At 37.9% G+C, this 64,613-nt stretch overlaps 1 protein-coding gene and 1 non-coding gene across 3 annotated transcripts; both read left to right on the top strand.

The window, feature by feature from the left end:
* Positions 1-17,708: 17,708 nt before the first annotated feature.
* Positions 17,709-17,816, top strand: LOC112700533 (small nucleolar RNA R71). The gene has a single exon (XR_003153440.1). It is a non-coding gene; the product is annotated as a small nucleolar RNA R71 (small nucleolar RNA).
* Positions 17,817-24,231: 6,415 nt separating this feature from the next.
* Positions 24,232-32,787, top strand: LOC112696926 (uncharacterized). Of its 2 annotated transcripts, none has more exons than XM_025749877.2 (2): positions 24,232-24,600; positions 31,442-32,787. In XM_025749877.2, exon 2 carries the CDS (start codon positions 31,489-31,491, stop codon positions 32,524-32,526), a length of 1,038 nt encoding a protein of 345 aa, XP_025605662.1. In that variant the 5' UTR covers positions 24,232-24,600; positions 31,442-31,488; the 3' UTR covers positions 32,527-32,787. The 2 variants fall into 2 exon arrangements, with proteins under 2 accessions (XP_025605662.1, XP_072053399.1); XM_072197298.1 differs by having other exon boundaries at positions 24,350-24,600; positions 25,967-32,787.
* The last annotated feature ends 31,826 nt before the right edge of the window (positions 32,788-64,613 follow it).

Genomic DNA, 64,613 nt, shown 5'->3' with positions numbered 1-64,613 from the left:
ATTTTTTATTTTGTATTTCTAAATAAAATAACTCTTTATTCATTTAATGTTTAATTTCATTTACCTTCTGATCAGCTTTTAGTTGTATTTGTTTTTTCATTCTTTTTGGAATTTTAGTTTTGCCTATTGCATTTATGACCTTTATATATCGATTATTAACAATAATATTATGTAATCATTTCTACTTGAAATTACATTAATAATGAATATGTAAGGATGAATTTCAATTTTTTATTCATAATAAAAAATTTATATATGTTAATTTAATTCGATTAAAAGCGGATATTATGCTATCTGTTACGGTCTAGTCCAGGCCATTTGCGGGTCAACCCGATCCATTGATGACCTGACCCAAACAGTCGGGCATGTACAGCTCACTCAGCGACCTGGACACGTGTCCTTGACAGCTCTCCACTACAGCTGTGGGAGGAAGCTTCGAGGAAGGTGGGTCTGCCCTTGATGGGCCCACCTCTGACACGGTATAAATGGGGAATGACCTGTCCCTCCCCCAAAGTACGTACATACACCATTCTACCCCTTTCTCGCCTACACACTCTACTGACTTGGGCGTCGGAGTGTCTTTGCAGGTGACACCCCCCTTCACATCGAGAGCTCGGGACGTCGGTCCACCAACTTTTCTTTTGCCCCCTGACCTCAGGTTACACCCCACCAAATCAACCGAGAACCACTCCCGAACCGTCCGGTACCCGAGATACCAAACATTGGCGCCATCTGTGGGGATGCCTTAATGGAGATCGTGCCAAGTCTAAGGGACTACGGCCGCGCGGCGGGCCTCGAGGGGGCAGCCTCCATTGCCTCCCCCGCGAGCGGTTAAGATCCCCTTCACGACGAACCGAGCCACAATCAAGAGCCCATGAAAGATGCCCCTTCGGGGGAACGGGTAGCGACAGCGCTAGGATAATGCAAGAACTGCGCCATAGGGTGCAGAACCTGGAACGCCAATTAGCAGGTCAGGAGCATCACCAAGAGACTTCCGACCCCGACTACTCCCAGTCCCCCGAAAGTCGAGGGAGAAGCTCCCATCGAAGTAGTCGCTCCTGACATACTCCTGTCTCGAGATCGGAATCGGAAAGTAGCCAGAAGGACCAGGGACGCCCTAGAAGACGAAACGACACAATCATTTACGCCCGAGGTAAGCGGGCATGCATCATGAGGCGAGACTGCAAAAACGAAGAAGAGAGGCCAAGGGGAACACGACAACCCGTCATCATGGGTGCCACCCCATTCCATCGTTTCATCCTCGAGGTCTGGTTGCCAAAGCACTTTGACAAACTGGTATGCGAAATTGTGATCAATACTTTTCACAACACAAATAATCCCAGGTGATGAATCCAAAAACTTGGTGTTCAAAACCATGGCATAAACACAACTTCGCACAACTAACCAGCAAGTGTACTGGGTCGTCCAAGTAATAAACCTTACGCGAGTAAGGGTCGATCCCACAGAGATTGTTGGTATGAAGCAAGCTATGGTCACCTTGTAAATCTTAGTCAGGCAGACTCAAATGGATATGAATGATGATATACGAATAAAACATAAAGATAAAGATAGAGATACTTATGTAATTCATTGGTAGGAATTTCAGATAAGCGTATGAAGATGCTTGTCCCTTCCGTCTCTCTAAGCTTACTCAATTTTTGAGGTGGAAAGAACTTTGCCAAGAAGGCATTGACTAGCTTTTCCCAAGAGTTCAGGCTTTCTTTAGGTTGTGAGTCCAACCATCTTCTAGCTCTGTCTCTTACAGCAAAAGGGAATAGCATAAGTCTGTAGACCTCAGGGTCAACCCCATTAGTCTTGACAGTGTCACAGATTTGCAAGAACTCAGCTAAAAACTGATGAGGATCTTCCAATGGAAGTCCATGGAACTTGCAATTCTGTTGCATTAGAGAAACTAATTGAGGCTTAAGCTCAAAGTTGTTTGCTCCAATGGCAGGGATAGAGATGCTTCTCCCATAGAAGTCGGGAGTAGGTGCAGTAAAGTCACCCAGCACCTTCCTTGCATTGTTGGCATTGTTGTTGTTTTCGGCTGCCATGGGTTCTTCTTCTTTGAAGATTTCTGTTAGGTCCTCTACAGAGAGTTGTGCCTTGGCTTCTCTTAGCTTTCGCTTCAAGGTCCCTTCAGGTTCAGGATCAGCCTCAACAAGAATGCTTTTGTCCTTGCTCCTGCTCATAAGAAAGAGAAGAGAACAAGAAAATGTGGAATCCTCTATGTCACAGTATAGAGATCCCTTGAGGTGTCAGAGGAAAAGAAAATTAGAAGGCAGAAGTAGAAAATTCGAACTTATCAAAGAAGATGGAGTTCGAATTTTGTATTAAGGAATAGTGTTAGTCCATAAATAGAAGGATGTGAGAAGAGGGGAAGTAATTTTCGAAAATCAAGTAAAAGATTTTGAAAACATTTTGAAAAACACTAATTGATTTTCGAAAATAAAAGTGGGAAAGAAATCAAGTGATTTTTGAAAAAGAATTTGAAATTAGAAATCAAAAAGATTTGATTGAAAGTTATTTTGAAAAAGATGTGGTTAAGAAGATATGATTGGTTTTAAAAAGATGTGATTGAGAAGATATGATTTGAAAAACATTAAAAAAAATTTGATTTTGAAAATTAATGACTTGGCTATCAAGAAAAGATATGATTCAAACATTAAACCTTTCTCAACAGAAAAGGCAACATACTTGAAATGTTGAATCAAATCATTAATTGATAGCAAGTATCTTTGAAAATAGAAAGAAATTGAATTTGAAAAAGATTTGATTGAAAAGATATGATTTGAAAAAGATTTGATTTTGAAAAGATTTTGAAAACTTAAAAAAAATTTGCATTGAAAACAAAATCTTCCCTCTTGTGCCATCCTGGCGTTAAACGCCCAGAATGGTGCACATTCTGGCGTTTAACGCCCAAAACTCTACCCTTTTGGGCGTTAAACGCCCAACCAGGCACCCTGGCTGGTGATTAAACGCCAGTCTGTCCTTCTTCACTGGGTGTTTTAAACGCCCAGCTTTTTCTGTATAATTCCTCTGCTGTATGTTCTGAATCTTCAATTATCTGTATTATTGACTTGAAAAGACACAAATTAAAAATATTTTTGGATTTTTAATAGTGAGGAGTAATCAAAATGCAACTAAAATCAAATAATAATGCATGCAAGACACCAAACTTAGCAATTTGTATACTACTAACACTAATGAGAATGCATATGAGACACATAAACACTCAACTCAAGAAGAATTAAAGATCAGAGTAATGAAATCATCAAGAACATCTTGAAGATCACTAAGACACATGAATGAATGCAAGAAAAACAGAAACATGCAATTGACACCAAACTTAAAATGAGACTCTAGACTCAAACAAGAAATTTTTGGATTTTATGATTTTCTAAATTTTTTTGTGCTTTTTCGAAAATTAAGTGGAAAAAGAAAATGAAGGTATCAAAATTCTTAATGAGAATTCCAGGAATCATGCAATGTTTAGTCTAAGACTCCGGTCCAGGAATTAGACATGGCCTCACAGCCAGCCAAGCTTTCAAAGAAAGCTTCGGTCCAAAACACTAGACATGGCCAAAGGCCAGCCAAGCCTTAGCAGATCACTGCTCCAATAGCAAGATTGGTAGAAATCAACAAGCTCTTGTGATGATAAGTTGAAACCTCGGTCCAATGAAATTAGACATGGCTTCACAGCCAGCCAGATTTCAACAGATCATCATGAAACTCTAGAATTCATTCTTAAGAACTCTAAAGAAAAAATATCTAATCTAAGCAACAAGATGAACCGTCAGTTGTCCATACTCGAACAATCCCCGGCAACGGCACCAAAAACTTGGTATGCGAAATTGTGATCAATACTTTTCACAACACAAATAATCCCCGGTGATGAATCCAAAAACTTGGTGTTCAAAACCATGGCATAAACACAACTTCGCACAACTAACTAGCAAGTGTACTGGGTTGTCCAAGTAATAAACCTTACGCGAGTAAGGGTCGATCCCACAGAGATTGTTGGTATGAAGCAAGCTATGGTCACCTTGTAAATCTTAGTCAGGCAGACTCAAATGGATATGAATGATGATATACGAATAAAACATAAAGATAAAGATAGAGATACTTATGTAATTCATTGGTAGGAATTTCAGATAAGCGTATGAAGATGCTTGTCTCTTCCGTCTCTCTGCTTTCCTACTGTCTTCATCCAATCCTTCTTACTCCTTTCCATGGCAAGCTTATGCAAGGGTTTCACCGTTGTCAGTGGCTACCTCCCATCCTCTCAGTGGAAATGTTCAACGCACCCTGTCATGGCACGGCTATCCATCTGTCGGTTCTCAATCAGGCCGGAATAGAATCCAGTGATTCTTTTGCGTCTGTCACTAACGCCCCGCCTTCAGGAGTTTGAAGCTCGTCACAGTCATTCAATCATTGAATCCTACTCAGAATACCACAGACAAGGTTAGACCTTCCGGATTCTCTTGAATGCCGCCATCAGTTCTAGCCTATACCACGAGGACTCTAATCTCACGGAATGGCTGGCTCGAGGCGAGCACTCGGTTGTCAGGCGGTCAACCATGCATCGTGTATCAGGAATCCAAGAGATATTCACCCAATCTAAGGTAGAACGGAGGTGGTTGTCAGGCACACGTTCATAGGTGAGAATGATGATGAGTGTCACGGATCATCACATTCATCAAGTTGAAGAACAAGTGATATCTTGGAACAAGAACAAGCGGAATTGAATAGAAGAACAAGAGTAATTGCATTAATACTCGAGGTACAGCAGAGCTCCACACCTTAATCTATGGTGTGTAGAAACTCCACCGTTGAAAATACATAAGAACAAGGTCTAGGCATGGCCAAATGGCCAGCCTCCCAAAGAGGGTTCAATCATAAAAACATGATCAAAAGCTCCAAATACAATAGTAAAAGGTCCTATATATAGAGAACTAGTAGCCTAGGGTGTACATAGATGAGTAAATGACATAAAAATCCACTTCCGGGCCCACTTGGTGCGTGCTTGGGCTGAGCATTGAAGCATTTACGTGTAGAGACTCTTCTTGGAGTTAAACGCCAGCTTTTATGCCAGTTTGGGCGTTTAACTCCCATTCTTGTGCCAGTTCCGGCGTTTAACGCTGGAAATTCTGAGGGTGACATTGAACGCCGGTTTGGGCCATCAAATCTTGGGCAAAGTATGGACTATCATATATTGCTGAAAAGCCCAGGATGTCTACTTTCCAACGCCGTTGAGAGCGCGCCAATTGAGCGTTTGTAGCTCCAGAAAATCTGCTTCGAGTGCAGGGAGGTCAGAATCCAACAGCATCTGCAGTCCTTTTTAGTCTCTGAATCAGATTTTTGCTCAGGTCCCTCAATTTCAGCCAGAAAATACCTGAAATCACAGAAAAACACACAAACTCATAGTAAAGTCCAGAAAAGTGAATTTTAACTAAAAACTAATAAAAATATACTAAAAACTAACTAGATCATACTAAAAATATACTAAAAACAATGCCAAAAAGCGTACAAATTATCCGCTCATCACAAACCAATGGACATGAGGTACGACGGGACCCAAGACCCGCAGGAGCACCTCACAGCCTTTGAGGCCATAATAAACCAGGAGGGAGTGGGAGACGAAGTAAGGTGCCGCGCCTTCCCAGTTACCCTAGCAGACCCTGTGATACGGTGGTTCAATAGCCTCCCGAAGGGATCCGTGGCCGGCTTCTCGGATATCAGCCGTGCCTTCTTAGCATAGTTCACCACCAAAATTGTGAAGTACTTAGAAAAAGGGCAAAACGAGCAGGAAGTACTTAGATCGTTTCAATGATGAATGTTTAGAAATCGAAGGGTTAACAGACTCGGTCGCTAGTCTCTGCCTGACGAATGGACTCCTTAACGAGGACTTCAGAAAGCACCTCACCACAAGACCGGTCTGGACGATGCATGAGATCCAAACGGTAGCTCGCGAATACATTAATGATGAGGAAGTCAGCCAAGTTGTTACTGCCAACAAACGGTAGCCCTCCTACCCTCAACCCAGGCAGCACGACAATGGAGAAAGAGAGAAGGAACACGCTAGAAACGGCGGCCCAAGCAAGGCACCCAGGCCATTTCCTCGTGTGGGAAAATTCACCAATTACACTCCCCTCACCTTTCCCATCATGGAGGTTTACCAACAAATAGTTGAGAAGAGAATCTTGTCAAAGCCCTGTCCGCTGAAAGACCGAACTGGTAGGAACAAGAGCCTCTACTGTGATTACCACAAGAGCTACAAACACAAAACGCAGAACTATTTCGACCTGAAAGACGCACTAGAACAAGCAATCAGGGACGGGAAACTAGCTGAATTCTCTCATCTCATCAGGGAACCGAGGAGAGAGGTCGCGACCACGATGGGGAAGACAAGACCCGAACGGTGAAGCGGCGACAAGAGCCAAGGGACGAGGACCACGGTCTTACCGTGGTGAATGTAGTAACCGCGAGAAGCACGGCCCCAAGATCGAGATCCGCACACAGAAAAGATGCCAAAGTCCTGGCGATCTCCTCCTCCCCTTCACAAAGTTCCAAAAGGGCCCCATCCATTTCTTTCAGCCAGGAAGACCAATGGTTCGACGAGATCTTGAAAAACCCCCCATAGTCATCACAGCCAGGGTGAGAACCGGCCTCGTCAAACGGATCCTTATAGACACAGGGGCAGACTCGAATATTATGTTTCGCAACGTCTTCGACGCATTAGGACTGCGGGACACCGACCTGACGACTCACCAGCACAGTGTCGTAGGGCTAGGCGATCACTTCATCAAGCCAGACGGGATAATCTCCCTGCCGGTCTCCATTGGAGGAGAACAGGGACGGAGATCGATTATGGCCGAGTTCGTAGTTCTGCGAGACTCCACGGCCTATATCATATTAGGGAGAAAGACCATCAACGATGTCGGAGCAATAATCAGCACAAAGATGCTAGTGATGAAGTTTGTCACAGACAGCGGATCTGTGGGGTCCATAAAAGGAGAGTTGGAAACAGCGGTCATTTGCGACAATACCAGCCTCTCCTTGAGGAAAAAGTCCAAAGAAGCATCGGGGGTGTTCCTCGCCGACCTGGATGCCAGAGTAGATGACAACCCTAGACCAGAACCAGAGGGAGACCTAGAGAAGTTCAGGGTCGGGGACACGGAGGAAAAGTTCACGTTCGTGAATAGAAATCTCCCACAGGAATTGAAAGAACCTTTGGTAGAAATGATCAGGGCCAATGGCGACTTATTTGCCTGGATGCCAGCCGATATGCCGTCAAGCTTGGAGCCCGACCAGTGGCTCAGAGGAGAAGGAAGATGTCACAAGAAAGAGCAGAGGAGGTGGCCAAGCAAATGGCCAGCCTCTTAGAAGCAGGTTTTATTTGAGAACTAGACTACTCAACCTGGTTGTCGAATGTAGTTCTGGTAAAAAAGCACAACAGGAGATGGAGAATGTGTGTAAACTACTCCAATCTTAACAAAGCATGCCCCAAGGACTGCTACCCCCTTCCCAATATTGACGCGCTTGTTGATGCAGTGGTAAGATACCGGTACCTTAGCTTTATGAATGACTACTCCAGCTACAATCAGATACCGATGCACCGGCCTGACGAGGACAAGACAACATTCATAACACCGAAAGAAATCTACAGCTTGAAAAATGTGGGGACCACATACCAGAGACTAATGAACAAGATATTCAGCGATCTCATAGGCAAGACGGTGGAAGTCTATGTAGACAACATCCTCGCGAAGACCACCCGACTAGATGATCTCCTAGGCGACTTGAGAAACGTGTTTGCATCCCTCTGACAAAATGGCATGAGGCTCAACCCGCTCAAATATGTCTTTGCCATGGAGGCCGGAAAATTTCTGGGATTCATGATCACTCAAAAGGGGGTAGAAGCCAATCCTGAAAAATGCCAAGTAATACTACAAATGAAGAGCCCAGGCTGTATCAAAGACGTCCAGAGGTTGGCAGGAAGACTCACCACACTATCCCGCTTCCTCGGAGCGTCGGCGAAAAAAGTCCTTCCCTTTTTCAATCTAATGAGGAAAGGAATAGTGTTCGAATGGGCCCCTGCATGCGAAGAAGCGTTCAAACACTTCAAAGAGATCCTGGCAACACCCCCCGTACTCGGGAGGCCCAAAGGCGGGGAACCACTTTACCTATACCTGGCCATATCGCGGCAGTCTTGGTGCGGGAAGAAGGAAAGGCCCAACAGCCAATCTACTTCGTGAGTAGAGCGCTACAAGGAACAGAAATGAGGTATAGCGAACTGGAAAAACTAGCACTGGCGCTCTTGACCTCTTCCTGCAAACTAAAGCAATACTTCCAAGGCCACCAGATCGTTGTGAGAACAGACCAAGGAATCCACCAGGTACTCCAAAAACCCAACCTAGCAGGAAGAATGATGACTTGGGCCATTGAACTCTCCCAATACGACCTGCAGTATGAGCCCCGGCACGCAATCAAGGCACAGGCAATAGCCGACTTTCTGGTAGAAGTAACGGGGGACCCCACCGAGAAAACGGGCACGCGGTGGAGACTCCACGTGGACGGAGCCTCCAACCAAAAGTCCGAAGGAGCCGGGGTGATCTTGGAAAGTCCTGTCGGGGTCGTATACGAGCAATCGATCAAATTTGAGTTCCCGATATCAAACAACCAAGCGAAATATGAGGCCCTCTTAGGGGGCTTGGCCTTAGCTCGTGAAGTCGGAGTAACAAGGCTTGAGGTGTGCAGCGACTCACAGGTCGTCACCTCTCAGGTAAACGGGAGCTACCAGGCCAGAGACTCGTTGCTACAAAAGTACTTGGAAAATGTTAAAGAATTGAGCAGCCAGTTCGATGAGGTCATGATCCAACATGTCCCGAGGGAAAGAAACACACGAGCGGATCTCCTATCCAAGTTAGCAAGCACAAAACCAGGAGTAGGCAACCGATCTCTCATCCAAGGCATGCTAAAGGAACCGGCAGTTACCCTCCACCTGACAAAGGCAAACCCCTCCTAGTTGGACCCAATCGTCGATTTCCTCGAAAGCAGCAGACTCCCTGATGACGAGAAAGTAGCCAAAGCGTTGAGAAGGGAGGCAGCCAAGTACATAACTATACAGGGACAACTTTTCAAAAAGGGACTCAGCCAGCCCCTATTGAAGTGCCTACATCCCGAGCAAACGGACTACGTGCTCCAGGAGGTCCATGAAGGATGCTGCGGCCACCATATCAGGGGCAAAGCCCTAGCAAGAAAGCTCATCCGAGCCAGATACTACTGGCCATCAATGATGGAAGACTCCAAGGAATTTGTGAAAAAATGCACCAAGTGTCAAGAGAACGCCAATTTTCACAGAGCACCAGCTTCCGAACTAAGCCTACTCACAACCTCTCGACCCTTCGCCCAATGGGGAGTCGACCTCCTTGGACCTTTCCTGGTCAGCCCAGGGCAAGTCAAATACCTCATAGTCGCCATCGACTACCACACCAAGTGGATGGAGGCCGAGGCACTAGCCAGCATATCCTCAGCCAATTATAGGAAGTTTATGTGGAGACAGGTGATAACTCGATTCGGCATCCCAGAAGTCGTCGTCTCAGACAATGGGACGCAATTCACTGACAAGAAGTTCATAGAATTCCTCAACAGCCTGGGTATAAAGTAGAAGTTCTCTTCAGTAGAACACCCCCAAACAAACGGACAGGTCAAATCCGCAAATAAGGTGATCTTACAAGGCCTCAAAAAATGGTTGGGTGACAAGAAAGGTGCATGGATCGACGAACTTCCTTCAGTCCTTTGGTCTTACCGTACAACCGAGCAATCCACCACAGGAAAAACCCCATTCTGCCTGACATATGGAGTAGACGCAATAATACCCGTGGAAATCGTTGAGCCGAGCCTGCGACTACTTCTGAAAGGGGTAGAAGAAGCAGTGGAGAAAGACTTGGTAGATGAGGCAAGGGAGATGGCCCATTTGACAGAAGTAGTGCTAAAGCAAAGGAAAGCCCTGCGTTATAATGCCAAAGTGCTCAAGAGGGAATTCGAAAAGGATGACCTGGTCCTGTGACGCAATGACATAGGGCTCACGACCCAAGGGGAAGGAAAGCTCGCGGCAAATTGGGAAGGACCCTACAGGGTCAAAGAGGTGCTCAGCAAAGGCGCATACAAGTTGGAGAAGCTCAACGGCAGGGAGATACCGAGAACTTGGAACGTAGGTAACTTGAGAAGATTTTATTCCTAGCTCGAGCACGCCGGCTAGGCGGTTCGGCGACTTTAGTGATTTACTGTCGTTTAAACTCTTACTACGACTATATCTCTGTTTAACTGCCGATTAATGTTTACTTAACAAATTTGCTCTTCCATTTTTGCTCAACTACGCACCCTACAATAAATACGTCCCTCGTAAACGAACGATAAGCGGGACAACAACACGGCACCCCGGGACTGATTACTCCGGAAGCCAACCAACTTAAAAAGCCATAATAAACGGCCACGATAATAATAAAGGCAAAACGTGGCCCCGCCAAAAATACCAACATAACGGTAAACGAATAAACGAGCAACGGCCATAGGGAAATAACATACTACTGGACAAACTAAAAAATGTATCCACAAACCGACCAAATGGCTAATAAAGTACGACAAAAAGTTTCAAAAGTTTTACAACAGAGCCACGAAAAACACAAGGTACAAGAGATCACTTCCTAGGCATATCAACAATCTTGCCATCCTTAATCGTCTTGAAAACGCTGATTGCCGATGTGTCGAAGTCTGGAGCAACGATCTTCACCTGAGCCTTAAGAGCCTCTTCGGTCATGAAGATCGCACTCTTTCCTTGTTCTCTAACCTCTATATGCTTCTTCTTGAGTCCCTCAGCCTTGTCCTGAGCAGTCTTAGCAGCCGTAATGGTCGTATCCCGTTCTTTTTCCAAGGCGACCACTCGACTTTGCACGGCACTCAGCTGGCTCTCCATAGTCATCTACCGCTCAGTCAAACGAGATACAGAGGCATCAACAATCTTTAACTTTTCTTCAGCGGACGCGGCCTTTTCCTCGGCAATCTTATGTTTCTCCTTTGCCTCGGTCAGCTGCCCCTAGAGTGTTTCAACTTGAGCCTTGAGTTTATTGTTGGCCGTGGCGGCAATCTCGAGCTTCCGACGCTGCGACGCCATACCCGACAACTCAAACTCTGCCTTCTGAGTTATGGCTGTGACAGGCAAAATTGTGATTTACACTTTTTATAACTCGAACAATTCTTAGTAATGGCTCCAAAAACTTGGTGCACACTACTATGGTTCACTCTCATTCTTCACAACTTCGCACAACTAACCAGTAAGTACACTGGGTCGTCCAAGTAATAAACCTAACGTGAGTAAGGGTCGATCACACGGAGATTATTGGTATGAAGCAAGCTATGGTCATCTTGTAAATCTCAGTCAGGCAGATTCAAATGGTAATAATAATTTTTGAATATAAGGATAAATAAATAGAAAATAAAGATAAAAATACTTATGTAAATCATTGGTGAGAATTTCAGATAAGTGTATGGAGATGCTTTGTCCCTTCTGAATCTCTGCTTTCTTACTGCCTTTCTTCGATCCTTCTTACTCCTTTCCATGGCAAGCTATATGTAGGGCATCACCGTTGTCAATGGCTACTTCACATCCTCTCAGTGAAAATGATCCAAATGCTCTTGTCACAGCACGGCTAATCATCTGTCGGTTCTCGATCATGTCAGAATAGAATTCATTTATTCTTTTGCGTCTGTCGCCACGCCCAACAATCGCGAGTTTGAAGCTCGTCACAGTCATTCAATCCCTGAATCCTACTCGGAATAACACAGACAAGATATAGACTTTCCGGATTCTTAAGAATGGCCGCCAAAGGGTTCTAGCTTATACCATGAAGATTCTGATTAAGGAATCCAAGAGATACACGCTCGATCTAAGGTAGAACGGAAGTGGTTGTCAGTCACGCGTTCATAAGGACAGATGATGATGAGTGTCACGGATCATCACATCCATTAGGTTAAAGTACAGCGAATATCTTAGAATAAGAATAAGCATGAATTGAATAGAAAATAGTAGTAATGGAATTAAAACTCGAGGTACAACAGAGCTCCACACCCTTAATCTATGATGTGTAGAAACTCCACCGTTGAAAATACATAAGTGATGGTTCAGGCATGGTCGAATGGCCAGCCCCCCTGAAGGTCTAAAATTGCATACACTGACTAAAGATCAATCAAAAGACGTCTAATACAATAGTAAAATGTCCTATTTATATTAGACTAGTTACTAGGGTTTACATAAATAAGTCTAAATGCATAAATCCACTTCTGGAACCTACTTTGGTGTGTGCTTGGGCTGAGCTTGAGCTTTACACATGCAGAGGCTTCTCTTGGAGTTAAACGCCAAGTTGTAATGTGTTTTTGGCGTTTAACTCTGGTTTGTGATGTGTTTCTGGCGTTTTACTCCAGAATGCAGCATGGAACCAGCGTTGAACGCCAGTTTGCGTCATCTAAACTCGAACAAAGTATGAACTATTATATATTGTTGGAAATCTCTGGATGTCTATTTTCCAACGCCATTGAGAGTGCGCCATTTGGAGTTCTGTAGCTCCAAAAAATTCATCTCGAGTGCAGGGAGGTCAGAATCCAACAGCATCAGCAGTCCTTTTTCAGCCTAAATCAGATTTTTGCTCAGGTCCCTCAATTTCAGCCAGAAAATACCTGAAATCATAGAAGAATACACAAACTCATAGTAAAGTCCAGAAATGTGAATTTTGCATAAAAACTAATGAAAACATCCCTAAAAGTAGCTAGATCCTACTAGAAACTACCTAAAAACAATGCCAAAAAGCGTATAAATTATCCGCTCATCACAACACCAAACTTAAATTGTTGCTTGTCCTCAAGCAACTGAAAATTAAATAGGATAAAAAGAAGAGAATATACTATAAATCTCAAAATATCAATGAATATTAGTTCTAATTAGATGAGCGGGACTTGTAGCTTTTTGCTTCTGAACAGTTTTGGCATCTCACTTTATCCCTTGAAGTTTAGAATGATTGGCATCTATAGGAATTTAGAGTTCAGATAGTGTTATTGATTCTCCTAGTTAAGTATGTTGATTCTTGGACACAGCTACTTTTATGAGTCTTGGCCGTGGCCTTAAGCACTTTGTTTTCCAGTATTACCACCGGATACATAAATGTCACAAACACATGACTGGATGAATCTTTTCAGATTGTGACTTAGCTTTGCTAAAGTCCCCAGTTAGAGGTGTCCAGAGCTCTTAAGCACACTCTTTTTGCTTTGGATCTCGACTTTAACCACTCAGTCTCAAGCTTTTCACTTGGACCTGCATGCCACAAGCACATGGTTAGGGACAGCTTGATTTAGCAGCTTAGGCCTGGATTTTATTTCCTTGGGCCCTCCTATTCATTGATGCTCAAAGCCTTGGATCCTTTTTACCCTTGCCTTTTGGTTTTAAGGGCTATTGGCTTTTTCTGCTTGCTTTTTCTTTTTCTTTCTTAAATTTTTTTTTTTCGCAAGCTTTGTTCTTCACTGCTTTTTCTTGCTTCAAGAATCAATTTTATGATTTTTCAGATTATCAATAACATTTTTCTTTGTTCATCATTCTTTCAAGAGCCAATAATTTTAACATTCATAAACAACAAGATCAGAAATATGCACTGTTCAAGCATTCATTCAGAAAACAAAAAGTATTATCACCACATCAATATAATTAAACTAATTTCAAGGATGAATTCGAAACTCATGTACTTCTTTTTCTTTTGTATTAAAAACATTTTCATTTAAGAAAGGTGAAGGATTTATGAAATTATTCATAGCTTTAAGACATAGACACTAGACACTAATGATCATGTAGTAAAGACTCAAAACATAGACAAACATAGAGCATAAAAATCGAAAAACAGAGAGATAAGAACAAGGAAGTTAAGGAATGAGTCTACCTTAGTGATGGTGGTGCCTTCTTCTTGAAGGACCAATGGCGTCCTTGAGCTCCTCTATGTCTCTTCTTTGCCTTTGTTGCTCCTCTCTCATAGCTCTTTGATCTTCTCTAATCTCATTGAGAATGATGGGGTGCTCTTGGTGTTCCACCTTTAATTGGGTCATGTCATGACTCAATCCTTCTAGAGAAGTGTTGAGTTATTTCCAATAGTTATTTAGAGGAAAATGCATCCCTTGAGGCATCTCAGAGATTTCTTGATGATGAGCTTCCTCATGCGTCTCTTGAAATCCATGAATAGGCTCTCTTGTTTACTCCATCCTCTTCTTAGTGATGGGCTTGTCCTCTTCAATGAGGATGTCTCCTTCTATGACAACTCCAGCTGAGTAGCATAGATGGTAAATGAGATGAGGAAAATCTAGCTTTGCCAAGGTGGAGGGCTTTTCGGCTACTTTGTTGAGTTCTAGAGAGATGACTTCATGAACTTCTACTCCCTCTCCAATCATGATGCAATGGATCATGATGGCCCGATCCACAGTTACTTCGAATCGGTTGCTAGTGGGGATGATGGAGTGTTGGATGAACTCCAACCATCCTCTAGCCACAGGCTTAAGATCCAGTCTTCTCAATTAAATCGGCTTGTCTTTTGAGTCTCTTTTCCATTGAGCTCCTTTCACACATATGTCCATGAGGACTTGGTCTAACCTTTGACCAAAGTTGACCCTTCTAGTGTAGGGGCGTGCGTCTTCTTGCATTATAGGTAAGTTGAACGCCAACCTCACATTTTCCAGACTGAAATCTAAGAATTTCCCCCGAACCATTGTAAGATAATTCTTTGGATTTGGGTTCATACTTTGATCATGGTTCCTAGTGATCCATGCATTGGCATAGAACTCTTGGACCATTAAGATTCTGACTTTTTGAATGGAGTTGGTAAGAACTTTCCAACCTCTTTTTTTTATCTCATGTCGGATCTCCGAATACTCATTTTTCTTGACCATGAAAGGGACCTTAGGGATCACCTTCTTCTTGGCCACAACTTCATAGAGGTTTCTCCGGTCTTAGGTGCCATAAATGGTTATGAAAAAATAAAAAAGCTATGTTTTTACCACACCAAACTTAGAATGTTGCTCGTCCTCGAGCAGAAGAAGAAAGAATAGAAGAAGAAGATATGGAGGAGAGAGAGAAAGGTGTATTCGTCCAAGAGGGAGAAGAGAGGGTTGTGTTGTGTGAAAATGAAGAAGGAAAGAGTGGTTTATATAGGAGTGGGAGAGGGTAATAGGTTCGATCATTTAGGGTGGGTGTGGGTGGGAAAGAGATTTTGAATTTGAAGGCAGGTGGGATTTATGGGGAAGAGAAGATGGATGTGAGTGGTGAAGAGGTGATGGGGAAGAGAGATTGAGGTGATTGGTAAAGGGTGTTTGGGGAAGAGTATTATTGGATTGTGTGAAGAGGAGAGAAGGTGAGTTGAGGTAGGTGGGAATTCTGTGGGGTCCACAGACCCTGAGGTGATCCTGTGGGATCCACAGATCCTGAGGTGTCAAGGATTTCTCATCACTGCACCCTTTAGGCGTGTAAAATGTCCTTTGTATGCAATCCTGACGTTTAACGCTAGACTGCAGCATGTTTCTAGCGTTGAACGCCACTTTCATACTTGTTTTGGGCGTTCAACGCCAATCTGCAGCATGTTTCTGGCGTTAAACGCCACTTCCATGCTTGCTTCTGGCGTTTAACGCCAGTCTGATGCTTCTTTCTGGCATTAAACGCCAGCTTTCCGCAGGGTGCAATCCTGGCGTTTAAATGTCAGACTGCTGTTTGTTTCTGGCGTTCAACGCCAGCTTCATGCTCTGTTCTTGCGTTTAAACGCCAGTAAGCTCTTCCTCTAGGGTGTGCTTTTTCTTCTGCTGTTTTTGATTCTATTTTTAATTTTTGCAATTGTTTTGTGACTCCACATGATCATAAACCTAATAAAACATAAAATAACAAGAGAAATATAGATAAATAAGAATTGGGTTGACTCCTAATAAGCGCTTCTTTAATGTTAATAGCTTGACAGTGAGTTCTCATGGAGCTCATAGATTATCAAAGCATTGTTGGGACCTTCCAACACCAAACTTAGAGTTTGAATGTGGGGGTTCAACACCAAACTTAGAGTTTAGTTGTGGCCTCCCAACACCAAACTTAGAGTTTGACTGTGGGGGCTTTGTTTGACTCTGTATCGAGAGAAGCTTTTCATGCTTCCTCTCCATGTTTACAAAAAGATAACCTTGAGCTTTAAACACAAGATAGTTCCCATCCAATTGAAGGACTAGTTCACCTCTATCAACATCAATCACAGCTCCTGCTGTGGCTAAGAAGGGTCTTCCAAGGATGATGCATTCATTCTCCTCCTTCCCAGTGTCTAGGATTATGAAATCAGCAGGGATGTAAAGGCCTTTAACCTTCACTAACACGTCCTCTACCAATCCATAAGCTTGTTTTATTGACTTGTCTGCCATCTCCAATGATATTCTTGCAGCTTGTACCTCAAAGATCCCTAGCTTCTCCATTACAGAGAGTAGCATAAGATTTATACCTGACCCCAGATCACACAGAGCCTTCTCAAAGGTCATGGTGTCTATGGTACAGGGTATTGAGAATTTACCAGGATCTTGTTTATTTTGAGGTAGAGTTTGCTGAACCCATGTATCTAGTTCACTAATGAGCAAGGAATGTTCACCTTTCCAAGTCTCATTACCAAACAACTTGGCATTCAGCTTCATGGTGGCTCCTAGATATTGAGCAACTTGCTCTTTAGTTACATCTTTATCCTCTTCAGAGGAAGAATAGTTCTCAGAGCTCTTGAATGGCAAAAGGAGATTTAATGAAATCTCTATTATCTCTAGGTGAGCCTCAGATTCCTTAGGTTCCTCAGTTTGGAACTCCTTTTTGTTCAGAGGACGTCACAAGAGGTCTTCCTCACTAGGATTCACGTCCTTCTTGTCTTTTGTGCATTCGGCCATATTGATTATATCAATGGCTTTGCACTCTCTTTTTGGATTCTCTTCTGTATTGCTTGGGAGAGTACTAGAAGGAGTTTCAGTGATTTTCTTACTCAGCTGGCCCACTTGTGCCTCCAAATTTCTAATGGAGGACCTTGTTTCACTCATGAAACTTAAAGTGGCCTTAGACAGATCAGAGACTATGTTTGCTAAGCTAGAGGGGCTCTGCTCAAAATTCTCTGTCTGTTGCTGAGAAGATGATGGAAAAGGCTTGCTATTGCTAAGCCTGTTTCTTCCACCATTATTAAAGCCTTGTTGAGACTTTTGTTGATCCTTCTATGAGAAATTTGGATGAGTTCTCCATGAGAAATTATAGGTGTTTCCATAAGGTTCTCAGGATCATAAGCTTCTTCTTCAGAAGATGCCTCTTTAGTACTGTTGGATGCATTTTGCCATCCATTCAGACGTTGAGAAATCATGTTGACTTGCTGAGTCACCATTTTGTTCTGAGCCAATATGGCATTCAGAGCATCAATTTCAAGAATTCCTTTCTTCTGAGGTGTCCCATTACTCATAGGATTCCTCTTAGAAGTGTACATGAATTGGTTGTTTGCAACCATTTCAATAAGTTCTTGAGCTTCTGCAGGCATTTTCTTTAGGTGAATGGATCCACATGCAGAATGGTCAAGTGACATCTTAGAAAACTCAGATAGACCATAATAGAATATATCCAGAATGGTCCACTCTGAGAGCATATCAGAAGGACACTTTTTGGTCATCTGCTTATATCTTTCCCAAGCTTCATAGAGGAATTCACCATCTTTTTGCTTGAAGGTCTGAACATCCACTCTAAGCTTGCTCAGCTTTTGAGGAGGAAAGAACTTGGCCAAGAAGGCCGTGACCAGCATATCCCAAGAGTCCAGGCTATCTTTAGATTGTGAGTCCAACCATGTTCTAGCTCTGTCTCTTATAGCAAAAGGGAAAAGCATGAGCCTATAGACTTCAGGATCTACTCCATTAGTCTTAACAGTCTCACATATCTACAAGAACTCAGTTAAAAAATGATAGAGATCTTCTAATGGAAGTCCATTAAACTTGTAATTCTGTTGTAGTAGAGCAACTAGTTGAGGCTTCAGCTCAAAATTGTTTGCTCCAATGGCAGGGATTGAGATGCTTCTTCCATCAAATTTGGAAGTAGGTATGGTATAGTCACCAAGCATCCTCCTTGCGCCTCCACCATTATTATTGGGTTCGGCCATATCTCTCTCTTTTTTGAGATTCTCTGTAAGGTTTTCTCTGAATTGTTGTGCTTTACCTTCTCTTAGCTTCTTCTTTAGAGTCCTTTCAGGTTCAGGATCTGCTTCAACAAGAATGTCCTTATCCTTGCTCCTACTCATATGAAAAAGAAGAGAACAGAAAAAAAAGAGGAATCCTCTATATTACAGTATAGAGATTCATTTATGTGAGTAGAAGAAGAAGAATAGAAGAAGGAGAAGAGAGAAAGTCGAACACAGAGAAGAAGAGAGGGTTCGAATTTTTAAGATGAAGAAAAGAGTGTTAGTAATTAAATAAATAAATAGAAGAAGATGAGGGAGAGAGAAATTCGAAAATTAACTAAAATAAAAGAAAAATATTAAAGTTAAAATTCGAAAATTAAGAAAAGGAATAAAATAAAATTAAAATTTGAAACAATTAGTTAAAAAAGAATTTTGAAAAAGAGGGAGGTAATTTTTGAAAATTAGAGAGAGGAAAGTAAGTTAGGTGGTTTTGAAAAAGATAAGACACAAACAAAAAGTCAATTAGTTAGTTGAAAAAGATTTGAAAATCAATTTTGAAAAGATAAGAAGTTAGAAAAGACTTTTGAAATCAATTTTGAAAAAGATATTTTGGAAAAGATTTGATTTTTAAAATTAAAATTGATTACTTGATTAACAAGAAACTGAAAGATATGACTCTAGAATTTAAAGATTGAACCTTTCTTAACAAGAAAGTAACAAAATTCAAATTTTTGAATCAATCACATTAATTGTTAGTAAAGTTTTCGATATTTTGAAATAAAGATAAGAAAAAGATTTTGAAAATAAATTTTAAAAAATTTTCGAAAATAATTAAAAAATGAAAAAGATTTGATTTTTTAAAAAGATTTTGAAAAGATAGGATTTTTAAAATTGAAAATTTGACTTGACTTATAAGAAATAGCTAAGTTTTAGAAATTTTTTACTAAGTCAACTCAAATTTTCGAAAATTATGAGTAAAATAAGGAAAAGATATTTTTTATTTTTGAATTTTTAATGAGGAGAGAGAAAAACACAAATATGACCCAAAACATGAAAATTTTGGATCAAAACACTTAATGCATGCATGAACACTATGAATGTCAAGATGAACACCAAGAACACTTTGAAGATCAAGATGAACATCAAGACTTATTTTTGAAAAATTTTCAAGAAAAGAAAAACATGCAAAACACCAAACTTAGAAATTTTTCATATTTTGACACTAAGAATTCAAAAATGCATATGAGAAACAATAAAAAACACAAAACAAGAAAATATCAAGATCAAACAAGAAGACTTACCAAGAACAACTTGAAGATCATAAAGAACACCATGCATGAGTTTTCGAAAAATGCACAAATTTTTAAAGACATGCAATTGACACCAAACTTAAAAATTGACACTAGACTCAAACAAGAAACACAAAATATTTTTGATTTTTTTGATTTTATGAATTTTTGTATTTTTTTTCGAAAATAAATTTTGGAAAAACGAAAAAGAGAAAAAATTTTGAAAACTTTTTTGAAAAGAAAATTACCTAATTTAAGCAACAAGATGAACCGTCAGTTGTCCAAACTCAAACAATCCTCAGCAACGGCGCCAAAAACTTGATAGGCAAAATTGTGATTTACACTTTTTATAACTCGAACAATTCTTAGTAATGGCTCCAAAAATTTGGTACACACTACTATGGTTCACTCACATTCTTCACAACTTCGCACAACTAACCAGCAAGTGCACTGGGTCGTCCAAGTAATAAACCTTACGTGAGTAAGGGTCGATCCCACGGAGATTGTTGGTATGAAGCAAGCTATGGTCATCTTGTAAATCTCAGTCAGGCATATTCAAATGGTATTAATAGTTTTTGAATATAAGGATAAATAAACAGAAAATAAAGATAAAGATACTTATGTAAATCATTGGTGAGAATTTCAGATAAGTGTATGGAGATGCTTTGTCCCTTCTGAATCTCTGCTTTCTTACTGCCTTCCTTCGATCCTTCTTACTCCTTTCCATGGCAAGCTGTATGTAGGACATCACCGTTGTCAATGGCTACTTCCCATCCTCTAAGTGAAAATGGTCCAAATGCTCTTGTCACAGTACGGCTAATCATCTGTCGGTTCTCGATTATGTCGGAATAGAATCCATTGATTCTTTTAGGTCTATCACCATGCCCAACAATCGCGAGTTTGAAGCTCGTCACAGTCATTCAATCCCTGAATCCTACTCGGAATACCACAGACAAGGTTTAGACTTTTCGGATTCTCAAGAATGGCCGCCAAAGGGTTCTAGCTTATACCACGAAGATTCTGATTAAGGAATCCAAGAGATACACGCTCGATCTAAGGTAGAACGGAAGTGGTTGTCAGTCACGCGTTCATAAGGACGGATGATGATGAGTATCACTGATCATCACATCCATCAGGTTGAAGTGCAGCGAATATCTTAAAATAAGAATAAGCATGAATTGAATAGAAAATAGTAGTAATGGCATTAAAACTCGAGGTACAGCAGAGCTCCACACCCTTAATCTATGGTGTGTAGAAACTCCACCATTGAAAATACATAAGTGATGGTCCAGGTATGGCCGAATGGCCAGCCCTCCTGAAGGTCTAAAATCGCATACACTGACTAAAGATCAATCAAAAGACGTCTAATACAATAGTAAAATGTCCTATTTATACTAGACTAGTTACTAGAGTTTACAGAAATAAGTCTAAATGCAGAAATCCACTTTCGGAGCCCACTTTGGTGTGTGCTTGGACTGAGCTTAAGCTTTACACGTGCAGAGGCTTCTCTTGGAGTTAAACGCCAAGTTGTAACGTGTTTTTGGCGTTTAACTCTGGTTTGTGATGTGTTTCTGGCGTTTTACTCCAGAATGCAGCATGGAACTGGCATTAAACGCCAGTTTGCATCGTTTAAACTTGAACAAAGTATGAACTATTATATATTGCTGGAAAGCTCTTGATGTCTACTTTTCAACGCTATTGAGAGCGCGCCATTTGGATTTTTGTAGCTCCGAAAAATTCATCTCGAGTGCAGGGAGGTCAGAATCCAACAGCATCAACAGTCCTTTTTCAGCCTAAATCAGATTTTTGATCAGGTCCCTCAATTTCAGACAGAAAATATCTGAAATCACAAAAAAATACACAACTCATAGTAAAGTCCAGATATATGAATTTTGCATAAAAATTAATGAAAACATCCCTAAAAGTAGCTAGATCCTACTAGAAACTACCTAAAAATAATGCCAAAAAGCGTATAAATTATCCACTCATTAGGCTACACCACGAAGAAGGGTGTGATACATCCATCGCGCCTGCCTCGAAAGGTTGGTACCATGGAAGTGTTCCTCCGTGCCAGGAAGTAATTGGGAATCTATAAACGTCCTGGCATCGAAGTTCCTCTCCATCACGGTAAGGACCCTTCAGGACTAGAATGCGATCTTTACCTCTTGGGGGTAGGCATAATCCTCAAGTCGTCATCCCCAACCTGTTGAACGGAAGACGAGTGCCCGATGACAGCCGCCTCCTCGAGAGCAGGGGAAACGCGCGCCGCATCGGCAGCCTTATCCGACTAAACAACGTCGTGAGGTGAGGGCGCTGCCTGATCCCCCTCATCCCCAGGAGGAACTACCAATTGCTCGTCGGCCTTCTCCCATCACTTTCCTCTAAGAAAGTTTTGTACAAACTTTCAAGGCCGATCACTTCAGCAAACATTCCCACTACAACAGAAACAAACAAGTTAGACAATAATCAGCATGACAAACCAAAGAGACGACCACGCAAAAAAGGCACGACAAAAGTAACTCACGAATATAATCCCTGGCGACCTCCCGGCTACCCATAAGGAGGTGGGGGTTTACGTGGTTTCTCCCAAAAACGGCCCACAACACGTCGGCAATTTTTCGGTCCACAGCCGACATCCCCTGTAAGTCACCTTTATAAAAGCGTTGGACCTCGCCCCGAAACTCTAATACGTCGGGATGAGGCGTTCTCCTTCCAACGACAACCAAAAGGGGTGGCGACCCTTAACCGGCTGTACCTTAAAATACTTGTCTTTGAACCCGTGATAAGAGTCCTCGAACAAGCCGAATATCCTCCGTCCTTGGGCAAAACGGAAGGACATGAACCCTTTCCTCGCTTTCCCCTCCTTGGAAGGGTTCGTAAGGTTAAAAAAGAAAAGGAAGACGTTGACGGATACCAGCAGCTCCAAGTACTTGCATACCATCTCGAAACAGCGGATTGAAGCCCAACTGTTCGGATGCAGCTGCAATGGCGCCACGGAGATCCGACTAAGGAGCCCCATTTGGAAAGCAGAGAAGGGGATACGAACCCCCACTTGGGTGAACATGGCTTTGTAAAACCAAATCCAGTCGGCAACCCGAGGTGCATGGAAGTTGAGCTCATACAATCGCTCATGAGGGGCAGGAACGAAAACATTGTAGTTGGCCTCCTTGTCAGTACCCCCGCACAGGTACTTGGCCTGACAGAACTCTGTAAGCTCCTCCTCACCCATCTGATTCGGGAAGTTCCTGAGGTCGGAGACCACCCAAGCATACGGGTCATAACCCTCGGCGGAGGTAGAAGCTCGAGAGACAACGCGAGGCATACCTACAGTGGGGGTACCACTCAATTAGTCTATGAGGTCGGGAACTCGAAAAAATCCAGAAACTACACTTAACCTATTCTACAACCCAAACTAAGCATGCCTAAAGCTAAACCCTTACAAAAACCTTCCCTAAGATGGTAACCCCCTAATACACCTACTCGACACTAAACAAGATCAAGCAAACAACATGCATGTGACAAGAAGCAATGGCAAAAGTAAAACAAACGTAGAGCCGAAAATAAAGATACAAGCGTTTACCTGGGTTAGTTCTGAAGTATTAAGAAAGGAAGAACAGAAGCAGATGCACAGGATAGCAAGAACAGCCCTCTGGGAGATTTGAGAATGAAGAGGATGAAGATGATCGAACATTAGAAATAAGAACGAATACAGAACGGTTTTAAAACCGCTACTCAAAGAAGCGCGAAAAGACTAGGGGCAAATCGGTCTTTGCGCGCGGGGTTTTTCAACCCATTATGAGCATTTAATGCTCTGCGCGAGGAACAAGGCGACGGATGATCGTCCCAGCAACAAACGGGCACGCACATGAAAGGCACGTCCCCTCCACGGACGGCCGACTTGGCGACAACGCATGAGAAAAGATGTAACACGCCACCGACAGCCCACGCGACTATTGCTGGCGCGTTGGGGACACTGTTGCGGCCTGGCCCAGGCCATTCGCGGGTCAACCCGACCCACTGATGACCCGACCCGAACGGTCGGGCACGTACAGCTCACTCAGCGACCCGGACACGCGTCTTTGACAGCTCTCCACTGCAGTTGTGGGAGGAAGCTTCGAGGAAGGTGGGCCTGCCCTTGATGGGCCCACCTCTGACACGGTATAAATGGGGAAGGACCTGCCCCTCCCCCAAGGTACGTACTTACACCATTCTACCCCTTTCTCGCCTGCACACTCTACTGACTTGGGCGTCAGAGTGTCTTTGCAGGTGACACCCCCTTCACATCGAGAGTTCGAGACGTCGGTCCACCAACTTTTCCTTTGCCCCTGACCTCAGGCTGTACCCCACCGGATCAACTGAGAACCACTCCCAAACCGTACGGTACCCGAGATACTGAACAATATCTATACATAATTTTGTTTGATTATGATGCACACTATACTATACATACATGATATATTTTTTAATTTTAGTGCTGAATATTTTCTGTGGCACGAATTATTCACTAGTTTGAAATTAAAAATAAGAGTTGTTACTTAATACCTAATTTGACTTTAATTAGATTTTTGTTATTTTATTAATATAATTCTACAAATGACAAAATTTTATTATTTTTTTTATTACGGTGCTATTATTTTTTTAAAGCGAGACTGATTTTATTTTATATATTAATTATAATATAAATTTTGATTTTAAAATAGTTCACTCCTTAAAAAGATAAAAAATGATAATCCAAAATGAATCTATTGGAATTACTCTCAAAATCAAGATTTTTTCGAGTGTTAAAAACTTTAACAAGTTAACATGGTCTCAATTTTAAAAAGTGATTATGAATTTATTTCAAGACCAAAAAAAAGAAAAATGCAAAGAACTTCTCAGAAAGGATGTTGATTTGGCGTAGAGGAGGCAATATATAAATCGGGAAGGACTGAAGGGTGTGTGGGCTTAGACTGCTACCTAGTTCACCGCCACTGCCACCACCGCCACTACGGTCGTTCCTTGCTGTGGCCTTTACTCCTCCCAACTCAACTCAACTGCACCACAGCAACTCCATTTCTCTCCTCACCACTCCTCAGGTATGTATGTAATGTTATTCTCAACTCTCGTTTCCTCTTAATTCGATTCAAATCCAACACCTTACACCTTACTCAATTTGTTGTTCCCACTGCCATTATTTCAATCATAGGGTTCTGCTTTACGCATAACGCTTAGAACTTAGAAGGTCGAAACCCTAAACCCTATTTTACCTTTGGAATTGTTTTCAACCTACTTTGGCCGCATAAGTTTTCGATTCGAATACTGAGTTGTTTGGTTTGTTAGTACTAATGAACGTTTTCGTCAGTGATTTTTTTATATTTTTATGTTTTTAGAAAAACAAAATCAACTTAAGGTTCACAATTTTAACCAAGTAAACCCTAATAACTCTGGACAATCTGCTTAGTTTCCGATTTCTATGGAAGAAGCTAGAACATTCTAAATTGTAAAATTAATTTGTGCCAAACCGATGTTTTTGCTGCAAATAATGGGGATCCGATACATTTTTTGTCTTTTAATTTCTGTTCAGGGATTTGTGCTGTGATTTGTTTCAGTTTGGTTTGCTCTTCTCCGTTTTTATCTCCTCTTTTAAGATTTTCTAGTGATTGATTTTTCATTCATACTGCTGCTGGGTTTGCATGACATTAATATTCTAGCTTTCTTTACTCTTATATATTAATTCTTCATGTTCAACTTTTAATGCTAGAAACCTTAATATTTTAACTGTAAGTCTACAAGTTTCTCTTGGCTGTGGTATGCATTTTACTCATAATTGAGTAGACTTATGTCTGTTTTTGTTATCCTTTGAGAGCCTGTAATTATATGAGAAATGTTATTTGACCAACACTTTTTTCTTGCATTTGAACCAACTCTTCACTTTTATCCACTAAAGTGTTGGTCCCCTAGCATCTAAATATGTACATTTCTAATACAATGTGGTTTGGTTGCATGTTTCGATTCTGATAGGAACCGAGATCTAGCAGGAAATAGGGGATTTTATTGATGAATTAGGGATTGTAAATCACAATCCCCTTATTGACATATACTGTTGGGTCTAACCAACTCGAGAGAATTTTCCTCTCCTGGTCTAACAAGCTGAACAGAATTTTCTAAAACCTGTTTCTATTAGATTCCTATCATATGCCTGTATGGTTTTCAACATTGATAGCTTTTTCAATGTATGTTCTATTGTATCTTATCTGCGTTCTTATTTTGTAAATAGTAAGTGCTGATTTACTACCAGTGTTATTGTGCAACTTTTATTTTGCTTGAGATACTATTTGGTAGTTGATATAACTGGTACCTCTGTCTTGTTGTTTATGATTGTCTTCTTCAAAAGCCCCTAATTGCTAGTAGTCTGTAATTGTTAGCTTGGATGTCTAACGTGCTAACTAATTGTTTTATTAGGTGCTTCATTATCTTGGAAGATCTGCCTTTACTGTTGCAATATTCACATAAATGAAATAGGCAATTACCTGCAGAATGCGCCAGTTTTATATCAGTTTTATTTTAGGAGAAGAGTTTCTAGCCTTGTAGCTGAACATTAGAATTTGATGCAAGTTTCCCTTCTTTCAATGGTGGGTCATTGCATGGATCATATATTGTAATAGTGTCCTGTCAGAAACTATGTTCGTAGACTAATTACTTAAATCCAAAACTCAATTGTTCCACCTATAGTTTCTCTGGCTGCCTTACACATCTTACTGCTTTCTATCCTTCATCTGAGCTGCACCTCGTCTTGGGGTTTCTTTAGACTTTCTTCACATATGACCAAACCACCTATGATAAAGCCTTACCATATTTTCCACAATGGGCACTACTCCAATTGTCTATCTAATACATTTATTCCCAAGTTCTAACCATGTTGTGTATATTGTATAGGGTGTTTATTCATCAAATACAATATTCGCATTTTTTCCCACATTGAGTTGGTTTTGATGTTTGCCATTCTGCAGTCCAAAATTCAGTTTCACACATCATTGTAGCCATGGCATAAATTTTTTCTCGAGCTTAAATAGAAAAGTCTCCTTCACAGGTGATAGGATCTAGCAGAAAGCAGGGAATTTTATTGATGAACTAGGGATTGTAAATCACAATCCCTTATTGAAGTACACTGTTGGATCTAACCAACTCTGGAGAGAGTTCCCTCTCCTGAAGGAACAGCAAAACAGATTTTTCTAACTAACTAGAACTAACTAACTCCTAATATTTATAGGCAGCAGTTAAGCCTAGAACTACTGCTCCTAACCTGCTAAACTAGCTTAAAAGAGCTAATCAGCAGCCAGCCAGCAACAATTATGAATTAAGTAATGAAAATTCGGCTTGTCTACTCCTTACCTCTCCTCCTATAAACCAATCCAAACCTGTTCCTATCATTACTCCCCCCTAGACAACCACCTTGTCCTCAAGGTGGAACTTTGGAAAAGAGCGTTGCAGCACGGCAGCCTTCTCCTAGCTATCCTCGCATGATGGAAGACCTTGCCAACAAACCAAGTACTCTAAAGGAGCTATCCCCCGCTGACCTAGATGCCAAATGCCCTCAGGCTGCACCATTAATTCGCCATCCTCTGCCATCACTGATGGTAAAACCTGTGGTTGCTGTGATGCCGGGATAGCCGCCTTCAACTTTCTTACGTGGAAGACTAGGTGGAGCTTGCACCCGTCCGGCAGCGCCAATCAATATGCCACTAGGCCCACCCTCTCAAGTACTTTGAAAGGCCCATAGAAGCGAGGGCTCAGTTTCCATTCATCCTCCGACCCAAGGAACGCATTCGGTAAGGTTGTAGCTTGAGGTACACCCAGTCTCCTATCCCAAATTCCACCTCCCTTTGCTTCTTATCCGCCGTTTGCTTCATTCTGTGCTGAGCTTGAGCCAAATGCTGCTTTAACTCTGCTAGAACTGCATCCCTGGTGGCTATCAGTGCAGCAACTTCCCCAACCTGTGACGGGTATGTCTCTCCTGGAAACAAAATTGGGGGAGGCACCCCGTACAACAACAACAAAGCCTTGTCTCACTAGGTGGGATCGGCTACATGAATCAAACGACACTATTGTGCTCTATCATGTATCATGTTTACAGAGACCGTTTACATGTAGATCTCGTTTGACCACCTCATGGATGGTCTTCTTGTGTTAAACCAATATTTTGCCCATTCCAACCACCTCTTCGGATATCCACCCACAAAGCACCTCAAGTAAGTTTCGAGGCACCTATTCACCACCTTTGTCTGCCCATCCATCTGTGGGTGAAATGTGGTGCTGTATTTCAGCTTTGTGCCCGCCGCTTGGAATAATTCGGACCAAAATCTGCTCATGAAAACTCTATCTTGGTAGGAAACAATGGATTTCGGAAATTCATGAAGCTTCACCACCTCCGTAATGAAAACTGCAGCTACTTTGGCTAAGAAAGGGTGTGATAACGGTATAAAGTGGGCATATTTGCTCAGCTGGTTGACCACCACAAAAATGGTGTCCATGCCCTTTGCCTTGGGCAAGCCGACCACAAAATCCATCGTGCTATGTTCCCATGTTCTCTTCGGAATGGGCAAGGGCTGCAGCAGTCCCGCTGGCTTAAGCGCGATGTACTTGCTTTGTTGGCAAATGGAGCAAGTGGCCACATAATCCTTCACCCGTCGTTGCATCCCCTTCCAAAAGACCACTGCCACCAGCCTCTTGTACGTTTGAAAGTACCCCGAATGGCCCCCCATCCCGTTGTCGTGATGCTCGGCGAATAGGGAGGGTATGTGAGCCGAATTCGCCAGTAACATTACTCTTCCTTGATAGAACAGCCTCCCTTTCCTTAAGGAGTAACCACGGAAATCCTCAGACCCCTGCTATAAGGCAACCACCATTTTCTGCGGCTCCGAATCGTTCTTTATCTCAGCGTCTATACTGTCCCAAAGATTTACGTGCACTACCGAGACAGCCTTGGCTATCATTTGCTGCGAAAGAGCATCCGTTGCCTTATTTTCCATCCCTGGCCGATACTGGATGTCGAAGTCCAAGCCCAACAACTTTGTTGTCCACTTGAGGTGGGACGGATCCATCAATCGCTGCTCGGTGAGAAACTTCAAACTCCGCTGGTCCGTAAGCACCGTGAATGACTTCCCAACAAGTAATGCCACCATTTCTGGACAGAAAGCACCATCACTATCAATTCCCTCTTGTAAGCTGATTTTTGACGCACTCTTGGTGACAATGCTCGACTTAGAAATGCAATCCGGCGCCCCTATTGAGACAGCACAGCCCCCCACTGTTTGCTTGAGGCATCGGTCTCTATGACAAACTTGTGTAAAATCCGGGACAACCAATGTGGGAAGGGCGGCCATGAGGGATTTTAATTGTTCGAAGGCTGCCATGGCTCTAGCCTCTAGGGACTGGCCAAGCAAGCATGGCTGCTGTTTTGCTAGGGTTTGCAGCCACCCCTTCAGCCGAGACTATGTGGCCCAAATACTGTATTAAATCCACCGCAAAAGTACACTTCTTGGCATTTAACACAAGCTGATTGGTGATGAGAATGCAAAATAGTTGCTGCAAGTGATTGGCACGACTCTCAACGTCCCGGCTGTAGATTAAGATGTCATCGAAGAAGACTAACACGAACTTCCGAAGTAGCATGTTAAGGATGTCATTCATCAATGCTTGAAAGGAACTTCGTGCATTGGTTAGGCCAAAGGGCAGTAGCAAGAACTTGTAGTGTCCCTCATGCGTCCGGAAGGTAGTTTTGTGAATGACCTCATCGCACATCCTAATTTGATGATACCTGAACTTCAAATCAAGCTTGGAAAAAATCGCCGCTCCAGCCCCAATTCTGCTGCAATTTTTCGATGCTACAGAGTTATCCGAGGCCCCACAATCCACCAGCACCCTCACTTGACACCCCTTCACCTCAGCCCATGCCTTGAATGACCTATGGTGGCGATTGGAGCATGTAAAGTTTGAGCTCCAGCTGCTCTATTGTGTCCGGAACAGCCTTGTGCTCCAACCAGTTCCCTTCCTCAGCCTCTGGTTCCGTGATCAGTAGCTTGAACTCCTTGTTCTTGCATACATGCTCCGCTGAATACGGTTCGTCACAAAAGAAACACTCACCCCTCGCCTGTTTAGCTTTGTAGTCTTCATTGCTAAGGTGGCGCACTCCCCTCCGTTTTGCCGGAACCACGGATTCCCCACCCTTACTTGCTGGTCCTGACGCTGCTGCTGCTGCTAGTGCTGTTTTGGTCGTTAAGACACACTGAGTCATCGGTTTGCCCCCCACTGCGGCCAGGAGCTGCTCGCAGTGCCATGGTACGGTTCTCAACCTTCTGCGCCAACACCATCAATTCATCCAGCATTTGAAACGGGAACAACTTGCACTCCTCACAAAACTCCAGTTTCAGCCCGTTCAAGAACAGACCGATAAAGACCGATCAAGAAATTCGGATCGATCCCGCGCAAGGGACCTATGTACATCTCAAATTGATTGCGGTAATCCCTTACCGAAGTCAGCTGTTTCAACTTCAACAAAGATTGATACTGACTTATCAGCACCTCCGGTTGGAATCGATGCACTAATGCATCCTTAAGGAAAGGCCATTGCTTTAATGGCGCTGTTGTCTCCCACCCCGTAGCCACGTGACCGTGCAGCCTTCCATCGCAATTGCCGCCACGGACAGCCACTCCTCCTCCGGGACTGCTCTAAGCAAGAAAAATTGCTCAATCCGGTTGATCCATAGTATTCCATACCATTGCATCATCGCCGCGGAAAATCGGAAGTTCCAGCTTCTGCCATTGTTCGCGCGCTTTGAAGCTCTGATTCCCCTGCGATCCAGAACTGTGCGAGTGCAGCGATCTGCTTGTGGACTGTAATTGTGCCGCTCTGCAATGTGGTTCTCACTCGCTTCAACACACGTATCCAATCAATGAAGCGCCTCTTGCATTGCTCTGAACATTTCTTCCATGCGAGACTCCATTGAATCAAATTGTGCTTCCATTCTTTTCGATCTCAACCGCACCATTCACTTCCAGGATCCAAGAGCTCTGAATACCAGTTGATAGGATCTAGCAGAAATTAGGGGATTTTAGTGACGAACTAGGGATTGTAAATCACAATCCCTAATTGAAGTATACTGTTAGATCTAACCAACTCTGGAGAGAGTTCCCTCTCCTGAACTAACAGCAAAATAGATTTTTCTAACTAACTAGAACTAACTAAGCCCAAGTATTTATAAGTAGCAGTTAAGCCTAGAACTACTGCTCCTAACCTGCTAAACTAGCTTAAAAGAGCCAACCAGCAGCCAACCAGCAACAATTATGAATTAAGTAATGAAAATTCAGCTTATCTACTCCTTATCTCCTCCTATAAACCCGTCCAAACCTGTTCCTATCATAACCACTTCATTTACTCATCTTGAATCATGCAGTTTATGCGTGCCTCTACTTTTTTGTCATTTTGTATGATGGACCAAGATGATCAGATTGTTTATATTTTTAATGTTGTGGAATATACGCATGCATCTCATCTTTGGTAAATTTGAGGAGCAAGTGTGCTCGTGTGTGACCTTAATATGTTGTTTCCTTTTATTTTGTTATTTATAGGTTGATGTGTCTTCAATATGCTCTTTTCTCTTTTGTTTAATGTTCATGTAATGATTGGTGAATATGTTATTCACGTATATGTTATTTTATTTTTCACTTTTGCTTTATCTTGACATTGATTTGTTATTCTTTTTCATTCATTTTTGAGGGTATTGATGGTGGGCTAGGGGTCTGGATAGGTTATTGTTTTATGAACCTACACTGGCTAATGGCTATGCAACTGTGTTATTCAGCTTCTGACTCTTAGTGTTTTTAAGATCTTTCTGCTCTCTCTCTCTCCTGATTCTATTTAAGTGTTGGACACTGCAGTGTGTATAGAAATTGAAGTTGAATTTGAATTCTAAGCAACAGTCAGTATGCAAGGCTTCCCTTCTGAAGGTGAAAATGCTTTGTCAGTTGTTGGTCCAAAGCCAATGGAATGGTCTACTGTTCCATACAGTGGTCCTCAAGTTCCTGGACCAAATGGAAAGAAGCGGACATCAAGTTTGGAATCGCCAATCATGTTGCTGACAGGTCACCAGAGTGCTATCTATACCATGAAGTTCAATCCATCAGGATCAGTCATTGCGTCTGGATCTCACGACAGAGAGATTTTCCTCTGGAATACGTATGGGGAATGCAAGAACTTTATGGTTCTAAAGGGTCACAAAAATGCAGTTTTAGACCTTCATTGGACTACAGATGGAACTCAGATAGTTTCTGCCAGCCCTGATAAAACTCTGAGGGCTTGGGATGTGGAAACAGGAAAACAAATTAAAAAGATGGTAGAGCATCTTTCATATGTCAATTCATGTTGTCCTTCGCGGAGGGGTCCACCTCTTGTTGTCAGCGGATCAGACGATGGAACTGCTAAACTATGGGATATGCGTCAAAGGGGTTCCATCCAAACATTCCCAGATAAATACCAGATTACAGCTGTTAGCTTCTCCGATGCATCAGATAAGATCTATACCGGTGGTATTGATAATGATGTCAAGGTATGGGATTTGCGCAAGGGTGAAGTTATCATGACACTTCAAGGTCATCAAGATATGATTACTGGCATGCAGTTGAGTCCTGATGGTTCTTACCTTCTAACTAATGGCATGGATTGCAAGCTCTGCATTTGGGATATGCGCCCATATGCCCCCCAAAATCGCTGTGTAAAGGTGTTGGAAGGGCACCAACACAACTTTGAAAAGAACTTGTTGAAGTGCAATTGGTCATCCGATGGAAGCAAGGTCACAGCAGGGAGTTCGGATCGAATGGTTTATATATGGGATACCACTTCGCGACGCATCTTGTATAAGCTTCCTGGGCACAATGGATCTGTCAATGAGTGTGTGTTTCACCCTAACGAACCTATTATTGGATCTTGCAGTAGCGACAAGCAGATCTATCTCGGAGAGATATGATGCTAATGTTTGGAAACTGGCGGAAATTAGATGAATATGTTGTTCTTTTTGGCAACTGCTTTTAGGGAATAGTGAATTTTAGAAAAGCTTAGTCTGCTGTTGTTCCTGTTGGAACAATTCAGTGTCTGTATAATATTCAGGCAAAACATTGTCTCATTTGTTGCTTCTTAATATAACTTGGAATTTTTGACATTGATGCTTGGGAAGAAAATGGCTCCAACGATTTAGGCAGCCTTTTGGCTTGATGCCTATTTGACAAAAGGAGTGTTATGTGTCTGTATAAAGTGTGGAACTCTGCGTTGATTCTCACTCTGATTTTCACTTGACGGAGTTTGAACCTAATCTAAGTGGAGATAATGTCTTATGCAACGATATATAAGGTATGGAAGTTCGCATCTTATTTGTATGCACCACATTTTTTTTCGCTTGCCTATGTGCTTGTTTGGTAGTTTTTATGAGAAAGATTTGAGAAGTTTGGAATGAATGTTATACATTTGAAAATTCAGAAAACCTTGCACTGCATAATTTTATAACATGCAGTGCTTCAACTGTTGTTCTCGTTGTTTATATATGAACTAGATGAAGGAAAAAAAGAAAATGTATTGATTAACGTTGGGTCGTTTGAAGTTTTCTTCTATATGTAGTCTATTCCACTTATAGGAATAAGACTTTATTGCGTTATTTATAAAAAAAAATAAATAGTAACGAAAGAAAGAAAGAGGGTAAAGAGCATGAACACAAACTATACCTTTTAGGCGTGTTTATAACGTAGGACCGCAGGAATAGTTTGCAAGACTTGACAATAAATAGTATTATAGTAGTAGTATGAAGGCTGAAGCGACCAAAATAATTTGTAAGAGTTGTGGATGGCAATTTAGATCGACCCGAGCTGACTCACCTCGACCCGTTTCAAACGGGACAGGTATTTTTAACCATTGATTGGGTATGCGGTGGGTTTGGATAAGACTTGTTTATTTCTGTTTGGATATAGGGCGGATGAGTAATGATTGTCCCGTCTCATTACCCGTCTTGTCCCGCCCGGCCCGGCCGCCCGGTATGTATATATGTACATGTTTCTGAACAATTTAAAATTATCTTTATACTTAATTATGTTTTTGTAGTATTTAATTATGTTTGGAATTTTATTGATTAATTTAGTTTAATTTTTTATCTTTATGTTATAAATTTTTTTAAAGAGAAAAACCATAAATCAATTAGATTTCGAGGCGAGGCAGGGTGGGTGGGACAGAATACTTGTGGATTTGGGTATAGGATAAAAAATTAAGATACCTGTAGGTAATCGGAAGGAAAATGAATCAATGCACTAGTGTTTGGGACGAGTATGGATATTTAAATATCCGTCCCACTCGGCTCCATTGCTGTCCCTAGTTAAGTGATCTGCCATTCCATTTAAATTAGAAATACAGTTGTAACGAGTGAATTTTTTCTTTTTAATATTTGATTAATAACGGTATTTTTTTTAAATTGTGGACTGCTTTGTTGTTTTTCTTAAATGTGGAACAATTTAATTTAGGGAGTAGAAATTGAATCGTTTGATTTTTTAGAGGTATACAAATCAAACTCTAATTTTTGTACTTGATTTTCGATTTATGTTTAAAAAGTTAAAGAAATGGAAGTACACAAATCTCTCCAATACACAAATTTAAAAAAATGTTACAACAAAATAATCGGATCCTCCAATTTTATATTAAAAAAATTGAAAATTCCATGCAAAATAATCGAAGGGTCCAATTACTTATTTTCATACCAAAAAAACCCACATACAAAGCCAATATTATTGAATTGCACAAAGGCTTCATCCATAATAAAAAAATTTAGCCGTAATGAGTGCTTTAAAAATCATACAATGTAGCCAATGAGCCATAGCTCACACGGCATTCCGCCCCCTCCCCATCTCAAAGGTCTCGGGTTCGAGTCCTACCAGCTGCAACCGAGAAGAAAATATTGGTAAGTATGTGAGGAGTGTGTGGGTGTGTATTGTGTACCTAGGATTGGGGGTTGTCCAATCCATTGGGGTACCTAGGATTGGGGGTTGTCCAATCCACCGACAAAAAAAAAAAAAAAAAAATCATACAATGTAGGTTTTCAAATTTCGAGCAAGGGGGAAGAGAATTTGTTTACATAAAACATACATTTATTAGTGGAACAATTGCTTTGAAATCGTGTTCGTTGCACCCCATATTTGTTCTAGACCATTTAGTATTTTGGATCTTGTTTATAAAAGAAAAATATGAACATCACAATAAAATGATAAATACCTTTTATATAGTTAGAATAAGGTCATTTGTGCATAGCATTTTCCAATGAAAAGGGTAAATTATTTTTTGTAATAATGGAGAAAAAAATTAAGTATGATTTTGGTATATATAATTTTGGCCAAAAATTAAAATCGTTTATAAAATTTTTTACATTCAAAATCGTTTCTAATGTTAAATTTTATTTTAAAATAATCTTTTAACCTCATTTTCTCTAATTTCTCATTTTTCCAAAAATATCATTTTTTTACTATCTTTTCAAAAAAAAAACAAAAAAAGAGTAAATTATTGTTTTTGTCCCCAATGTTTGGAATAAGTTCTAAAATTGTCCCTAACGTTTCAATCGTCCTATTTAAGTCCCTGACGTTTCAAAATTGACTCAATGTTGTCCTGTTGTTAGAGATCTGTTAATAGAATTGACGGTAGAACAAAATTGAGACAATTTTAAAACTTTAGGGACTTAAATAGGACGAAAACGTTGAGGACAAAAACGATACATAAAAATAAATTTTAGTTTTATCCTTCAATAATATCAATTTTTTACTATATATAGTATTCAATTATTTTTTAATCACATCTAAGTAAATTACACTTAATCACATTACTTTCATTCTAAATAAATTTACTTTTTTTTTGTAATTTTACACTTAAAGTTATAAGTTAATATAAAAATATAAAAAATTTTATTTAGAATAAAAGTAGTGTGATTAAGTGTAATTTATTTAGATGTGATTAAAAAATAATTGAATATTATATACAGTAAAAAATTGATATTATTAAAAGATAAAATTAAAATTTATTTCTATGTATCGTTTTTTATCCCCAATGTTTTCATTCTATTTAAGTCCCCAACGTTTCAAAATCGTCTCAATAACAGAATTGACAGCGGGACAAAATTAAGACGATTTTGAAACGTTAAAGACTTAAATAGGATGATTGAAACATTAGGGACAATTTTAAGATTTTCTCCAAACATTGAAGACAAAAACGATACTTTATTTAAAAAAAATATCATACTTTTCTCTCTCTCATAATGCCATCTAAGTGAAGAACACAAATATTGACACAGTTTCGAGTACCAAATGGAAAGGGATAGAAAATTGGTTAGTGAAACCTACCATTGAGAATATAATAATAACAATTAACAAATAATATAACAAACCCACAATTGAGAATATAATAATAACAAATAATATAATAGAGTTGTGATAAATTAGAAAAATGATTTTAAATAAAATTTAATTTTAGAGATCAATTTAATTTTGGGCTAAAAAATAGAAATAAAAATAGTATTTAACTAAAAAAATACATTATATACAATGCACATTCTTTCTTTTTAAATTTAAATTATAATTTGCACTTTTCAATTTGTTTTAGAAAAATACTAAATGAACAAGTTATTTTTGTAACAAAATTAAGTTTTTTTTTCTTTTTCTTGCTCTTCTCATTTTTTTTTCAATTAAAATTTTGTGTTATCAATTCTTAAACTATTGAACCAACTTAGTTGAACTTGATTACTAAAATAATTTGATTATGAAAATATTAGTAATAATTTTATTCTACATCTAAAAATTTTCTTAGATCAATCAATACATCTTTCATACTTAACACTTTGTTTGGATGTTGGAAAGAAAATGAAAAGAAAAAAAATGAAAGAAAAAAAAAGAAAGAAAATGAAAGAAAAAGTTGAGTTATTTGTATGTTGTTTGAATGAATAGAAAATAGATGGAAAGAAAATAAAGAGAAAATTTTTCTTTGTTTTTTTTGTGACTGAGAAAGAAAACACCAAGAGCAATTAAGTTGGAGAGGACATCTCTTTCCTAATTATCTCTTGAACAACAAGACTAGAAACAAGGTATTCTATATAAGGAAGACTATGACGAGCCGTTGTCCTAGCTAGAAGATCAACAGCTGTGTTCGCTGTTCTTTGGATCAAATGGACATGAACCACCCAATTCCATTGCATCATCTCAGCAATCTTCAGAAGAAGATCATTATAATCCCTTGGCATCCCCGCAAAATCTTTGATGATTAAAAGATAAGCCTCAAAGCAATCTGTTTCACAAATGATCTCATTATTTCCACAGTCCCAGGCTAAACAAAGACCCCTCCAAATGGCATAAAGCTCACACCAAGTGATCGAACCTGTTGGAATGCTTGTCGAGCAGCCTAACAGCCACTTACCAAAATCATTCCTAAGGACGCACCCAAAACTAGCAAAATGTTGTTGCTCAAAGAGGCTTGCATCACAATTAGGTTTCACAACATGTAAGGGAGGGGGACACCAGGAATCAATCAAAGAAGGATGGGAGGAAACCTGATTAGTACACTTAACAATACCATATTCAGCCGCTGAGTGTCTAGCAAGCATGATGACCTTTTTCATGCTCCAACTATCATTTGGATTAAAGATATCATTGTTTCTATCTCTCCAGATCCACCAGAATCCTGCTGCAAAGATAGCTTTCGTTGCTCTAAGATTAACCCGAATCCAAGCCCGGAACTCCAAAAAGGCATTCCTTCTACTCATTTCCACCTCTAGACGTTTCCAAATAAGCTGAGCTTTAGTACAAAATCTGAGGCAATGTTCTGCAGTTTCTGACGCCTCGTTGCACCTGGGACATATATCCATGATAGTCAAGTTTCTGCTGCTACGAAAGCTAGCAGTGGGAATAGCATTATGTAAACAAAGCCAAATTAGTCCCTTAACCTTCTCTGGGATATTCATACGCCATAGCCATAACCAAGACTCATTAGCATCCCACTGAACCTTCTGCTCCAGCAGCCACTCATAACCACTCCGTGTGGTGTAAATCATAGTGTCATTCAATCCCCAATACCAATTGGGTTCAGCCGCTTCCAGCAGAGATGGATGATGAGACGTGATATCTAGCTTCAAAGACTCTGGTAGAACCGTATAAAGCCCCTCCAAGTGCCAGCCACCCCCAAACCATACATCGCCAAGCGAGAGAACTGTATCCGAGATATGCACAAAGAGAACATCCTGAGCAAGAGCTCCTAAAGGCCTCCAGGAATGATACCAAAGAAACTGAGTTAGAGGGCCTGTACAGCACACAAAATTCTATTTTAATCTTCTAGTAACTTTTGTGATGGTGTGCCAAATTTCCAAAGCATGCATAGGGCAAACTAGCTCCAAAGACTTATTTCCTTGCATATATTTCACAAGCATAATGAGCACCCAAAGCTTGTTTCTTTCGTGAAAGATCTGCCAAACCAATTTACCAAGAAGAGCCATATTAACACTTCGAGTATCCCGAATACCTAGTCTCCCATATCTTTTGGGAGTTACCACTGTACTCCACTTCACCAAATTCAAGCCCCGCTCATCCGTCTTACCTTTCCATAAGAAATTACGCAGGATAGAGTCAATCTTGGAACTAACCTTATTGGGAAAGAGCTCAACTTGCATATGGTAGATAGGGAGGGAAGATGCCATGGACTTTATAAGACAAAGTCTGCCAGCCCTATTCAGGAGACGTCCTTTTCAGTTAGACAATCTACTTCTAATTTTCTCCACCGACTCTAAGCAAGCTGTTCTAGAGGCTCGCGGGTGGTTGAGATTAACCCCCAAATACCTACCCAAGTCATGAGCAAAACGGATTGACGACACACCAGCCAGCATCTCCCTTCGTCTATTAGGCACATTCTTGGAGTAGATAGCTTTCGATTTATCTAAGTTCACTTTTAGGCTAGAGGCCTTGCAGAACAAGTTCAAAGAATGAATGACTTGTTGAATTTGGGTTTTACTAGCTTTACAAAATAGGAGGAGATCATCAGCAAACATTAGATGCGAAATTCTCGGCCCTCTCCACGAGACAGCAACCGGGTCCCACACCCCTAACTCAACTTGGTGTGAAATAAAGCATGCTAGCATCTCCATACAAAGAACGAAAAGGTATGGCAACATGGGATCCCCCTGCCGGAGCCCTCTTTTAGGTTGGAAACCTTCTAATCTGTTCCCATTCCACAGAATCGAAAGAGAGGATGCTTGAATACACCTCATAACGAGATTTATAATAGAGCTAGGAAAGCTAAAGTTTTTCAAATTAAATTCTAAAAACTTCCAATCGACCCTGTCATAAGCCTTCTCTAAATCTATCTTGAAAGTTATAGCCCCCTTCTTTGACTTAGTTTTCTTCAAGAAATGAAGTACTTCTTTTGCCACAATGATATTATTAGGAGTTCCTCTTCCAAGAATAAACCCTCCCTGATTCGGACTGATAAAGTCTGCTAAGTAAGGTCTAACGCGGCTTACCAACACCTTAGTTACAATCTTGTATACGATGTTGCAAAGACTGATGGGTCGAAAATCCTTCATTCTGCTTGGAACGTCAACCTTAGGGATAAGCACAATAAGCGTTTCCAACATAGCTGGATTAATCGCCTCCCCTTGAAAAACCTTTCGAACTAAATCCCACACATCCTTCCCAACAACATCCCAAAATTCTTTGAAGAAGTACGCTTGAAACCCATCTGGCCCCGGGGCTTTGAGAGAACTCATACTATCCACTGCTGCTTTAACTTCCAACAATGTGACTGGCTTTAGGAGATTCTCACAAGCCTCACGGCTAAGTGAGGGCTTTGGAAAATCTCCCAAACAGTCCACCTCCACCGGTTCAGTGGAACAAAAGAGTTTTATAAAATGCCAACGCCTCCTTCTGGAGAAGTTCCGAATCAGAGGACCAGGACCCCATCACTCACAAAGAGCCCATGAATTTTGTTTGCTTTCTGTCTAATAATAGTCTGCATATGAAAAAACTTCATATTTTTGTCACCAAATCTTACCCATTGCTCCTGGAACTTCTGAAACCAGAGCATTTTCTCCTGGGCTAGGACCAAGTTATATTCCTCCCTGTACCTACATTTCTCCTTTTTAAGAGCAGCCTCGTCACTAGATTCCAATCTTCTTTGCAAATCATCGAGCTTGCTTTCAAGATTTCTTATCTTGAAAAAAATGTTCCCAAAAACACGAGAATTAAAATCTTGCGAAGCCTATTGGACTCTCCGAAGCTTGCTGTGAAGGTGGGTGCAAGTACCTTTCCAACTTGATGGATAACACCCTTATAGGAAGGGTGAGTGGCCCATGCAGCCTGGAATCTGAACGGCCTTCCACTTTTTTTGGCTGGGGCTCCCAAGCATCTAATAAGCAAAGGGCAATGATTCGAATGCAATTGACTCAGCACCTCTGTGAAAGCTTCAGGAAATATGAACCTCCAACTACTGTTATTACACGCTCTGTCCAATTTCTTAGTGACTTCCTTGTTACCCTGAACCCTCCTGAACCAGGTAAACTTTCTTCCCACTGTTGCCAGATCAAACAAATTCCAAGCATCCAGCTCATTAGAGAAGTAATTGCTACGATTAGCATTGTAGAGGCCCCCTTTCACCTCCTGAGAACTCAGAATTTCATTAAAATCTTCGGTGACAAGCCAGGGAACCTGAACAGAAACTCCAAGAGCTAAGAGATGATTCGACAGATCCCTTCGAGTCGCCGGTTGAGGACTACCATAAACCGCACTACAAACTCAACCCCTACCTCCGCTAGCAATTTCTATAGTAAGACATTGTTCCATGGTAGCAATTACTCTACATTTAGCTTTAACATTAGATGACAAAAATCATATACCTCCTTTATGCCTACTAGCTTTCACTATTCCAATCGGAAGAAAACCCAAGCTTTCCCAAAAAAATTTCATAGAACTAAACGCAACATGTGTCTCTACAAGAATAACATAAGCATGATTAAATCGTCTTACCAATTCTTTGCAGTGAACTCGAGCCATCTTGTTTGATACTCCTCTCACGTTCCAACTGATCAAGTTCATAAAATCACTAACCATAAAAACCTATCTTGATGATGGAACGGCGACTCCCACCTCCACATCGAGGGTCCTCTGTCTCCCATCCTGGCAGTTCCCTCCAGAACAGCACTACCTTCCTACTTGGTCTCATCTTTCTTGTCTCCACCGACATGATCGGGCGGTGAACTCTGCAGAGAGGGAGGTCTCCTTCTCTTGTGGTTCGAATTAATGTTCGGTGTCGAGAAAATAGGTGCCACGCTCCCTTTGCTCACTCTCAAAAAGCTCCCAAGAAAGGAAGGTTTCTATGTGCGTGTTGCCTTGTCTATTGGAGCAGGCTTCTTGACCTCTCTATTAGCTAATAATGGGCCCTTACCAACCCATGTTGGTTTCATATCAACATTGGGCCTTCTAAGAATAAAGCCTTTTTTTGAGACTCTCTTAGCTTTCCCTTTTTTGGTAACCGTAGTCCATTCTCTATCAATAGGTGCATTAATATCTTCCGAAATCTCATGCAACGTTCCCTGCACAAGATTCACTTGTTCCACATTCAATGCAGCATTGACTCATGCATTTTCAAATGCAAAATTCTGGTGCACCATTTTCTCCGCCGGTTTAACCGTGGTGGTTGCTGATGGCTCGTCTTCTTCCCCATCCTGTTTCCTCCGTGCCGGCGCAACGATCTTTTCCACCGGTAGAGTCTCTTCCTCCTCCTTTGTCTTCCCACAACCCCGGGTCACATGCCCAAAGCAATTGCATTTTTCGCAAATGAGATGTAGGTTCTCATATTCTATAGCGTATTCAAAGCCATCAACCAGAATCTTGCGTATCACAGGTTGGCCGAGATTGATTTGGATGCAGGCCCTTGCATATTTTTCATGCTCAGTTGACTTGGTGGCTAAATCAACCTTAATCGGCTTTCCCACTGCTCTCGCTATGTTTAAGATAGCCTTCTCCCTATAATACCATATGCTAAGTCCGGTGATTCTTATCCAAACTAAAGTGGATCCAAAGGAATCCTCACACGGACGGAAGAAGGGCACCACGGCTTTACCGTCACATAGTTTCCCGCTATCATCCGCGGGCCGCCCAGAAGAACTCTCTCTCTATCCTCCCATAAGTCAAACTTGATGAGGAAATAACCAAAACCAACATCCAAAACGTCATAGCCACCTTTGGTTCTCCAGACTCCTTTCAACTTGTGTGTGATAGCAGTATAGTTGAAAGATTTGCCAAGAACTTTGATGATGATGGCATCCCTAGATGGGGCAGAGAGAATCTCCCTAGCTTCCTCTGTAAATTCCACGCTAAGGATCTCCCCGTCTTTGATCGTAGCCATCCTATCCACATCTAGAGCATCCGCCACATGAGAAACTCTAGCTGGGGTTTCTCCCACAATCTTGTCTCTGAAGGACACCTTAAGAGGTTCCTTGCCCTTTGCCTTTTTCTCTGCATCTTCTATACCCTGTGGTGTAGCTTGCCCAATATCTCCCGCAGAGGCCTTATCATTGGACCTGCCAGACCCTTCCCCGGCCTCCATGACGTTCTTCCCTTTCCAAGACTCATCTGCCAACTTTGAGACCTGAATCTCTACCCTCTCTCTGTTACCTTCGCCATCCGCTATCCTTGTGGCTTCGAAAACTCTACCCTCGTCTCCCTCCCCCTCTCTCCCACTCTCTCTGTCCATTTTTTTGTTATTTTAATTTTTTTTAATGAAAAGAAAAGTGAGAAGAAAGAAAATTATAATAGTATAAAATTACATTAATACCCTTATCATAAAATAAAGTATAAATATTTTTATTTATTCATGTTTTATTATATTTTATAAATATTATAAAATATTATAATTTTATATATTTGATTTAAATTATTTATCTAATACATATAATGTTTAAATATAAATTTCTATTATAATAATATATTAAAATTAAAATTATATTAATATTTGTCAATAATAATATAATTAAGGATAATATTAAAAATACAAAATTATAACATTTTTCTTCTTGTTTGCTTGCTTGTGATGGAAAAATATTTTTAGTGGGACCACATAAAAATTTTCTTTTTTCTTATTTTCTTTGATAACCAAACAAAGAAAAATATCATTTTTCATCCATTTTTTTTCATTCATTTTCTTTCCATTCATTTTCCATCAAACCAAATATAATGTAAACAAGTTGAGGTGTTTTATTTTTTTTCTATTAAAAAAATAATTTACAACTTTTTTTGTGGTATATTAATTTATCGCGAATCTGAATTCTAGTGTTTGTTGCTAGCTACGTGTAATTCAGATTCCTAACATTTCGTTAAGCGAATTAGTGAGTTAACTATTAGACTAATCTAAGTTAATTTAATTTAAACCTATTTTAATTTGAAGTATTTTGCTTAACTTTTTCAACAACAAAAGCGAAATGACAAAATGTAATTAAATTGAGATTGACTAGAGATCCAATGTTAATAGAAACACGAACCCTCTTCTTCTCAAATAACTTTTACTTGACCAATGTCACGAACCGACAAGATTCGAAAACTGTTTAATTTGTTTTATGTATACATGAGACCTCTAGCAATATGGCATAGATATATCTTTGTTATTGTTGAAGACAAAAGATAAAATTAATTAATATTTTTTATCCTGATTTTACTCATTTCAAAAACATTGTACTTTTTTTTTCTCTTTCATAATGTCATATAAGCAAAGAACACAAATATCGACACCGTTTCAGTTAATGACAAATTTAGGTTTTTCATTCTACCAAATGGAAGGGATGAAAAATTAGAGAGTGAAATCCACAACTGAGAATATAATAATAACAAATAATATAATAGAATTGTGAGTTGGATATAGGGACATAGAGTTAAAAATATTTTTTGACAGTCGAGTAAATACTTTTGAAAAAGACGATAGCGGACAAGGGTATTTTTGGGGAAAGATAAAGAATTAAGAAATATGAGTTTTGTTTAAAAATTAGAAAAATGATATTTTAAATAAAACTTAATGTTAGAGACGATTTTGATTTTAGATTAAAACAATAAAAACAAAAATTGTACTTAACTAAAAAAATACATTATATGCAATGTACTTTTTTTCTTTCTAAATTTTAATTATACACTCTTCATTAGTTTTAGAAAAATGTTAGGTGAATAAGTTATTTTTGTAACAAAATTTGATTAAGTTTTCTTCTTCTCTTTCTTGCTCTTCTCATTTTTTTCATTATTTTTCAACTAAAATTTCGTGTTATCAATTTTTAAGCTATTGTACTAATTTAGTTGAACTTAATTACCAAAATGATTTGATCATGAAACACCAATAACAACTTTATTTTATATTTAAAAAATTTTCTTAGATCAATCAATGCATCTTCCATACTTAAAAGGAGTTGAGGTATTTTATTTCTTTTTTTTTTCTATTAAAAAATAATTAAAATTTTTTGATGGCATATCTCAATTCAATAGGTCAACAATTAATTTACCGTAAATCTAAGTTTGAGTTTTTCGCTGGTTAAAATATTGTTGCATATATAAGGTGTAATTCAAATTCCTAACACTTTTTTAAGTAAATTAACGAATTAAAATTAATCTATGTTGGTTTAATTTAAACCTATTTTAATTTGAAATACTTTGCTTAACTTCTTCAACAACATAAGTGAAATGACAACATGTAGTTAAATTGAGATTGGCTAGAAAGTTAATGTTAACAGGAGTACGAACCTTCTTTTTCTTTTTACTTTACCAATGTCACAATTTACGAGATTCGAAAACTGTTTGATTTGTTTTATGTTTATATGAGACCTCTAACAACATAAGTGAAATGACAACATGTAGCTAAATTGGGATTGGCTAGAAAGTTAATATTAACAGGAGTACGAACCTTCTTTTTCTTTTTACTTTACCAATGTCACAATTTAATTAATATTTTTCATCCCGGTTTTACTTATTCTAAAAAAATCGTACTTTTCTCTCTCTCTCATAATACCATATAAGTAAATATGAGAGTATTTTTGGGAGCAGACAAGAGTATTTTTGGAGAAAGATAAAGAAATGGAAAATATGGGAGTATTTTGTTTAAAAATTAAAAAAATAATATTTTAAATAAAGCTTACTATTATAGACGATTTTGATTTTAGACTAAAATAATAGAAATAAAAATCATACTTAACTAAAAAAAAATACATTATATGTAATGCACTTTTTTTTTAAATTATAATGTGCACTTTTCATTAGTTTTAGAGAAATATTAGGTGAGTAAATTATTTTTGTAACAAAGTTTAATTAATTTTTTTTTCTTCTTTTTGCTCTCTTCATTTCCCTCGTTCTTTCTTGACTAAAATTTTGTGTTATCAATTTTTAAGCTATTAAACTAACTTAGTTGAAGTTGATTATCAAAATAATTTGATCACAGGACACCAATAATAATTTTATTCTACATTTAAAAAATTCTCTTATATCAATCAATGCATCTTTCATACTTAGAAGAGTTGAGGTGTTTTATTTCTTTTTTTTTTTCTATTAAAAAAGGGATAATTTAAAAATTTTTTTATAGCATGTCTCAATGCAATAGATCAACAATTAATTTGTCGCAGATTTGAGTTCGAGTTTGTCGCCCGTTAAAATGTTGCATGAATAAGATATAATTCAAATTCCTAACACTTCTTTAAGCGAATGGGTGAGTTAATTATTAGACTAATCTAAGTTAGTTTAATTTAAACTTATTTTAATCTGAAGTACCTCACTTAACTTCTTCAACAACAAAATGACAAAATATAATTAAATTAGGATTGGTTAGAGAGCCAATGTTAATGGGAGTACAAACTTTCTTCTTCTTCTTAAATAACTTTCACTTGACCAATGTCATAACTCACAAAATTTGAAAAACTGTTTGAGTTGTGTCAAGTATTATGAGACCTCTAGCAACATGACATAGATATTTTTTTTGTTATTGTTGAAGGCAAAAAATAAAATTAATTAATATTTTTTACTCGGTTTTACACATTTCAAAAAAAAATCGTATTTTTTGGCCTAGTTTCAGTTGACAAATTTAGAATTTTTATCCTAACAAATAGAATGGATGGAAAATTGGTTACTGAAACCATAACTGAAAGATATAATAATAACAAATAATATAACAAAGGTTACTCTCTGGCGAAGGGGATCGAAGTTGGGAAGCACATAGTGAGCGAGACCTTCAACATTGGAGGGTACCAGTGGACCATATACTTCTACCCTGATGGCAAGAACTCTGAGGACAATTCCGCTATGTCTCTGTCTTCATCGCCCTTACTAGCGATGGTACCGACGTTAGGGCTCCTCAAACAGAGCAGCAACGGTAAGCATAAGGTCCACAGACACTTTGACCGCTACCTAGACTCTCAAGTACCGCTGCAGCATGTGGTAAGTTAATTAAGTAGCAGGTTAATTAGGTAGTAAGTTAGTTAGTTATCGATCAATTAATCGGTTATGATCGGAATTTGTTAGGTTTTTCCGCTATCTTTGTTTTAGTTCAACGCAATGTTATTTGCTAGGTTTTCTTGCTGTCTTTACAAGGTTTGGTTTTTGCTGTTTGGTTTTTGCTGTGTTTGAATTAAGTGGATTTTGTGTTTTTTTTGTAACGGATTATGGTTTGTGATTTTGCTAAGATGATTTGGGAAGAGGAGTGAGGATGAACTACTTGTGTGTTTACCAAATAGTTTTATTTCGTGCGTGAAGTGACTTGTTTTGTGTTTATGATAGCTTATAAAGGAGTGAAGTGACTTAGTTTTGTGTTTATGATAGCTTATAAAGGGAAAACTTTGTCCCTTTGGAGACATCCGATAAAGTTGTCAGTTGGATACAGTGGCAGAGCAGAATTAAAAATACTTTGTGGGTGTTCAGTGAGTACTTTTGAAAAAGATGGTAGTGTAGAAGGGTATTTTTGGAGAAGACAAGGAATTGAAAAATATGAGAGTATTTTGTTTAAAAATAAAAAATGATGATTTTAAACAAAATTTAATCTTAGAGACAATTTTGATTTTGAACTAAAATAATAGAAAAAAAACGTACTTAACTAAGAAAATACATTATATGCAATTTACAATTTTTCATCTAAATTTCAATTATAATTTGCACTTTTCGATTAATTTAAAAAAATACTAAGTGAGTAAGTTATTTTTGTAATAAAGTTTAATTAAGTTTTCTTCTTCTTGCTCTTCTCATTTTTCTGGTTCTTTTTCAACTAAAATTTTGTGTTATCAATTTTTAAGTTATTGAATCAACTTAGTTGAACTTTGATTATCAAAAAATGATTTGATCATCCAGTAATAATTTTATTCTACATTTAAAAAATTCTCTTAAATCAATCAATGCATCTTCCATATTTAAAGAGTTGAGGTGTTTTATTTTTTTTATTAAAAAGAATAATTTAAATTTTTTTATGGCATATCTCAATTCAACAGGTCAACGATTAAAAGTGTGTGTTTGGATTACAATTTACAAACTGAAATTTGTATAAAATTAATTTTGCAAACTTTATTTTTATGAAAAGTAAGTTTGTGTTAAAAGTGATTTATTTTTGGCAATCTTTATATCAAAATGGATTATAGTAAAATAAATGTTATTTGGATTACACTACTCAAAATTACTTTTAAAAAAAAATTACTAAAATAGACATCAACTTAAATAATTTTTATATATTATCTTATTATTTTAATTTAAATATTTGAATAGATCTTATTAATTAATTTTATAATAAAATTAATATTTATATACTAAAATAAAAACAACATATAAAAATTAAAAATATATATATTTTTAATTAAAACTAACAAAATATAAATTTTAGAGAGTACTAAGAATAATAAAAAAATTAAATATTTACTTTAGTAGTGATCGAAATAAATCAAAAAATTTTTATAATATTTTTTATATAGTATATTTTTAGTACTCAGTACTTTTTATTAGTATGTTATAATTTTTTTATTATTATTTACGATTAATTTTTTATTTAATTTATTTTACCTAATAGGATTAATAAATTACATTATAAAAAGATAATACAAAAATAATACAAAAAAATCACAATTATAAAATGTATAATGTCAAACAAATAATTAAAAAAATAAAAATAATAATAATAGAAAAATAAAGTTTATATAAACAGAAATAATAATAATTTCATAAATAATACGCTAACATGCATAAAGGATAAAATTGGTAAAATATAAATAAAAATTAAATGTTAATGGCTAAAAGCCCGTTGGTAAAATACAGAAGCTCAAAATTATTACTTCTTGTAAACGCAATTTTGAATGCAAAATCACTTCTGTGTTTATGGATAAAAAATTTGTTAAACTAAAAATTGAAACTTTCAAGAAATCTAAACTTGCTTTTTCTCTTTTAACGTGTTTTTCAAACATACCTTAATTTTTCGTAAATCTAAGTTCTATTTAAAAGTTTATTATTAGTTAAAAAATTTGTTGCATGAACAAAATGTAATTCAAATCTCTAACACTTTATTAAACGAATTAGTAAATTAATTATTAGACTAATTTAAGTTGGTTTAATTTAAACCTATTTTAATCTGAAGTATTTCCCTTAACTTTTTAAACAACAAAAGCGAAATGACAAAATGTAGTTAAATTAGGATTGGCTAGAGAACTAATATTAATGGGAATACGAACTATCTTCTTCTCAAATGACTTTTACTTGACCAAGTTCACAACTCACAAAATTCGAAAAAAAAATTTATTTGTTTTATGTATATTATTGTTGAAGATAAAATATAAAATTAATTAATGTTTTTTATTCCGATTTTACTCATAATCAAAATGAAGGATGAAGAAATAAAAAAAATAGTCTCTCAAAAATATTTCTTTTTTAAAGTTTCTCTATCTCTTTTTTAATTAATATACGTATTTTAAATGTAACGGTATCTAAAATTGAAGAACTAATTACTAAACAAATTATACGTTTTGAAAAAGCGTTGTACTAATTTTTATATAACGTTTTTAATGGAATTATTTTACAATATAACGTCGATAATTGTATATTTTATTATTCTCATTATTGGTTATATTTTGTTAATTAATGATGAAAATTTGAGCTTGTATCCGATTTGTATAATAATTAATAATTTAAAATAAAAATTTATTAAATAATATTTACCAAAAATAATTATTAAAAACTAATTATTATTACTTATTGTGTTTAACCGGAATTTAGTTTTTATATAGTTTTATTTTTGGTGTAATGTCCCAAAATATATAGTTATCAGAAGTAAACGGTAGTCAATTAACAATAGTAAATTACTAAATTATTAGTTCAATAGTTGAATCTTTGGTTGAACCAATTAATTGGTTATAATCAAATAATTATATAAATTTTTACTTTTTATTCTTTTTAAATTTTAAAGTAACTATAATTTTTAAAGTTTAATAACATATTAATTAGTTTATACATATATACTATCATTTAAAATATAATTACTTATTAAAAAATAATATTAATGATTATTATTGTGATAATAGAGAATATATTTTTTTAAATTGTAATATTTAGTAAAGTTTATATTCATATTAATAATTATGCATATTTAAAAATAGGGTTACTCTATCGTAAAAATTATGAGTAAATAGTTAAATTGGTCCCCGAAAGATAGCCCGATCTCCAAACCAGTCTTCGAAAAAAAAGATAACTAAATTTGTCCCCAAAAAAATTAAAATTAGTAACGTTAGTCCTTCCGTCAAATGTTTGAGTAATGGCGTGAACGTATGCTGACCTGGCCGTTAGTGTGACACGTCAACGAAGTCTTAAACGGCGTCGTTTTGGTTCCTCCCCGTTACAACGGTTGGGTTTTCATCCCTGTTTCCTATTCTCTCTCTAGTTACATCCTTCTTCTAAAAAGAAAGAACCTCTGCAATCCCTTCGTCTTAGTTGTTTCCTCCAGGAAGACAAAGCATTGAACGGTGACGATCAGGCTTGACCGACGACGACAGTATGCTGGAGTTGTTGGTGATTGGTTTGCGACGATGTTGGTCAACCGAAAACGGCACTCCATCGCCTTGCGTGAGAGGTAGGTTAGCTTTCTTTTCTTATTTTGTGAGAGTGATTGTGGTTTTATCTCCTGATCAATGTGGTTGTATTATAGTTGGAAATCCATTGTTACTGTTTGCAATGTTAGGGTTTAGGAGACTGTGTTCAAGCTTAGGACTTTGGTGATTATCCATGATATGATCCTATTTTTTGATTCTTGAGAACGTTGTTTGTGCTCTGTGTAGCTGCATGTGTGTGTTAGATTCATTTTGGTAGTTGATGTTGAATATGCTTTGCCTCTCCATGAGAAAAATTTGCATGAGTTGTGTGTGTTGCTGTTTTGGTTTCAAATGGAAGGTCCCCCTATGACCTTTGTATTTCACCATGGTGGAAAGTTCCAAACAGATGAATCAGGCTATCTGTGTTATGAACCAGATAATACTGAAGTATTAATGGGTGTAGATTCAGACACTCTAGACGTTTTCTTTGTGAAGGGATACTATAAGGAGCTGGGATATACTGAGATGAACAATTGCTTGTGGAAAGTTCTTGGAACGCTGCTGGATAATGGCTTGAGGAGGCTAGAAAATGACACTGATCTGTTGGCATTGGTTAAGGATTGCAGGAGGAATTATCACCTCATCAACATCTATTTTGAGCATGTAGTGTCTAAGCCACACGTGGTTGACTGCATAAGCGAGGATGATGATGAAGTACTATGTTTGCCAACCATCCCTGAAGAAGCAGAGATACTGAACAAGGACCACAATGACGCAATGTCCCAAGATTACTGTAAGACAATAAAAAAAATCACCTCAGCCAAAAAGAGCAAAAACTCAGCCCACTCCTAAGGCCACGCCTCAGCCTACTGCAAATGCTACTCCTCAGCCCACACCTAAGCCCACTCCTCAGCCCACTCCTGAGCCCACACCTAAGTCCACTCCTCAGCTCACTACCTGCAATAACAGCATCTGCTCCAGACGATAAACAGACTGAAATTTCTATTACTCAGCATGCTCAACTTCCACTAACACAACAATCACAGACCTCAACCAATGTTACTCAGGTTATCCTCTATTCAATTTTAAATTGAGTATTAGTTACTTGTAGCTATTTTTATTTGAGATAATGATGATAACTGTTTGATGCAGACTAGAGGTAGAGGAAGGCCTCCAAAACTCCATGTCACCAGGGCTAGGGCAAAGGAAAATGCCTCTCCAGGACCAGTTGCTGTTTCTGCTGAAACGATCAAGGGTAGCAGCTCTGCAACAGCCAAGAAACTTGCTAGTTTCATGACATTTGTTCCAACTCTGGGTTTCAAACCTCCCAGAAAAAAAGACATGGAATGACTTCAAGACTTGAAGACATGAAATATAGGGCAATTAGTATCTATTATTTTGTTAGGGCCAAATTTTGCTATTTATAAACAATGTGGTAGTTGTGGTATCTTCAATAGCCCTGTTTTTTGTATAGCCCTTTATGGTATACTGCTTTCAACTGTCAGCTACTACCTTTTGTGTTATTATCATGTTAAAACAATGTTGTTATTTGAATCTGAGACAATGAAAACTAGTACACCATTGGTGATGTTATGCTATTCCTACTTCACTTAATTTTAATTATGCTTATTCTGATTTGCTTACATTATGTTATGATCAACAACAATGTTACATGTAAATAACCTTTTTACTAGTAAAGAAACATGAACATACAAGATCTTCACAACAACAAAAAACTATCAAGGTTCACAACATCATCTTTTTCACAGTAACTGCTTCACTTCCCACTAAAGAACATACACATAATCATAAAAACCACAATCACAACTATTAATCCAAAATACAGTTGCATCCTAAGTGCTTTTACTTCAGCTTCTAAACTCATCATTCTCCATGATATGTTATGGTTAAAGAAAGCATCATCACTCTCCATTTCTGTATCAATTTTAACTTCTTCTAAGTGCTCTAATCCTTCATACTCGTCGTCCTCAACCCACCTAAAGTAATTGCAGTAGCTGCCCTTCTGCAGAATATCAAGGTACCAAAATGTCAAAATCCAACTCAAATAATTTGAAGTTTCAAAAAGACTACATTCATAACTCACCCGATATCTTGGACAAGCATGGAACAATCTATCAAGATTTTCTCTTGTCCCAGACTTCTTGATCACTGTCTTCAGCACACAAAAGCAAACTTGGTCGGAGTTCTTCCTCTGCCACCGCAACGAAGAGCTCAAACCATGGCTTCTGTGTGATTGCGATACTTGTCAACTGCGACCCCCACCTACGCTACCCATCGTGCAATTGGTCAAGAATTTTCGACCTCTGCAGAATCAATCTCAAGCTGCACCAATAATGGCATTTAAGATGAAGAAGGGATTAGGGTTTACAGACCTAAAACTAATTTGACATACATATGGAAACATATCTTGTCACCAGCACTTCTGTGCCAAGCTGGCATCCTGATATGCCATACTAACAGCTACATAAGTAATAGTTAACGGTGTCAATGACAGAATTCACAGAACATTGACGGAAAGACTAACGTTATCAATTTTAAATTTTTCGGAGACAAATTTTATTATCTTTTTCTTCCGGAAACTCATTTAGAGATAGGACTATCTTTCGAAAACTAATTTGGTTATTTACTCTAAAGATTATCGTTATACAAATTTCATACAAATTTAATGAGTAGTTATTTTGATTTTTGAAGGACACGTGTCGATTTCTTTTAGTGGGCTATTGATGTTAAAAAAAATTTGCCCGGATAATTAATAATATCTTAGTTATTGTATAATTGAATATGAGAAATCTTTTTACCTTTTTAGTATTTTTATTAAAACTAAAATTAAAAAATGGTTTCATAAGCTATGCATTTTTTACTAGTTTTTAAAAGAAATACTCATTTCAGTTAAAAATGAAAATAATATTTCTTAATTATAATTAGAATTTTTTTTGTAATATATGTTAAAATAATCTATTTAATAATAAAAAATATAAATAAGTTTTAGATTATTCAATAAAGAGTTTCAATTGTTAGAATATACTCTTTATTCTTTAATTTCTTTATTAGCAAAATATTTTACAACTGTAATAATAAAAAGAGTTAAATACAATTTTAGTCTTTAAGGTATAGATTGAAATTTTTTTTCGTTCTCAACTTTTTTTACATGTAAAATTGTCTCTAAGGTTTAACGTAGTTTTAAAATCGTCTTTCAAATTAAAATACCCTTCTCTTCTTCAGAAGCAAAAATAGAAACAGAAACAAACGTAAAAACAGGAGTTGTGAGTCAATGATACCTCTTCGTATTCTAGAAACAGAGATATTGTAACTTTCTTTTCTTGTTTTCACTCTTCACTTGTAAACACCAACCAAGAAAAAAAAAAGAACAAGAAAAAAACTGATTCGTTGAGGCAGAGCAGCAAGCCTTCCAGAAAAAGACTTGCAAGCGCCTCACCCATACTCATAGTCTCCTCCATGCTCCTCGTCACTGTCATCATTGCCGCCATCCTAGGCACCATCTTACACAGCCACCGTTCCTCCTTTTCTTCCTTTGGCCCCTCAAATAAAAGAGCTATTCTCACAAAAATAAACGCAGAAACAGAACCAAAAATAAACGCAGAAATAGCCGTTTATGGACGTACAATAAGATCAAAGAAATAGAATCTGAATCAGAAGCACAAGAACGATGAAATCAAAATCAGAATCATAAGCACAAGAACAATAAAATTAGAATCAGAAGTAAAAGATTAAATCAGAAGTAGAAGAAATTAGAAGTAGAAGCAAAACGAATCAGAAACAGAACCCTAGAAAGGACCAGCAGCGAGGGCGTGAAATGGCAGGGCTCGCGGCAAGGCTCGTGTCTCCTCTCTTCCTCTGGTTTTGGTTCCCAACAGCGACGGCGGCTTCAAACTCTGCCGGCGCCGTCCCTCTTTTTCCTTTTCCCCTCTTCTTCTCTCCCTTCCCCCCTCCCCCCTTTGCGTGATCCTCCCTTTTTCCCTCTCATCTCTTTTTTTTTTTAATTTATAATTTTTTTGTTAAGGATAATTTAGTAATGAAAATTAAAAGTTTGGTAAAAATGACGATTTTAAAATTAAGTTAAACCTTAGGGACAATTTTGTATGTAAAAAAAATTGGAAACGAAAATTTTTTTTGACTTATACCTTAGAGACCAAAATCATACTTAACCCTAATAAAAAAAATTTATTTATACTTCGCAATCAATTTTTTTTCATAGAGAATAAACAAAATAAATATGTAAAAAAATTGCAACCTCAAAATTGGAAACTATTTTATTTATCGACTATCACGAAATTATAATTTATTATTTTGATGTCATGGAAAATAATTTATTATTCAATAGATAAAACCAGTTTAAAAGTGAATCTTAAACTTTAATTAAATAAAAAATATTGGACTCTTGTATTAAAAAGGGTAACGTAAAAATTTTAAAATAATTTAAATCAACAAAAGTAATATTGTTTATTTGAAGAAAAATACTACAAGAAAGTTTTATTTTGTAAAGATTATATAGATTTTAATTATAACATTAGCTTATATTTTTAGGTTTTTACATAGTTAAATTGCAAAACATGGTTCTTTATTACCAAAATGGCAGCGGAAGCAAAACATGGTACATTTTTCTTTTATTTTTCTTTTAAAAAAATCGACATATTACTAAATTAGTCGTTGTTAGAGCAGTTAAATAATCATCGTATTAATTTTATACGAAGTTAATTTATATCTAAATTTTATCATTTTATACGAAGTTAATTTATATCAAGATGTTTTTCTTTTAGTCGTATTTTGCTTAAATTTGGAAAATATATATTATGAAATAGATAAAGCATTTAATTAAAATTGGCTCAATGCACTAAATAATTATTTGGAGGGCATATAGAACGGACAACATATATCTTACGACGGGTGCTTTGTTCAAAACTTAGAGTAACACTAAATTAATTATTTAAATTATTAATTTAATAATTTGTTATTTAAATAATAATGTTATAAGAATTTGAAATTAGAAGAAGAGTGATAAACTATTTATCTTTATTTGTGTCATTTTAATTTTATTAAGAATTTTATGATCATATTATCTGTAATTTTATGTTAAATTTTTTAAGATTTTATTATTTTTAATTTAAATTTAAATTTAATTTTTTTATTTTTATTTTATTAATATGTATGAAATATATAATGATTTGAATTTTAGGAGAATTATAAGATACAAATTTAAAGGTGATTTCTTCCAAACCCATGGCAATTTTGTGGGTAAGTTACCCTTGCATATGTGTCATCATCTGAGCCATTGATCAAAAATTTTTTTAAACTTTCATTAATTGATTCATTAAATACTTTCACACTACATTGTATTTTATAGTATTTATATTATACCAAACTAAGTATTTATACTGTTACATAAATGGGTACAATATACAAATAATTGATTTTACAAATTCTTCCCCAAATACCATAAAAATCAAAACCTTTCCCAAATACTATTTCAATGTCTACAGCTTCTTCTTCTTCTCCCTCTCAAAATACAGTTCGAAGGAACTGCTTCTTCTTCAACCTCGCTGCTTCTTCTACCCTTGTGTCCATTACTCCTTCTTCTCTACCCTTCCTGTAGGTGATGGGTGTGATTTTTCCGACAACCCACTTGAAAAACCTTCCCCTAATACCGCTGTAATGTCCACAACTTCCTCTTCTACCTAACTGCTCCTCCAACCATTCCTGTAGGTGAAGCGTTTGATTTTTCCGGTGACCCACTCGCAAAACCTTCCCCCAAAAATCGCTTTGATGGTTTTCAGTGGCTAAGAGAAGGGGGGTTAAATCTTAGCCCCCTTTTCTATCAATTACACTTTCTGGTCTTTGAGGAGACTTTTTTATATTTGTCTCGTCCCTAGCCACGAGACTTTTATTTTTGTCTCATAACTTGGCACGAGATATTTTTGGTTTTAGCTCCTGTGCAATAGAAACAGAAATGGAGTAGAAGAGAGAGAAAGTTACACCTAGATATATCCTGGTTCAGCTGCTAAGTGTAGTGCAGCCTACATCCAGTCTCCATCACAACAATGATGGAATTTCACTATAATCTTCCTGATTACAAACTGTAAAGTGCTAACCCAACTTACAAGGGGATTTTCACAGAATCATAAAACACAACATAGATGAACAAAGGAACTCTAAGAACATCTATGGCTTTTTCTTTTAATTTTGCACTCTCTGCCTTTTTCCGCTCTATGGCTTTTTCATACAAACCTCACTGTTTGCCTTTTTCCATGAGACTCAAGACATGACAAAATTAAACAGAAAAATACAAAACAGAATACATTGAAGGAGAAGAAAATTTGTAAGCTTAGGTAGCTATGAGAATTCTATGCCTTGCACTCTCACTGCTTACTTCTAACTCCTTGAATCAAACTGTGACTATTCACCCCTTTTATAGAGAGGAGAAGCCTTCACAGTTAAAACAAAAACCAAGCTTAACTTCTTTTTCTTCACCCATAACCGGTTTGGCCAGAGAGAGAGAAGAGGTAACTCATGCAAAACCCAACATGCAAATACCTCTAGTTCTTCCTTGGTCATCAAACTTCATCAATCCGAGTGCTCTATCCTTAGCTTGCTCTCCAAGATAGATTTCTGGCCCTTGATGCTTCATGATGATGATGGCTTCATCTGCTCTAATCTCTGCCTCTTCCATCACGTAGCCACCCTAGCTACCTTCTGTGGTGGTTGAGCAGAATCAGAGACAAGCCATGCCTCCAAGAATCTCCTCCTTGTTGGTCGAGATCTTCTTCAACCATTTTTGGTATGGAGAAGCTAAGATCCCATCACAAAATCTTTCCACAAGTGATAAGAATCTCAGCCACAGCATACTTTTTGTTTTTCTTTTTCTTGCCATCATTGAGATGGTCTTTCAGTGTGCTCTTCCTCTATTTCGGTGGCTAAGTTTTGCTTCTATGGTTTGCTGTGTAATAATCGAAGAAGAGAAGAAAAGTGATGAGAGAGAAGATAAAATGTGAAGAAAAGCAATCAAGTGTGTTTGAACAAATTAATTAAAATGATTTGCTTTTACTTCCCTTGCTAGAGTGGCGTGTAGCATTAAACACATCAATCATGTCACTCATATTCTCTCTCTCGTTTATGTTTCCAATGCTACCAAGTTAAAATTTTGAAATCCATCCTTAATGAGAAATGGAATCCGTTGGAAGGCACAAGGAAAATGATAACATTTGCTTTCCTGATGGATTTTTGGATCAAGCATTGGATCACTTAGCATAGATCATAGTTGGGCTTTGGATCAGTGAGATTCATTCTGGCCCAATAATAAGAATAATAATTCAGCCCAAATAATCAAAGCACTTTTGCATCAATGCTGAAAGTTTTTATAAAGTATTTTGGGCTTGCAACATTTTTTTTTATTTTCGGCCCAGTGCTAAATCTGCATAGAAAAAATTAACTTGATCACCATATATGAATTAATATTTTTGCAATTAATTAAATTAATAATGTTTAGTCATCACAAATGTTAATTTAGAGTTTTCCAAACTCATCAATCTCCCCCTTGATGACAAACATTATTCAAATTGAAATGGAAAGAAATTTAAGATTGAGTAAAGAATACTTCCTTTGAGTTTTGAATTTCTCTCCCTTTCAAATTGTCACATGGCTCCCCCTTAATATATGCCATTTTTACCAAGGAAAGTACTAACCTGTAACATTTAATCAAGCTTCAAGTAACAATGTTATTTAGCATATTCATTACATGATGCTAAATGCTTGATTTATGAGCAGAGTTGGATTGATAATCAAAACTTATTTGATATCATAAATTGATTTTTTGCTCAATCTCTAATCAACCAAAAAAAAATTTGAACATAAATTGTTATTTTTAAAAAATATTTTCCAATCAAATCAGAGCAACATACTTATGGTAAAAAAAATATTTTTAATCACATCATGATCACAACAATTTTCACATTTATTTTCACACTTAATGCTTAAAGGAATTGCCAAAAATAACTTATTCTGCAAACATGTTTACCAAGATGAATCAGAATATTCCTATTCCACTGGTAGCAAGCATATTCATCAAGATAAGACTTTCACAAGAATCAATTAACAACCAGGCAGCCATAATATCAAAACAAATGCATCACAATCATAATCAACCAAGAATTATTAGTGTGCTTTATCAAGCATTAGGTGAATCCTTTTAATAAGGATGATCATGAACTCTCAAAAGAGAATTTCATCCCCTGTTTTCATTTTCAATTTTCAGCACTTTCTCCCGCTTTTGTCATCAAAGGGGCACCTGCAAAAAGAGTTTGACACAAGAAACATAATATGTAAAATATAACAGAGTATCACAGAGTATCACAAAGTATCACAAAGTATCAAAAAGTATCAAACCCAACAAAACATAATATCAGATTGAGCCTACTTAAGCCAATATTCTAAACTAAACAGAGAATTAATTATCAGATAGATGAAGGTCAGATTCCTCAGCCCTATCCTCACTTGCATATCCCAGTTCCTTCTCCAAATTTTCTAACATCAAACTGACCTTGTCCTTGCATCTCATCCAAGCTCTTTCACTTTCATATGCCAGTTTGCGTGCCGCCTTGTGAGATTGGACCATGAATTCGGACATAATTGAAAATTTGGTAAGAATTTCTTTGATGGACTCGGTGGTTTTGGATGACTCAGATCTGCTCTCATAGTCATTCTCCGAAGCCAAGGATTTCTTGCTCTTGGTTCCTTTAACAGCTCCACCACCTTTGACCATTGACACTTTGTTTTCTACTGCCTCATTCAAAAGGTCAACTTTAAAAAATTCAAAGATACTGGTTAAGAACATACCATAAGGTAGATTTTCCTTTTTGGTGCTTCTTACCGAGTCCCACATATGGCGGATCATAAGATAACTGAAAGAAATAGGAGTAGAGGTAACAAGTGCAAATAAGATGAGAGAGTCAGAATATGTTACTCTATTATGAGAGCCGCTTTGAGGAGTCAAGATGTGGGTGATGATCCTGTGAAGCAATGAGTTGGTGGGACCAAGGGCCTTGTGGGTAGGAGTAGTTCCATCCAAGCCTGAGAGATTCTCACATATGTGTTGAAGAATAACCTTATAGGTGACGCCGACTTGTGAATCCCACCTTTCGGCCATGTGTGCTCTCGGCCCTTCTTCTTTATATCCCAAGGCCATCCCAATGGTAGCAGTGTCAAGAGTGATATGAACTCTCTTCACATATGAATGGATGGTGCCATCAATGAGTTTTATGTTGGCATAGAATTGTCGGACTAAGCCAGGGTAAACTGGTTTTTGAATGTGAAGTAATGGAGTCCATTGAAGCAATTCAAATAGAGGAGATACATTTATTCCTTTGTTGGAGAGATTGTCAAGGTTGACAAGGTAGGTTAGACAGAGATGACGCCTTTCCAGAACATCTTTGTGGAATTCAAATGAGGTGCAGGAGTTGAATCTGGCAAGGTCATAGTGGGAATGTGTTTTGCTGAACTTGTTCTTGAATTCCATGGATTCCAAGTTGGCAGGTTCGGTGGTGTCGTGCAGTGCAAAACCGTCTGTCTTCTGAGTACTCTTTCCAAGAGTAGCCTTCTTGGGTGGTGAATGCGGTGGTGATGGAATGGAGGATGTTTGTGATTCCTCTTCTTCTTTCACAGGTTCCTTTCCCTTCTTCTTTCTTGAAGAAATTTTCTTGGCTATGACTTTTTTTCTCATGGTGTCTGTGTGTTTGGAGGGAGGTGAGGGTGATGATGATGTTGTGGAATGAATGTGTATATGTGTATGAGATTGGGGTGTGAACAGTTTTTGAGAAAGAAGAATCCGTTTGCTTTTCCTAGGGGCGGTTTTCTTTTTCATGGTAGTGAAAATGGAGGAGTTGAATATGAGAAGGTTGGGTAGGAACCGAATGGAGTGAGGGAGGAGGGAAGATAGGGAAGCATTAAATGTGGATTGGAGAGAGAAGGTGGAGGAAGTTAATATCCATTAAGAGCACGGTTAATAACCAGGGGATTTCCAAGAATTTGAAAAAGTGGTTTCCTTAAATCAAGGGATTAGTTGAAAGGAAAGATTTGATTTGACACTATGCCTCTTTCAACTAGATTTAATAAGACCACAAAAAGATTTTGATTTTCAAAAAAATGATGAACTAAGTAAAAACGGTCAAGGTGGGGTCAAAGAGATTTGGTATGGCACACGAAAATTAATTTTTGCGCAGCCTCCCCCTAGATCACATCCCTTCCTTCATTCTTATTTTTATCTCGTCCATTCCTACGAGACAAAACAGGGCAGAATCAGAATTTCACAAATTATCAACAGAAACAAGATCAATCATTCCCAAGCTTTTTTCTTAATAAACAGAATCTGTTTTCACAAAGGGGTTCTGTAAAAATGTCAGCAAGTTGATCTTCAGATTTTACAAATTGAATATCAATAGTACCCTTTTGCACATGTTCTCTAATAAAATGATATTTGAGCTCAATGTGCTTTGTTCTTGAGTGCAAAACAGGATTTTTTGAAATATTTATAGCACTCATGTTATCACAAAACAATGGTATACTATTGATCTTTAATTTGTAATCTTCCAACTGTGTTTTTAACCAAATTAATTGTGAGCAACATGCAGAAGCGGATATGTATTCAACTTCAACTGTGGATAGAGCTACTGTGGCTTGTTTTTTGCTTGACCACATGTTGAGTGAGCTTCCAAGGAAGCAACACATGCCGGAGGTGCTCCTTCTATCCACTCTATCTCCCGCATAATCTGCATCACAAAACTCTAATGCAAAAAAATCATCATATTTTGGATACCATAAGCCATAATCACTAGTTCCCTTAATATATCTAATGATGCGCTTAACGGCCGAAAGATGGGATTCCTTTCGGTGAGATTGAAACCTTGAGCATACACCCACACTTTGAACAATGTCCGGTCTATAGTATGTAAGATACATGAGTGATCCTATGATACCTCTATACCTTGTTTCATCCACATCTTTCCCATTATCATCTTTTTCAAGCTTAGTGTTTGGATGCATTAGAGTTCCCATTGGTTTGGAATTTTCTAGGCCAAATTTCTTGATTAATTCTTTAGCATACTTTCCTTGGTGAATAAAAGTACCACTAGGAGTTTGTTTAATTTGGAGGCCAAGAAAGAAAGTTATCTCTCCCATTAAACTCATCTCAAACTCACTAGTCATGAGTTTTCCAAACTCTTCACACAAGGACTCATTAGCCGATCCAAATACAGTATCATCCACATAAACTTGAACTAGAAGTATATCATCATTAGATGCTTTAATCAATAAAGTTGTGTTCGTGGTACCCCTTTGAAATTTATTTTCCAATAAGAAGGCACTAAGCCTTTCATACCAAGCTCTTGGAGCTTGCCTAAAGCCATCAAGGGCCTTTGATAATTTAAAAACATGATTTGGAAAATCTTTATGTTCAAAATCGGAGGGTTGAGCCACATACTCTTCTCTATCAATAAAGCCATTAAGAAAAGCACATTTAACATCCATTTGAAACATTTTGAAACCTTTATAGGAAGCATAGGCAAGAAGCAATCTAATTGCTTCCATTCTAGCCACTGGAGCAAAAGACTCATCAAAATCTATATCATCTTCTTGATCGTAACCTTGGGCCACTAATCTAGCCTTGTTATGAACAACTTGTCCATCCTTTCCAAGTTTATTTTTTAAAAACCCACTTAGTACCCGTAACTTTCTTACCATCCGGATGAGGTACTAGTGTCCAAACTTCATTCTTGTCAAATTGAGCAAGCTCTTCTTGCATTGCTTTCACCCATGATGGATCTTCAAGAGCTTGTTTGACATTGTTGGGCTCCATTTGTGACAAGAGTGCAAGATGGCTTGGTTCGGATTGTCTTTTGGTTGAGAATCTTGTTGTCACACCTTGAGAGGGATCTCCAATGATAAAGTCACGAGGATAACCCCTCATAGACTTCCATTCTCTAGGCTTTCTTTGAGGTGCTGAGCTTTGATGAGCTTCTGTGGGCCTCACTGTTTTAGTTTCTCTTGCTGGCTCAGGAGACAAAATGGAAATGTCTCCTCTATTCTGACGAGACAAAATTGGACTGGCAGATTCTTCATTTTAGACAGACTTGGGATTTTCTTTGCTTGTTCCGGCTTCTTCACAATCTGAATCATTATCTATCACAGTATTGGGAATTAAATTAGAATCACAAAAAGTAACATGTATGGATTCCTCTATGGTTCTATGATTTTTGAGATAAATCCTATAGGCCTTGCTAGTGGTAGAGTATCCAACAAATATTCCTTCATAAGATTTTGGATCAAACTTGCCAAGATTTTCTTTGTTGTTAAGCACAAAACATTTGCATCCAAAAACATGAAAGTACTTAAGATTTGGAGGGGTTCCTTTCCATAGCTCATAAGGAGTTCTTTTCAACCCTTTTCTAATTATTGTCCTATTCAAAATATAGCATGCTGTATTTACAGCTTCAACCCATAGAAATTTAGGAACCTCATTCTCACATAACATAGCCCTAGTCATTTCTTGAAGGCTTCTATTCCTTCTTTCAACAACCCCATTTTGTTGAGGTGTTCTAGGACATGAAAAATTATGAGTAATTCCAAAGTCATCACATAATTTTTCAAAGTGTTGATTTTTAAATTCTTTTCCGTGATCACTTCTCAAATGGGCCACTTTTAAATCTTTTTCATTTTGAATTTTCTTGCAAAGAGTTGAGAAAGCATGGAAAGCATCATTTTTATGAGCAAGAAAAAGTACCCAACCAAATCTAGAGTAATCATCTACCACTACCAAATCATAGTGTTTACCTCCTAGACTTTGAGTTCTTGTTGGACCAAAAAGATCAATGTGTAACATCTCTAATGGCCTTTTGGTTGAAATTTCATCTTTTGGTTTAAAAGAGAATTTAACTTGTTTGCCTAATTAACAAGCATCACAAGTAAGATCCTTATCAAATTTGATTTTAGGAATTCCTCTAACCAGATTTTTCTTTACTAGCTTAGAAATTTGGTACATGCTAGCATGACCCAACTTTCTATGCCATAGCCATTTTTCAGATTCAAGAGAAGTAAAACATGTTACATTTTGTTCTTTCAAGTCCCCAAGAGTTAATCCATATACATTGTTGCATCTTTTAGCTTCAAAAAGAATATCCCCAGTTTTTTCACAAACAACCAAACACACAAACTTTCTAAAAATAACTTCAAAACCTAAGTCACACAATTGGCTTACACTAGGTAAATTATGTTTCAAACCATTTACAAGAAGAACATCATTTATACAAGATGAAAAGCTTTTACCAACTTTTCCAATGGCCACTATCTTTCCTTTACCATCATCACCGAAAGTGACAAGTCCTCCATCATATTCATCAAGCTTTATGAAGAAGGTTGTCTTTCCAGTCATATGCCTAGATCATCTACTGTCCATGTTCCACATATTTTCCTTCCTCTTGGATGCTAGGCATACCTACAAAATGAGCTCAAGTGACCTTAGGTATCCAAATCTTCTTGGATCCTTTCATCTTAAACCATCTTCTATGTCCCAAATCATTGTAATAAAAAACAACTTTGTAAACTTTATCACCAATCATTCTTTCACCAAAAAAACACTGAACGGGAAAATGATCGTTTCGGTTGTATAGCCTACAAAATCTTGGAGTTGCTGTTTTGTTAAAGTAGGTGGGATCTTGAAACCTTGTGTCATTAGAGGAATAAGCTCTATTTTTAAAGGAAGGTTTCTTATCAGATTTATAAAATCCCAAACCAGCTTTATCAAAGAGTGGTTTTTGACTAGCCAAAATTTGATTTAAATTTTCAGAACTTTGAGTAAATTTGGCTAAGTCATTTTCAAGACTTTTAACCTTTTTCGGCAACTCTTCATTTTCCTTGAAACAGTTTATATATGCAACTATTGAATGATCACTTTCGCAACTTCTAAGTTGAGCTTTCAACTGCTTATTTTCTTCCACAAGATCACAAGCAGTTTCGACCTTCCTTAGCTTTTCTTTGAGAAAATTATTTTCAGCTTTAAGAATGATAATTTGTTGTTCAAGATCTTGATTATCAAGAAGAAAACATCTTATTTTTTTAGAAAGGTGATCTATCATAAGATGAAGGTCTTCAGTGTCAGAGTTTTGAAAGAATACCTGATCTATATGATTTTTCATGAAACAAGGCTGTGACTTGGTCTCAGATTCTTCATCACTGTCTGAGTCATTTTTCAAGTCTTCCCATGATGCCATCAGACCCTTCTTCTTCCCCCCTTTTTTTTCTCCTCCTTCATTAACTTGGGACAATCAGATTTGAAATGCCCCATTTCCTTGCAGTTGTAACAAGTTACTTTGCTAAGGTCTTTCTTCATTTTTCCTGAGCTACCGCCTTTGCCTTTGAACTTCACCATTTTCCTGAATTTTTTGGCAAACAACACAAATTCATTTTCAAAGGAGTTATCACTGGATTCATCATCCAAGGGGTTAGTGATGAGCGGATAATTTATACGCTTTTTGGCATTATTTTCAGTATGTTTTCAGTATGTTTTAGTTTGTTTTTAGTATATTTTTATTAGTTTTTAGTTAAAATTCACTTTTCTGGACTTTACTATGAGTTTGTGTGTTTTTCTGTGATTTCAGATATTTTCTGGCTGAAATTGAGGGACCTAAGCAAAAATCTGATTCAGAGGCTGAAAAGGACTGCAGATGCTGTTGAATTCTGACCTCCCTGCACTCGAAGTGAATTTTCTGGAGCTACAGAAGCTCAATTGGCGCGTTCTCAATGGCGTTGGAAAGTAGACATCCTGGCTTTCCAGAAATGTATAATAGTCCATACTTTGCCCGAGATTTGATGGCCCAAACCGGCGTTTCAAATCAGCTCAAGAATGCCCGGCGTTAAACGCCGGAACTGGCACAAGAATGGGAGTTAAACGCCCAAATTGGCACAAA

The sequence above is a fragment of the Arachis hypogaea genome, chromosome 6, assembly GCF_003086295.3.
Source record: "Arachis hypogaea cultivar Tifrunner chromosome 6, arahy.Tifrunner.gnm2.J5K5, whole genome shotgun sequence".
Classification (NCBI taxonomy): domain Eukaryota; kingdom Viridiplantae; phylum Streptophyta; class Magnoliopsida; order Fabales; family Fabaceae; genus Arachis; species Arachis hypogaea.
This window is presented reverse-complemented; position numbering and strand designations above follow the sequence as displayed.

What these genes read in the sequence shown, in the direction of transcription:
- LOC112696926 (XM_025749877.2), top strand. Translation starts at nt 31,489, where the DNA reads ATGCAAGGCTTCCCTTCTGAAGGTGAAAATGCTTTGTCAGTTGTTGGT.